General features: G+C 43.3%; 7 protein-coding genes across 12 annotated transcripts in view; 4 read left to right on the forward strand and 3 right to left on the reverse strand.

The window, feature by feature from the left end:
* Nucleotides 1-3416, forward strand: part of emd (emerin (Emery-Dreifuss muscular dystrophy)) — a 17044-nt gene extending 13628 nt beyond the window's left edge. The window contains exons 5-8 of the mRNA XM_041798543.1: nt 2133-2170; nt 2242-2270; nt 2537-2611; nt 2687-3416. Coding sequence (XP_041654477.1) covers nt 2133-2170; nt 2242-2270; nt 2537-2611; nt 2687-2882 — 338 coding nt within the window. The 3' untranslated portion in view covers nt 2883-3416. The remainder of the gene's footprint in view (nt 1-2132; nt 2171-2241; nt 2271-2536; nt 2612-2686) is intronic.
* Nucleotides 3417-6923: 3507 nt separating this feature from the next.
* Nucleotides 6924-13493, reverse strand: si:dkey-93l1.9 (uncharacterized protein LOC562339 homolog). Its single transcript, XM_041800037.1, has 4 exons — nt 13369-13493; nt 8566-8800; nt 8233-8368; nt 6924-7352 (listed from the first exon to the last, which is right to left on the reverse strand). The coding sequence occupies exons 1-4, from the start codon at nt 13432-13434 to the stop codon at nt 7265-7267; spliced, it is 525 nt and encodes a 174-aa protein (XP_041655971.1). The 5' UTR covers nt 13435-13493; the 3' UTR covers nt 6924-7264.
* A 2167-nt stretch (nt 13494-15660) lies between these two features.
* On the forward strand, nt 15661-16840 carry mrpl49 (mitochondrial ribosomal protein L49). Its single transcript, XM_041799878.1, has one exon. The coding sequence runs from the start codon at nt 15756-15758 to the stop codon at nt 16266-16268; it is 513 nt and encodes a 170-aa protein (XP_041655812.1). The 5' UTR covers nt 15661-15755; the 3' UTR covers nt 16269-16840.
* Nucleotides 16841-17275: 435 nt separating this feature from the next.
* On the reverse strand, nt 17276-26807 carry haus7 (HAUS augmin-like complex, subunit 7). Its single transcript, XM_041799877.1, has 9 exons — nt 26711-26807; nt 24612-24727; nt 24459-24529; nt 24307-24368; nt 24031-24221; nt 23667-23781; nt 19949-20161; nt 19755-19866; nt 17276-19176 (listed from the first exon to the last, which is right to left on the reverse strand). Exons 1-9 carry the CDS (start codon nt 26765-26767, stop codon nt 19112-19114), a joined length of 1002 nt encoding a protein of 333 aa, XP_041655811.1. The 5' UTR covers nt 26768-26807; the 3' UTR covers nt 17276-19111.
* Nucleotides 26808-28510: 1703 nt separating this feature from the next.
* Nucleotides 28511-36912, forward strand: las1l (LAS1 like ribosome biogenesis factor). Its single transcript, XM_041799712.1, has 2 exons — nt 28511-28886; nt 34695-36912. The coding sequence occupies exons 1-2, from the start codon at nt 28683-28685 to the stop codon at nt 36198-36200; spliced, it is 1710 nt and encodes a 569-aa protein (XP_041655646.1). The 5' UTR covers nt 28511-28682; the 3' UTR covers nt 36201-36912.
* A 1348-nt stretch (nt 36913-38260) lies between these two features.
* Nucleotides 38261-44268, forward strand: crebzf (CREB/ATF bZIP transcription factor). Of its 2 annotated transcripts, XM_041799078.1 has the most exons (4): nt 38261-38415; nt 41815-42653; nt 42791-42865; nt 43907-44268. In XM_041799078.1, the coding sequence occupies exons 2-3, from the start codon at nt 41872-41874 to the stop codon at nt 42798-42800; spliced, it is 792 nt and encodes a 263-aa protein (XP_041655012.1). In that variant the 5' UTR covers nt 38261-38415; nt 41815-41871; the 3' UTR covers nt 42801-42865; nt 43907-44268. The 2 variants fall into 2 exon arrangements, with proteins under 2 accessions (XP_041655012.1, XP_041655013.1); XM_041799079.1 differs by having other exon boundaries at nt 41815-42865.
* A 17329-nt stretch (nt 44269-61597) lies between these two features.
* The window catches only part of atp2b3b (ATPase plasma membrane Ca2+ transporting 3b), a 98261-nt gene continuing 89742 nt past the window's right edge, over nt 61598-70116 (reverse strand). For 3 of the 5 annotated variants that reach the window (XM_041800031.1, XM_041800029.1, XM_041800030.1), the window contains one exon: nt 61598-63004. In XM_041800031.1, coding sequence (XP_041655965.1) covers nt 62516-63004 — 489 coding nt within the window. In that variant the 3' untranslated portion in view covers nt 61598-62515. The remainder of the gene's footprint in view (nt 63005-70116) is intronic. The other 2 variants (XM_041800033.1, XM_041800032.1) reach the window with 1 other exon arrangement.

The raw sequence follows: 70116 nt of genomic DNA on the forward strand, positions 1-70116 counted from the left end.
TAATGTAATGATCTATTATCACTAGTAGACAGTCTTAGCTAAGGTCTATTATTATAATAATGTAATGATCTATTATCACTAGTAGACAGTCTTAGCTAAGGTCTATTATTATAATAATGTATGATCTATTATCACTAGTAGACAGTCTTAGCTAAGGTCTATTATTATAATAATGTAATGATCTATTATCACTAGTAGACAGCCTTAGCTAAGGTCTATTATTATAATAATGTAATGATCTATTATCACTAGTAGACAGTCTTAGCTAAGGTCTATTATTATAATAATGTAATGATCTATTATCACTAGTAGACAGTCTTAGCTAAGGTCTATTATTATAATAATGTATGATCTATTATCACTAGTAGACAGTCTTAGCTAAGGTCCTTTATTAGAACCTCTGAGGTTTATGTCTTAAATAAACATGTGAAATAATCCACAGGTCTGTGGTTTGACTAGTTATTCTGGCTTCATAGCAGATAGGTTTAATGTTGGGGGGGCGTGGCCTGATCTGAAGCTCCGTTTAAGGACCTCAGGTGTGTGGGACAGGTTTAATGATGGGGGGGCGTGGCCTGATCTGAAGCTCCGTTTAAGGACCTCAGGTGTGTGGAGTAAATATGATTATTTTGTTGTTTATTCTACTGTCAGAGTCGGTATCAGAGATATCAAACACACCTGTACCTTCATCTCGGCCAGGACGCCACCCTCATTCTTTGATTTTATTGTTATTATTTTGGCGTCGCCCTTTAAGATCTGCAGGAGCGTCAGCGCTCACATTGGCATTTCTGTTTTTAACCCTGGGTAGAACTGCATTCAAATGAGAGAGAGCAAAAATCCTTTTTGCATATAAAACCAGAGGAATAGCACTAACATATCACTCATTCAGAGTGTCTAAGAGTGTTGTTTCCTTCCAGAAATATCCTTCCTTCTTTTGCAGAAATGTAGTAAAAAGTGCACACATCAAAAACATGAATCTACTGTAATCTTGGCCGCTGCCTTTCACAGAACCTCCTACTTTAACCGCCATGATGGCGTTTGTCTGCACCAAACCTGTCGCATTGTTGTCTTGCAGGTCACGAGTCACACGTGTTTCTGTTTCAGCACGGTCTTCAGCAAACATACGTATGCTCAGAGGGAGTCGACATTACAGTGTGCAGGATGGTCCAAACGCAGCCTGTGCTCCATTTTTATTAGCCACAGCAATAATAAAGATTAAATGAAATATGGCCATCATTAGAACATGAAGCTTGACTTTGAGTTCTTAGTATGGACACTAGGTGGTGCTGCTGCTGGTTCTGTTAGCAAATATGTTCACAGAAAAACACAACGACATCTGTATTAATAACTCTGATTAATTTTGATACTAAAGGATTACAGCATCTATCTGCTCTGTCTCTTTGTTTACTATCGTCACCTTCTATTAGGGAGGAAAATGTGGAAAAGGGGTCAGAAAGTAGCAAAAATGAGTGAAAAGTGACAAAAAATGAGTTACAGGTGGCAAAAAATGGTCCAAAAGTGGCAAAAAAAAATGAGTGAAAAGTAATTAAAATGGGCTAATAGCAGTCAAGATTGGCAAAAATGGGCAAAAAATAGGAAACAAGTGGTATTTATTGGCAAAAGATACCTTAAATGGGTGAAAAGTGATGAAAAAGGGCAAAAATGGGCAGGAAAAGAGGAAACAAGTGGTACTACATGGCAAAAGGTATCTTAAATGGGCAAAACGTGGCAAAAAATGGTGAAAAGGGGCAAAAATAGGATAAAAGTGGCAAAAAGAAGTGACTAAATGGGCAAAAACTAGGAAAAAAGTGGTATTTGATGACAAAAGGTGGCTTGAATGGGAAGAAAAATGGTGAAAAAGGGCAAATATGGGATAAAAATGGCAAAAATGGGTAAAAAGTAGTATTTAATGGCAAAATGTAGCTTTAATGGATGAAAAGTGGCAAAAATGGTAAAAAGGGGCAAAAAAGTTTCCCTTTTTTGGGTTTTCTGGGAAAATAATATTTAAAATGAAGACATAAAACAGCCTCATGTTGAGTATTGCTGGATTAAAGCATCAGTGAAAATGAAAGATCAGTAAATGTTTGTGTCCTTAGTGTTCAAAGTTTGTGAATGTTTGTGTTTTGTGTTCCCAGAGGAGGAGGTGACCTACATCACGTACCACCACAGCCAGGTGAGAACCAATCAGTGATCAGTTTACATCCCACTAATGAGACTGTAATAATGAGAATCTGTTTTTAACAGGCCAGACAGGAACCTGTAGGAGACATGCTGTGAGTATGTTTGAACATTTTAACCCTAGAAGAACAAATGATGTGTGATCATGTCTATTATTGATATTATTATTGTAGTTATTATCATTATTATTATTATTATTGTTGTTGTTTTTATTATTATTATGTCATGATGAAGAGGGTTTAAGTCTGGTCGGGTTAGTTTTCTGTATCATAAAAGCACCAGATGAAAGCACAAAACTTTGATTTACACCTAATATGTAGACATTTTTGAATGTATTAAAGTTTGTTTTTTTTCTCTTCAGGCTCAAACGGCGAGGAAACGTGGACACAGAGGAAGAGGAGGAGGAGGAGGAGGAGTCTGAGCAGGAAACAGAAGAGTGAGCCTTTCAGAATAAAGCTATTTCAGTGAGAAGAATGACCACCTTGACTAAATCCTACCTGCTGTCTTCCAGACCCCCCGTTCAGGTGACCCACAGATCAGCCAATCACAGCGCAGTACGGTCCAAGAAGCCGGTGAAGAAGTCCGGAGGCTGCATGGGGAAGTTCATCCGTCTGCTTCTGTTGGTCGCCGTGTTAGCAGGCGCTTACTACGCTTACACTCAGATGGTCGACGAGCAAGGAGAAGAGAAACCGGCAGGGATCCAGTGATCTGATTGGCTGGTAGGGTGTCCGGGTTTTTGAGGTCTGAATACATTCCAGAAAGGTCAAAAGGCTCATGGGATTTTATATTTTCAGTGTCATTAAACCCTCTGAAATGACCAGATAAATGTTAAATCAGCACATGGATTCATCCGCTGCTGAAATAGTCCGTGCACTACTTCCTCCTGCTGGGTTAAACATTTAGATTTGAGCCGTTACTGACCTGTTTTAGTCAGAATGAAGCTACAGGTGTACTCAGGTGCAGACTAACTCCTGGTTCTGTCTTCTCATTGGGTATTTTTGGACAGAAAAATCCAACTGATGCTGGTGCTTTTGTTTACTTCTTTGCTTTTTGCATGAAATGTTGCACTCCTTTTTCTGCTATGCAAACGTTAGTGTTGTTTTATTGTTAGCAGCTGTTCTTCATCTTATTTGTGACTTATTGTACAACTTTAAATTGAGTTTCTCATATTTCCTGTTTCTCATCATGTGAAACCAAAGGCTGTCGTCTTTATTCTTCTTTAATAAAACCAAGTGTGCAGACGGTCTGATCTGTTCTTTGTGGAACATAAAACTTCCTGTAAGGATGGACTTCATGGAGGCTCAAACTTTTGAGGGCCTCTAGTCCACATGCAGGCAGATTTTTACTCCTCTGTTTTTAAAGATGATCTCATCCACACACTACCTTCTAGACACATCTACACATCATGTTAGCAGTAGTCCATCCTTCACTGTGACGGTGAAGCAGCTCACTCAGAACCACTGAGGATGTCCTTGACATGAGAACAGTCCTTCCTCTGAAATCACTATTACATTTTCTTACCAACCAGAACCGCCAACGATGGGGGGCAGGTTTGTCTCCTGGTAGTGTTGTCTAGAGCAGTAGTTCTTAACCTTTTCAGCCCGAGACCCCCAAAATAAAGGTGCCAGAGACCGGGGACCCCCACTGGACCTGAAGGAGGTTGAACACAGCCATTCTAGAGTAGTCCTGTGCACACAAGGCCGTCCATAAGGGGGATAAATGGGAGAGCTCTCTAGTGCCCAGCCAAACTGGGGGCCATGGAGGCCAGCAAAACCATGGTCTATTATAAAGTTAAGCTGTGATATCCATATTTCATATCTAACCTGAATAATGACCACTCTCATCAAATAGACATTTTTTTTAGTCATTTGTGTTAAAAGCCTTCTTAAAAATGTGTATACTTTTTGTAAAAAAATAAAGATTAAAATTATTTAAAATTGTTAAAATGGGTTAAAAATGGTGGAAAAGGTGGTGAAGTTGAACTTTAAAAGTATCAGAAATGGGTCAGAAGTGGCAAAAATTAGATACAAATGACAAAAAAGGCAAAAATGGGCATAAATAGTGGTTAGAGGAGTTACAATGTGACTGAAAAGGCTTTAAATTGGCAAAAATGGGTGGAAATTTGGTGAAATAGGAAAGAAAATATAGGCAGATATTAGAAATTGGATAAACTAGCAAAAATGGACATATCAGATGTTGAAATGGGAAAAAAAGGGCGTAAAAGGGTCAAAAGGGTTTTAGGTGCTGAATGGTAAAATGTATTAAAATTGGTGGAGAAAAAAAAATGATTAAAAAAGGTGTAAAAATGTTGACAAAATTGGTGTGGCAACAGTAATTTAAAAAATATTATTAGTTTTTTTTGGGCATCTGGAGACCCCCTCTTAGTGTCTCGCAACCCCCAAGGGGGCCTCAACCCCAAGATTGAGAACCACTGGTTAAGAGTAGTGGTGACCACAGACATCTTTAAAGGCAAGAATGGAATGTTTCACGAACTTTAAGGATGATGTCATCAAAGGTAGAGGATGGAATCAAGGATGTGCTGAGTTTGAGTTCTGATACTCTCGAAAAAAGCTGAAGAAAGACTGTTGGATCTTCAAAGAATAGAATTTTTATAGAGATCAAGGATGACATCTTCAAAGAATAGAATGTTTATAGATGTTAAAGGATGACATCTTCAAAGAATAGAATGTTTATAAGCGTTAAAGGATGACATCATCTTCAAAGAATAGAATGTTTATAGAAGTTAAAGGATGACATCATCTTCAAAGAAAAGAATGTTTACAGATGTCAAAGGATGACTTCATCTTCAAAGAATAGAATGTTAATAGAGATCAAGGATGACATCATCTTCAAAGAATAGAATGCTTATAGACATCAAAGGATGACATCATTTTCAAAGAATAGAATGTTAACAGAGATCAAGGATGACATCATCTTCAAGGAAAAGAATGTTAATAGACATTAAAGGATGACATCATCTCCAAAGAATAGAATGTTTATAGATGTCAAAGGATGACATCATCTTCAAAGAACAGAATGTTTATAGGCGTCAAAGGATGACATCATCTTCAAAGAATAGAATGTTTACAGATGTCAATGGATGACATCATCTTCGAGGAATAGAATGTTTATAGAGATCAAGGATGACATCATCTTCAAAGAATAGAATGTTTATAGACATTAAAGGATGACATCATCTTCAAAGAATAGAATGTTTATAGATGTCAAAGGATGACATCATCTTCAAAGAGTAGAATATTTTAGATGTCAAAGGATGACATCATCTTCAAAGAATAGAATGTTTATAGACGTTAAAGGATGACATCTTCTTCAAAGAATAGAATCTTTATAGACATTAAAGGATGACATCTTCAAAGAATAGAATGCTTATAGAGATCAAGGATGACATCATCTTCAAAGAATAGAATGCTTATAGACATTGAAGGATGGCATCATCTTCAAAGAATAGAATGTTTATAGGTGTGAAAGGATGACATCATCTTCAAAGAACAGAATGTTTATAGATGTCAAAAGATGACATCTTCTTCAAAGAATAGAATGTTTATAAGCGTCAAAGGATGACATCATCTTCAAAGAATAGAATGTTTTCAGACATTAAAGGATGACATCATCTTACAAGAATAGAGTGTTTATATAGATCAAGGATGACATCATCTTCAAAGAATAGTGTTTATAGACGTCAAAGGATGACATCATCTTCAAAGAATAGAATGTTTATAGGCGTCAGAGGATGACATCATCTTCAAAGAATAGAATGTTTATAGGCGTCAGAGGATGACATCATCTTCAAAGAACAGAATGTTTATAGGTGTCAAAGGATGACATCATCTTCAAAGAATAGAATGTTTATAGACGTCAAAGGATGACATCATCTTCAAAGAATAGAATGTTTATAGGCGTCAGAGGATGACATCATCTTCAAAGAATAGAATGTTTATTGACGTCAAAGGATGACATCATCTTCAAAGAATAGAATGTTTATAGGTGTCAAAGGATGACATCATCTTCAAAGAATAGAATGTTTATAGGCGTCAAAGGATGACATCACCTTCAAAGAATAGAATGTTTATAGACATTAAAGGATGACATCATCTTCAAAGAATAGAATGTTAATAGAGATCAAGGATGACATCATCTTCAAAGAATAGAATGTTTATAGGCGTCAAAGGATGACATCATCTTCAAAGAATAGAATGTTTATAGGCGTCAAAGGATGACATCTTTAAAGAATAGAATATTTTAGATTTCAAAGGATGACATCATCTTCAAAGAATAGAATGTTTATAGGCGTCAAAGGATGACATCATCTTCAAAGAATAGAATGTTTATAGATGTCAAAGGATGACATCATCTTCAAAGAAAAGAATGTTTATAGACATCAACGGATGTCTTCATCTTTTATAGATACAACGATTATAGAAGGAATGTTTGTGAAGCTGGTGGTGTCTTTTTCCCTCCATTTTTTACCAAATTGTAGGCCATTGTAGGTAACCCCTCCCTTAACCTCCTCCCTGTTCACTATCGATCTGTTCATATTCTCTCGTTAACGGTCCAAACCAAATCTGCACCAATGCTGACTTATGGAGTGCATTCAATAGCTTTCATGACTCATCAAGGAAAGAACAGGAGCATCATACCAACATAAAAAACAAATTATTTACTGTGAAAATCAGAATAAATTTTAGTCTCTAAAAAACAAATACAGACTGTTTATTTGATGTCTCGTGTTTACAAGGGCTCACAAAAAATACACAATATCAGATAAAACAATGCTACGTACAAAAAGAAGAAGAGTTGTCCTCATGTTGTGGAGTGATTTTATCAAGTCTGTCAGGCAGAAGATCCTGGTTTTATAGAATACCTGTCTCTGTGGTGGATCATCTCTAAGTCTGCTGTGAAACCCTCCACCAGGGTCCACCAGAGTTCACTCCAAACACCCCAGTGAGTGAGGGGTAGTGGTTTTAGGAAGGCCGTCCGTGGTCCACTAACCCAGTCAGGAACCTAGAGGTTCTGAAGAAGTCTCTGATGAAGTCTCTGAAGACAAAGGGGGACCAGGACTCATTCTGGTCTACAGTGGTCCCGTCATGTTCAGGTCAAGAGGTGGAACTGGGAGAATTTGAGGCTCCTGAATCGACATCTCAGGTGTTCCTAAAGACCTGCAGACAGACGAGCAGGGTCAGTCTCATCAGAACGTTCTGTGTGTTCTTTCTTTACTGTCTCATGATGTTTATTAACCATCCAGCCTGTCTCTAGTGTTTATTAACCATCCAGCCTGTCTCAGGATGTTTATTAACCATCCAGCCTGTCTCATGATGTTTGTTAACCATCCAGCCTGTCTCAGGATGTTTATTAACCATCCAGCCTGTCTCATGATGTTTATTAACCATCCAGCCTGTCTCATGATGTTTGTTAACCATCCAGCCTGTCTCATGATGTTTATTAACCATCCAGCCTGTCTCATGATGTTTATTAACCATCCAGCCTGTCTCATGATGTTTGTTAACCATCCAGCCTGTCTCATGATGTTTATTAACCATCCAGCCTGTCTCATGATGTTTATTAACCATCCAGCCTGTCTCATGATGTTTGTTAACCATCCAGCCTGTCTCATGATGTTTATTAACCATCCAGCCTGTCTCATGATGTTTATTAACCATCCAGCCTGTCTCATGATGTTTGTTAACCATCCAGCCTGTCTCTAGTGTTTATTAACCATCCAGCCTGTCTCATGATGTTTGTTAACCATCCAGCCTGTCTCATGATGTTTATTAACCATCCAGCCTGTCTCATGATGTTTATTAACCATCCAGCCTGTCTCATGATGTTTATTAACCATCCAGCCTGTCTCATGATGTTTATTAACCATCCAGCCTGTCTCATGATGTTTGTTAACCATCCAGCCTGTCTCATGATGTTTGTCAACCATCCAGCCTGTCTCTCCATGGAGATGTGTCATGTTTTGGTAGATTTTTCAACATTTTCTTCATCGGTTTGGTAATCTGTCCATTTTGTGGATTTAAAGTCGCCCAGCCTTACCTGGCAGAATATCCCTCGAAGCCCAGCGCCGTGATGAAGATGTTGATGAGGACGGTGAAGAAGACGAAGACCGTGGCCACGTTGTTCATGCGGTTCAGCTTTGCGTGTTTCCTCACGTCGTTCAGATCGTACTTCACTGCAGACACGAACACAGTGAGGTCAGACACAAAAAAAGAGGATAAAGACAGGAAGGCGGCCTCAAACTGAAGGGGAGAGAGGAGGTTAGCTCCAGGAAACTACAGCTGATGACTGAGGAACAGCCGAGCTCTGTGAAGTTTTAGGGAACAGGACAGAGAAGAGGAACTTTGAGGCCGTAGATGCTGAAGGACTCACCGATGAAGACGAGCAGCAGCCCCACGATGACCTGCAGCGTGATGGAGAGCGACAGCAGGACGATGAGGGGGATGTAGAAGCGGTAGTGGGGCCCCACGTAGAGGACCGTCTTCAGCTGGGACGAGTTGGCCATCAGCAGGGCCACGTCCAGCATGCTCTGGGCCGCGCTCTTCTTCGTGGCGTAGTGGTTGATGTTCATGGGGCGCTGGCGTTTACCTGAGCAGGAAGTCCCAGCCTGGAGGGGAGGAGGGGAAAGGAGAGGTCTGAGAGCAGGTTCAGTTCCTGAATGAGGCCAAGACACTGCTCCGTTTAAAACAGGACCAGATCCTTAAACCATGACCTGGAAAAATCCAACCCCACTGACAACTCTTTAATTCTACCGCAGGGCAAGACACACAATAACGGGCATTTTACTGTTTTTAGTGATCACTGCAGGTAAGGCCACATATAGAGGGGATAAAGGAGAGAGTATTCTGGGCCCAGGGGGGCCATGGAGGTCAGCAGAGTCCTGATCCACTTTAAAGTGAACCTGTGAAAACCTGAGAAATAACCTGATCAAAACAACATTTAACTATCCAAGCTGAAGGATAATAAAGCTTTTATCAGGATGTAAACCCTTTCTTTAAACAGAATGACCTTTTAATGGATGATGTTAAAAATGAGGACGGACCCTGAACTAAACTATGAGGAACAAAAATCACAGCAGAACCACGAGAATCAGGATGAAGAAGAAGGAACTGAGGAACCTTAAATGGTTAAAGCATTAAATAACTGAAGAGAGACAAAAATGGGTGAAAAGCAGTTAAAAGTTCTAAAGAATTTTCAAGAAGTGGAAAAAAAAATAGGCAAAAAAGGTTAAAAAGGCACAGGGGCCAAAGAAAGCAAAACAGGCAAGAAGAAGTGCTGATAAAGAATTTTTAAAAGTTAGAAACGGTTTAATAGAGGCAAACTGGGTGAAAAATGGCCATTAAGCAGCAATAATGGCCCTAAAAGTGGTGAAAAGCAGTTGAAAAGTGATGGAAATGAACAAAAAAGTGTCAAAAATGGATTTAAAGTAAAGAAATATGGCAAAAAAAAGGTTCAAAGCAGCAAATGAGGGGTTAAAAGTGACAATAAGGTGTTAAAATGGATTAAAGGATGTCAAAGTGGTGAAAAGGGGTTAAAAAGTATCAAAAATGTTTTAAGAGAGGCAAAAAGCCATAAAGTGGTCACGTTTGCTGTAAAAAGGGGGAAAATGTTGAATTGTAGGACACTTTAAAGGTCACATATTTAACCCTTTCAGACAGGTTTATACCGTCTCAGAGGTCCTGAACCATGTCGGAGAAGTCTGTGTCTGTAAAAACACTCCAGTATTGATGTCTGCCTGTCTAAAACTCCTCTGTTCCAGCCCTGATCAGAACCAGCTGGTTCTGTGTCTGTAGCTTTAAATGTTAATGAGCTGTCTGACTCTGCCCCTGACCCCGCCCCTCTCAGGAAATGGATGTGGCTCTCCTGATCCTTCTCTCAGCTGGCATCTCAGAGGAGGATCAGGAGAGGAGGGCGGAACTTTCTTCCAGGTGAGGAGGGCCAACTGAACCTGGGGGTGGGGCTAACTCTCCGCATGACATCATGAGGGGAAAATCTGAGAACGGCTTGTTTCAGCACACGTTTGCTGAAGGGTGGAAGAAGAGGGGGGTGGAGGGAATACTTATATTTTTGTTAGAAGGGCCTTTTACATTTCCAACATCAGAACCTGGTTTTGGTCCGACACGTTTCCTAAATGAGGGAACTGGGAGGACGCCAGCTCCTACGTCGGTGAGCCTGGGGGCCTCTCGGGGGTGCTCGGGGGCCCTGCTGGTCCTGGGCGGGTTCTTGTCCAGCCTGGGGCTCCTTTCCTGTCGTCCCCCTCTCTCTTGTTCCTGTTCTGACTTTGATAAAGGACCAGAGCTGTAAACACACTCTCAGGGTCAGGGTTCAGTCTAATACTCATTCTTATGTCACCGTGTTTCTAACAACAAACACAGGTGTGTTTTTGTTCCCAGGTGTGGCTGTGAGAGGAGAGAGACAGGTGATGACTCACCTGGGAGGGTGTGTGTGTGTGTGTGAGAGAGAGAGAGAGAGAGGGAGAGAGAGAGAGAGAGAGAGAACATGACAGAACAAGCTCTGGACTGTTGTTTCTCTACATACATGAGACGGTCACATGACACAGGTATGAGAGCTGGAGGAGAACATTTAACCTCCGTCTGTGACCGTTCTAACATTTCATCTCATCACACCAATGTCATTACCTACGCCAAGGAGGTCATGTGATCAGCTGGGTTTGTTCGCAACATAACTCAAAAAGTCAAGGATGGATTTTGATGAAATTTTCAGGAAATGTCAGAAATGGCATAAGGAAGAACTGATTAGATTTTGGGAGTGATCCGGATCACCGTCTGGATCCAGGAATTTTTTTAAAGGATTCTGTACTATTGGGAGATAGGGCTAATGGTGGAGGTCTGTGCTGTTACCACTGTACACCAGGAGATGGCGGACATGAGTAACTTCAATCCCAGCAGCACTTGTGGGTGTGTTTCTGTTCAAAGTTTTGGAGTTTATAGAGTTTGAAAGACGCACGCCCGGTGGAGGAGACGAGTCGGAGCATAACAGAGAGAAAGACAGCGAATTGTAGCGAGAATACTCACAATGCTGGGAGGAATAGAGGAATATTCACCCTCTGACATGACTTCCAGTCATCTGGTGGGACCATGGGTGCATCTGTTGGCACCCGTAGCGAAGCCTAACCCCTAAGCCAATGCTTTGCCTCACTGTGTCTCCACCCCACCGGGGAGGGAGTAATAGGCGAATGCCGTGGTGGGGGGCACATGGGGACGGATCCAGGAATGTTTAAAGGATTCTTCTCTACTGGGAGACAGGGCTGATAGAGGAGGTCTGTGCTCTCTGAGTGCTTTTCTAGTTGAATGTGATTTATCCTCTCATCATTTATCCTCTCACTGATAGTTCCTTTCCAGATGTTAGAGCTGCCCACGCCATAGGCACTAATGCAACCCCAGACCATCAGAGGACCAGGCTCTAGACCTGAGCCAGGAGAACAAGCTGGATGCTCCAGATCCTCTTTAGTCCACAGGACACGGCGTCTGTGCTTTCCTCTGACCACAGAACAGTTTTCCATGTTTCCTCTGACCACAGAACAGTTTTCCATGTTTCCTCTGACCACAGAACAGTTTTCCATGTTTCCTCTGACCACAGAACAGTTTTCCATGTCTCCTCTGACCACAGAACAGTTTTCCATGTTTCCTCAGTCCATGTTAAATGAGCTTTGGTCCAGAGAAGATGGACCATGGTGTTTCTGGATCCTGTTCACATATGGCTTCTTCTCTCCATGATCCAGCTTTGACTGTCATTGGTGGATGGCACGGCCGACTGTGTTGACAGACGATGATTTCTGGAACTTCCTGAGCCCATGCAGGGATTTCACTACAGAATCATGCCTGTTTTTAATGCAGTGGCCCCTGAGGGCCCCTTCAGCCTTGTGCCTTGCTCTCAGAGATTTCTCCAGATTCTCTGAGTCTGTTGATGATATTCTGGACTGTAGATGGAGGGTTAGGGTTAGGGCAAGGCAGTTGGGTAGGGTATACCCCGGAGCCTACACTAGGGTTAGGGTCAGGGTTAGGGTCAGGGTTAGGGTCAGTTCCTTCCTGATAAACTGTCAGCGATCTCTCAGTGATGACTCATCTCTCTTCTGCTCAGTCAGAGAAAGTTAAACTTTGTTTGTTTTCTGCCATCACACCTGTGATTCACATGTCACACCTCAGTGAGACTCTGACTCACACAGCTCTCACTCACTCACTCACTCACTCACTCACTCACTCACTCACTCACTCATTCATCTATTCATCCAAAGCCAATCAGATCACAGAAGTCTCCTACATCACCAGGGTCACAGAGAACTGAACAGAGGTTCTCAACCTGAGGGTTGGGGCTCAGAACAGGTCACAGGTGAAACATGAAGGGTCACCTGTCTGTCTCAACATGTCAGCCCTGCCTCATGACCAGGACCAGAGGGATCTGGATCAGCTCCAGGCCCCTGTGGCCCTGCAGGTCCAGCTAAAGAATCTGACATAAATGTGAGCAGATCCTTTAAGAGGAGCTCCTCTGCTCACATCTGGACCTGATTTATTCTCAGAGATGTTTTCATAAAGTCTGGAGATTAAAGAAAGATGTAAGAACACGCTGAAGAACACGCCGAAGAACACGCCTGAAGAACATGCTGAAGAACACGCTGAAGAACACGCCTGAAGAACACGCTGAAGAACACGCTGAAGAACACGCCTGAAGAACACGCTGAAGAACACGCCTGAAGAACACGCCTGAAGAACACGCTGAAGAACACGCTGAAGAACACGCCTGAAGAACACGCTGAAGAACACGCTGAAGAACACGCCTGAAGAACACGCTGAAGAACACGCCTGAAGAACACGCCTGAAGAACACGCTGAAGAACACGCCTGAAGAACACGCTGAAGAACACAGAGCTGAACAGAGGAGGAAACAAAAGAGAGAGGAACAGGATCCAGCGGTTACATCAGCAGAAGCTCAGAGAGTTTCAGTAAAACTCTTTTATTTATTTAGGATCAGAAGTCTGAGATCTTCAGTCTGGGTGAAATAATGACATCATCCCGCCCCGGCCCTCTAGGAGCCGATGTCTAGAGCTGAAGATGAGGAGGGTAAAATCAGCAGAAACAGACGTTCACAGAATAAACCTCAGCTCCAGAGATTTAAAGAAAGTAAAAGTAAAGACCAGCAGAGTAGTTTGTGTGTTTACCTCGATATCTCCGGGTTTGTTCAGAAGGATCCCCTCTCCTCCGTTCAGTCTGCAGTCAGGGTCCATGCTGTCCTCAGGAAACTATCCTCCTCCTCCTCCTCTTCTTCCTCCTGCTGCTGCCGATGTGATGACGGTCTGCTCTGGGGCCTCAGAGGTGTGAGCTTTAAAGACGGAGGACAGGACAAACAAGCCTGACGACTCCTCCAGTTCCACCCTGAACCCTCCCACCAGAGTCCTGTTCTCTCTGACGTCACTGTTTCTGCCTCCAGGCTCTCAGGCAGGACCAGGGTTCAGGTCTGACGTCTACAGGTGGGTGAACAGGAACTCTGGAGACCGCTTTAGGAGACTTTCTGCAGACTTTGTCTGCTCTGCATCACTGATGACATTCTGGAGGTCAAAGGTCAGATTAACAGGGTCTTATGTTCATCCTGTGCTACTTTATCACCTCTCCCCTCAGACCTGGAGATCCTCCTTCACCTGGGCTAAGACTCCGCCCACCTGGGAACAATCCACAGAGAACGCGTTCACTTCATCGATCTGTTCCTGCCCTCACCCGTCCACCATAAGGGGGCGCTCTGGGACCCTGCCAAACGGGGCCCATTGAGGTCAGCAGATCCTGGTCCAATGTGAAGTTTAGCTGATCACCATATTTGATGTTCATCTGAATAATAACTGGTTTTATTCATTAATGCTATAGTATTAGAAAGTAATGTTAGACTTCAGGATGCCAGAAAATAATGTTATATGAGACAGCTTCAGCACAGAAATGATTTAACAGCCAGAAACGACACAAACATGGGCAACAAAGGGAAAAAAACCCCAGAAATCATGGTAAAACTCAGTTTAAAGGGGCAAATAAAAAGTGAAGATGGCTTAAATGAGGTAAAAAGAGTAAAAAAAAAAGGGTTAACAGTGGCAGAAATCAGTGAAAATGACTGAGAATACATGGGTATGTATTTCTCAGGGGTTAAACTGCAACAAAGTTTCTACGACGGGTTCAGCCACATGTGGCTCTTTTGTGTCTTAATTTTAAATTTTCCCTGAGAAAACTGTAAAAAAGGGAAACTTTTTTTCCATTTTTGTCACTTTTCATCCATTTAAGCTGTCTTTTGTCATTAAATACCACTTGTTTCCTATTTTATGCCCATTTTTGCCTCTTTCAACTGCTTTTTGCCCATTTTAGTCAGTTTCCACTCATTTTTTTGCCTTGTTTTTCTCACATTGGTACCATTTTTTGCCACCTGTAACACATTTTTTTTGTAACTTCTCACCCATTTGTTGCTACTTACTGACTCTGTTTCCACTTTTTCTCCCCTTTTCACCCATTTTTGCTTCTTTTTGACCATTTTTGCCACCTTTAACTTATTTCTATTACTACTCCAAGCTGTTTTTGCCACTTTCCACCACTCAGATTGTGGTTCTTGCAAAGGTATTTTTCATCAGTTTGGTTCTTGGGTGAACAGGGTTGAGTAACACTGGGCTAACTTCAGACTAAAGTGGGACTAATGGGTTTGGGTTAGCAGGGGCAAAAAAAAAAAGGTGAAAAATGGTTTTAAGTTGCAAAACATGCAGAAATGAGTTAAACCTGCAAAAACATGGCTAATGATGGCTAAATGTGTCAAAAAATGTGATGAAAATGTGTTATAAGTGGTAAAAAAAAAAGGCAGAAACAAGGGGAAAATGGCTTACAAGTGGCCAAAAAAAAAAAAAAAAAAAACATGACCAAAGTGTCTATGAGACAATTATGCATTAAAAGTTGCAATAAATAAGGTTAAAATGGATTTAAGCGTAAAATGGATTAAAAGTGCCGTAAAAATCGGCAAACGAGGGTTATAAATAAATAAATAAATAAATACAAAATAGGTGAAAATGGGTTACAAGTGGTCTAAACAGCTTAAACCTAGCGACAGCTTCTCTAGTAGGATTTCCACACAGTCGCCCTTTTCCAACTTTTTTTGTTTAAAAAATGTTATGTTTTTGTAAATTTAGGATCTTTAAAATCTGAAAAACAGCTTTTAGGAAATGAACAGATCCTCTTTATTTAGGTCACAGTGGCTCTAACATGCAGTCGCGTTTTCATTCAAATTACTGATTTATTTTTGAAGACAAATCTTACAAGCAGAGTAACTTCCACCACAATTACACGATTAAGTAATTATGTACAAAGTAATTATGATTATGTACAAAATTAAAAAAAAACAGGAAAGCCTTCAATAAGAAAAAACTCCTTTATAATTCTAAAGAGCATTTTTTCATCTTTATTTCCACACAGTAACATCTAATCTTAATTCATATTTTAGCTCTCGGTTCATTTTGTTTCCTTCTTTCGAGCCGCTGTACAGGAAGTTATCTTTTTCCGTTTCCGGTACGTCGCTCTTCTTTCCAACATGGCGGCCTCCATCACGCTCCGCTCCTCGGTGCTCCGCCGGTCTCTGCTCGGTTCTCTCCGCCTCTCCGCTCCCTCCGCGGGGCTCCGTCGGTGTTCTTCGGCTCCAGACCAGACACAGTCCGGGATTATAGAGTCCACGGAGGAGTACAGGTTCGTGGAGCGGCTCATCCCTCCGTCTCGAGTCCCCGCTCCGCCGAAACACTCCGGTCCTGCACCGTCAGGATGGATCCCTCCGCCGGAGTCTCCCCCGGACCTCCCCTACATGATCCGCCGCTCCCGCATGCACAACATCCCGGTGTACACCGACCTGACCCACGGTAACCGGAAGATGACGCTGGTACGGAAAGTGGAAGGGGACATTTGGGCTCTGGAGAAGGACGTGAAGGAGTTCCTAAAGGAGGTGACCGGAAATGACCTGCCCACTCAGGTGAACGAGGTCACCATGACCCTAAAGGTCAAAGGTCACTTTGATGTGGAGCTCAAGGACTGGTTGGCAAAGAAAGGATTCTGACATCACAGCTGAAAGGTGATGGACTCCTCAGTCCACCTTGGACCTTCAGATGCTCCACCATGAGACTCGGTCCTGGACAAGACCAGATCAGACCCTCAGAGTCCCTGAGAGAGGACTAAACCCGGATTATTGAAGAACCAGGACCAGTTAGACCCTTCATGATGGACTTACTTTGGTTAAAACCCTCAGATCAGACCCTCAGAGAGGACTAACCCTGGACTATTGAAGTACCAGGACCAGTTAGACTTATTTTGGTTAAAACCCTCAGATCAGACCCTCAGAGACCCTAAGAGAGGACTAAACCTGGACTATTAGAGCACCAGGACCAGTTAGACCCTTCATGATGGACTTACTTTGGTTAAAACCCTCAGAGACCCTGAGAGAGGACTAAACCTGGACTATTAGAGCACCAGGACCAGTTAGACCCTTCATGATGGACTTACTTTGGTTAAAACCCTCAGAGACCCCGAGAGAGGACTAAACCTGGACTATTAGAGTACCAGGACCAGTTAGACTATTTTGGTTAAAACCCTGCAAACACCTGAAATATAAAATAAATGAAATATAAAAGCCTCCTGTTGTCTTTTTTCTGAGCAGTACTGGCACCTGGGCTGGTGGTCTCGTGGGACCTGTAGGATCCGTGTATTTTGAAGCAGACAGATTTGAATGTGATCTGAGAAAATCTAAATCTAGAGAAAAGCTGTTCCACCATCACTGTTTAAAACCAGGAGAACGTGGCAAAAGCTTAAAGAACAAGAGGTTTAAAGTAGGACAGATGTGAGTCCAGATCCGACGGCCTCTGAACCTACAGGTGAAAGTTCTCTGATCAGGGGTCTGCTCTGAGCCGGGCGCTCTGTCCTGGTTCTGGTTTCAGAACTCTGAGTGTATTAGAGGTCAGAGGTGAGCAGCAGGATGAAGGGGTTAAAGGTTTGTATTTCTATAAAAGAGAACCATAGAATTATTAACAGGAACGATGAACGACACCAAACAGAACAACATCAGCTGAATTTAAGTTCTAGACATTTTTATTTATTCAGTTTTACGTTCAGAGTATTTAAAGATAAACACGCTAAAAAGAGATCAGACAGCTGAATCAGTCTGGAAGGTGCAGAGATGAAAACTGGTGAATATCAGTAAAAACAATCCTAGTCTAAACTGTGGCGCTCTGTCCTGATGACTGCTGCAGCCAGTGGAATTACAAACAGCCGGTTCTGGTGTTTGGTTCCTGCTGTGGTTCTGCAGGAACATAGAAGATAGAAAAATCCAGTCAGGCAGACTCCACAGAGGGACCCTCCCTATGTGCACATAAAACCTTTATCTAAGTCAATAAAAATAGGGATGTACCATGTTATCAGTCTGGTATCAGCAGATATCAAAATGTCTGTCAATATTTACTGATATTTTGTCTATTTCAGCATTTATTGACTGTAATTTTTGTCCATATATCCTAATAAATTGGTGAAGTTTTGGTCTGAACCAACAGACCTTTGTCAGTAAAGGTGTATTTCTTTATTTTCCTCATTCTCTAAACTTTAAAGTGTTTTTAAGGACTAAAGTTTGTTTTCTTCGTCATCCTCAAAACTCAAAGTGTCCAAAAGGACTGAAATTTCTTGTCAGAAGAGCATGTTTGAATATCAGTGTCGGCTAAAATGAATCTGTAAATATCAGCAAAACTCCAATATAGTGCATCCCTAAAAAAACCTCAGCACTAATAATAAACACTAATGTAGATAGGCCTGTTTACACACCTCATGTTTATTGTTAGTGAGTCTGTTCTGCTAAATATCCGACTCTGCACCTCTGTAGATGTGACGCAGTGTTAGAGAATAATCCGGATTAAACCAAACAGCACAACATTTATTTCCTAAAACAGACCAAACCTGGTTCAGGATTTCTGCCTGAGCATGACTGACCACTGAGAGGGATCTAGCCTCAAGCACAGAACCCTTCTGTGGCCCCGAACAGACGAGTAAGGTGGGCGTGGTCAGCGTGGTGGGCGTGGTCAGCGTGGTGGGCGTGGTTCATGGTAAAGGTTTTTAATCACTAAAGAGAAGTCAACAACCAAGCTGTTGCTTTTTCTATTACTGTTCAATTACAGAATCAAAACAGGGAAAAAAGACTTTTTAAGAAATCTCTATTTAACCATGAATTTAAAAAAAAGGAAAACAAAAACACAAATGTTTGATTTTTTGTTTTTCCTTTTCCAAAAGGAAATAAATCAATAAATAAGGACCCGTTAGTTTTTTTCATCTTATTTCTTTAGTGCTGGGATCAGAGAGAACATTGGTGATGTAACATTCTTTTATTTTTGATGTGTTGCAGCTGTTATGATAGAAATAATGTTACATCCCCAGTGTTCTAGAAAACAGTAAATTAAAAACTAACTGTTCTTTATTTATTCGTTTCTTTTTGAAAACTAAACAGGAGACAGGAAAACGAATAACCGTGATTCCTTATTTAATATAAACTGCCTGAAAGGGTCAAAGGTCAGGTGTTCCTGTTTTTACACAGTAATGAGGAAACAGCTTGGATTTCTTTGTTAGAATTAGAAAGCGTTGACCATGAAGTACCCCGGCCCAGTATGATAACAGTCTACATAGGTGTGGAACGTTCCGGCCGTTCCTGTGGATCCGACCAAAGAGACTAACGACCCTCAGAGTCCGTGACGGGACAGACCGAGCGTCTGTAAACTGTGAGTCCTAGAATGACGAGGTGTTGTCTCTGTGCTCAGGTCAGGTTGAACTCAGGTGATCAGAGAACAGGTTCTCTGTTCCTGCGGAGGATGGAGCGGCCGCACGGCCCCGGGTCTGTCAGCGGCCGCCGTCTGCCGGAGGTCAGGGCGGTCAGGAGGAATGAAGCAGAGAGGAGAAGTCTTTAACCCTCCTGCTCAGCTCCTCCAGCTGGTGCTCTGAAAACCAACACAATAAGGACGAATATGAGCAACGTTCAACAAAAAAGTCCTGAAATCCATCTTCTACATGGAGCTGCTGAGATAAAAATGTCTGTAAATGTCAGTGACTGTAAACATGGTGGGGGTCTGGGACGGTCCGAGAACCACAGAGATTAGAGCGGTTTGCTCTCAAACTCTGAGCCGTCAGATAAAACCCAGAGATTTAGTTTAGACATGTCCTAAAATGGATTTATGTTAGTTTTCACTGCGCCTCTGCTGCTAACAACAACATCTACAAGGAACTTTAGAAGCATGACAACATGAGGGAGAAAAGCTGTTCAAGAGGCACAGCTAGCCTCCTAGCTGGTGACTAACTGGTCCTCATTCATTCTGATCAGCACATAGAGACCCCAGTCCAGAGTCAGAGAGACAGAGAGAGGATGACTGTTGTTAGAGTCAGAGGATAAGAAAGCACATCTCATCATTTCAGCCCTGATAAAAATGCATTTTTAAAGAAATTATTTCACATTTTTGCTGATTTGTAGCAAACACTCAGCGATGACAAAATCTCCACAGTCAAAGAGAACGTCACTAACCTAGTGCTCGTTTCTCTCCGCGGCTCCAGTATCGAGGCTGAGTCTTCAGCTGGTGCACTTCCTCTCTGACGGACATGGATGCTTCTGAAACTTCCTTAATCATCTCCAGCTCCTGGAACACAAAAACAAACAGGTAAGAGGCCGCGGCATCGCCGGCGTTCTTCATTAACAGATATGCAGAGCGGTCCTCGTACGGTGACGAAGGCCAGCAGCAGCTGGTGAACTCTCTGGAACACGCCGGTCTCTGTGCTGAAGGTCGGCGGGTCTCTGCTGCAGTACGACCTCAGGTCTGAGCTGTAGACGTGGCTGAATGTCGACATCAGCTGCTGGAGGTCACACGCCGCCACACGCAGCGAGCTCGGGGAGAAGACGCCCGGACTCTGAGCGTCGTCGTTCAGGAAGTCGCACTGAGGAGAACACAGTGAAGAAGAAGAAGATGGTTAACGTGAACGTGTAAAGGTGGTTGTGTAAACGTGATGGCGTAAACATGGTCGTGTAAACATTGTCCTGTAAACGTGGTTGTGTAAACATGAATGTGTAAATGTAGTCGTGTAAACGTAGTCCTGTAAACATGAACATGTAAACGTGGTCGTGTAAACGTAGTCGTGTAAACATGAATGTGTAAATGTAGTCATGTAAACGTAGTCGTGTAAACATGAACATGTAAACGTGGTTGTGTAAACGTGGTCGTGTAAACATGAACTTGTAAACGTGGTCGTGTAAACATGAACTTGTAAACGTGGTTGTGTAAATGTATTTGTGTAAACATGAACATGTAAACGTGGTCGTGTAAACATGAACATGTAAACGTGGTCGTGTAAACGTAGTCGTGTAAACATGAATGTGTAAATGTAGTCGTGTAAACGTAGTCGTGTAAACATAGTCGTGTAAATGTGGTCGTGTAAACATGAACATGTAAACATGGTTGTGTAAACGTGGTCGTGTAAACATGAACTTGTAAACGTGGTTGTGTAAACGTAGTCGTGTAAACATGAACATGTAAACGTGGTCGTGTAAACGTAGTCGTGTAAACATGAATGTGTAAATGTAGTCATGTAAACGTAGTCGTGTAAACATGAACATGTAAACGTGGTTGTGTAAACGTGGTCGTGTAAACATGAACTTGTAAACGTGGTCGTGTAAACATGAACTTGTAAACGTGGTTGTGTAAACGTATTTGTGTAAACATGAACATGTAAACGTGGTCGTGTAAACGAAGTCGTGTAAACATGAATGTGTAAATGTAGTCGTGTAAACGTAGTCGTGTAAACATAGTCGTGTAAATGTGGTCGTGTAAACATGAACATGTAAACATGGTTGTGTAAACGTGGTCGTGTAAACATGAACTTGTAAACGTGGTTGTGTAAACGTAGTCGTGTAAACATGAATGTGTAAATGTAGTCGTGTAAACGTGGTTGTGTAGACGTGGTCATGTAAACGTGGTTGTGTAAATGTAGTCGTGTAAACATGAACGTGTAAACGTGGTCGTGTAAATGTGGTCGTGTAAACGTGGTCGTGTAAACGTGGTTGTGTAAACGTAGTCGTGTAAACATGAACGTGTAAACGTGGTCGTGTAAACATGAATGTGTAAATGTAGTCGTGTAAACGTGGTTGTGTAAACGTGGTCGTGTAAACGTCATCGTGTAAATGTGGTCGTGTTAACGTGGTCATGTAAACGTGGTCGTGTAAACATGAAGATGTAAACATGGTCGTGTAAACGTGTTCGTGTAAACATGAACATGTAAACGTGGTTGTGTAAATGTGGTCGTGTAAACGTCATTGTGTAGAAGTGATTGTGTAAACGTGGTCGTGTAAATGTGGTCGTGTAAACGTCATTGTGTAAAAGTGATTGTGTAAATGTGGTGGGTAATGGCGTGGTGCGTGTAAATGTAATTGGTGTAATGGCGTGGTGGTGTAAATGTGGTGTATGGCGTGGTCGTGTAAACGTGGTCGTGTAAACGTAGTCGTGTAAACATGAACGTGTAAACATGGTCGTGTAAATGTGGTCGTGTAAACGTGGTTGTGTAAACGTGGTTGTGTAAACGTGGTCGTGTAAATGTGGTCGTGTAAACGTGGTTGTGTAAACGTGGTCGTGTAAATGTGGTCGTGTAAACGTGGTTGTGTAAACGTGGTTGTGTAAACGTAGTCGTGTAAACATGAATGTGTAAATGTAGTGGTGGCGTGGTGGGTAAACGTGGTGCGTGGTGGTGTAAATGTGGTCGGCGTGGTCCTGTGGCGTGGTTGTGTAAACATGGATGTGTAAATGTGTGTAAACGTGGTTGTGTAAACGTAGTCGTGTAAACATGAATGTGTAAATGTAGTCGTGTAAACGTGGTCGTGTAAACGTGGTCGTGTAAACGTGGTCGTGTAAATGTGGTCGTGTAAACGTGGTCCTGTAAACGTGGTTGTGTAAACATGAATGTGTAAATGTAGTCGTGTAAAGGTGGTCGTGTAAACATGAACATGTAAACGTGGTCGTGTAAACATGAACATGTAAACATGGTCGTGTAAACATGAACATGTAAACGTGGTTGTGTAAACATGAACATGTAAACATGGTCGTGTAAACATGAACATGTAAACGTGGTCGGGTAAACATGAACATGTAAACGTGGTGTTGTAAACATGAACATGTAAACGTGGTTGTGTAAACATGAACATGTAAACATGGTCGTGTAAACATGAACATGTAAACGTGGTTGTGTAAACATGAACATGTAAACATGGTTGTGTAAACATGAACATGTAAACGTGTTCGTGTAAACATAAACATGTAAACGTGCTCGTGTAAACGTGGTCGTGTAAACATAAACATGTAAACGTGGTCGTGTAAACGTGGTCATGTAAACGTGGTCGTGTAAACATAAACATGTAAACGTGCTCGTGTAAACGTGGTCATGTAAACATGAACATGTAAACGTGTTCGTGTAAACATGGTCGTGTAAATGTGGTCGTGTAAACGTGGTCGTGTAAACATAAACATGTAAACGTGGTCGTGTAAACGTGGTCATGTAAACGTGGTCGTGTAAACATAAACATGTAAACGTGCTCGTGTAAACGTGGTCATGTAAACATGAACATGTAAACGTGGTCGTGTAAACATGAACATGTAAACGTGGTCGTGTAAACATGAACATGTAAACGTGGTGTTGTAAACATGAACATGTAAACATGGTCGTGTAAACATGAACATGTAAACGTGGTCGGGTAAACATGAACATGTAAACGTGGTTGTGTAAACATGAACATGTAAACGTGGTCGTGTAAACATGAACATGTAAACGTGGTCGGGTAAACATGAACATGTAAACGTGGTGTTGTAAACATGAACATGTAAACGTGGTTGTGTAAACATGAACATGTAAACATGGTCGTGTAAACATGAACATGTAAACGTGGTTGTGTAAACATGAACATGTAAACATGGTTGTGTAAACATGAACATGTAAACGTGTTCGTGTAAACATAAACATGTAAACGTGCTCGTGTAAACGTGGTCGTGTAAACATAAACATGTAAACGTGGTCGTGTAAACGTGGTCATGTAAACGTGGTCGTGTAAACATAAACATGTAAACGTGGTCGTGTAAACATAAACATGTAAACGTGGTCCGTAAACGTGGTCATGTAAACGTGGTCGTGTAAACATAAACATGTAAACGTGCTCGTGTAAACGTGGTCATGTAAACATGAACATGTAAACGTGTTCGTGTAAACATGGTCGTGTAAATGTGGTCGTGTAAACGTGGTCGTGTAAACATAAACGTGTAAACGTGGTCGTGTAAACGTGGACGTGTAAACGTGGTCGTGTAAACGTGGACGTGTAAACGGCTCTGAGTGTTGGTCATGTTCAGACTGATAGCTCGGTTTATCCTCAGCATGGATTGATAATCTGATTATTGATTAGTCTTACCTCTGACTGCAGCTGCTGCAGAGCCGACTGAGCCTGCTGTAAGAGAGCGCCGACATCCGCCACCTCTTCTTCTCTGCCCGCTTTACAGGATGACTTTGGGATTTTCCTCGATGTTCTGTGAGGAAGACCAGCAGAAGCGAGACGTTTTGAAAACAGATCTTGAAGTTCTGATATCATTCTAGTGAATACCAAACACAGCGATCCCTGTTTGGGTACCGTGGAAATCCTAGACTCAATTATTGATTGTTCTATTGTCTTCAGTTCTCAAACATCCCTGGCAGACTCCTGATCCTTGTCTAGATGACACAGCAACGTTGGAGATATTTCAGAAAAGGTCGACCAGTGGTCATGTGAGACGGCGTACCTGATGTGTGCGGGCCAGGGGTTGAACGAGGGTTCGAGCATCTGTGAGAGGAGGGGCAGATTCTCTGCAGCGTAGAGCTCGTTCAGAAGCATCTCTGCGTCCGTCCGCTGTCCGCCAGACGTTCCACATCCTGGGACTAACGTCAGGAGCTGCTCCAGAAACTGCAGCTGTCTGAGAGGGCTGGCATTGCCCTGGAGGATGGCATCAGTTAAACACTTTAATTTCCTTACATGTGGAGTTTAATCCAGTTTCATCAGTTTGTACGGTCGGGCTCACCTTGATCAGCTCCAGGTCGTCTGCTTTGCAGAGCATCAGCTCGTGTCCGAGTGCAGCCATGTCTGTTGGTACAGAAGCAAAGATCAGCAGAGAAGCTCTGGTTGTGCTCTCATTCTCAGGGTTTCAGCAGGAGGAAGGTTATTCTGAGTTACCTTTGGTTAAACTCTCAGGCTCTTTGGCTCTCACTGACCTCGCCTTCGAGTTCCCAAAGTTTGGGTGAATACTGTGAGGACGACACAGAGCAGGATGTTAAATCAGGATATCTATGAGAGAATGAGAGTGATGCTCCACGGAGGTTCCTCTACCTGCTGCAGATCCAGGCCAGGATGTCGATACGATGCTGAGACGGAGAACACAGCAGCTGCAGGATGCTGTCTGCTTCCTGGAGGAACAAACCCTCCACCAGAGGGCAGCACGCAGCCTACACAAAGACAGAGTTAGGGTTGAAAACAGGGGAAAAGAATGTTGTACTCATGTAAAACTACAGTTACCCTGATCCAAATTCACCTCAGTTTTAGAAAAATTACTGCTCAATAACTCTACTCAAGAAAATTTAATGTAATTTGACGTTTATTCAAATACAGAGTAGTTTCCTTTGGAAAGGAATGTTTGTGCTGAGTAAAAAATATACAGAATCAGCCGGAGTATTTAAAGCCGACAGATTTTAAATCTGATATCGGAAATCCTAAATAAAGAAAGAGCAGATTCCCATTTATTGTTTAAGAAAAGGAAAACAAACATGGAAAAACCTGTCCTCTGTCCTTTTAGCAGATTAAACTGGGAATTAAAAAAGAAAAAAAAAAGACCAGTTACTCATTTTCTGTTTCTACTTTTCCAAAGAGAAATTATTAATTAAATTAAGATTATTATTTTTTAATCTTTGTTTTTGTGTTCTGATAAAAAGAAAGATCAAAGAACAGAACACAGATGATGTAACATTCTTTTCTTTCACAACCCTTGCACCAGGTCACAAATATAGGAAGAAAAGAATGTTACATTACCATTCTTTGAGCTTCCTTTTTATCTGAACACAAAAATAAAATAAAATAAGAAATAAACAGCTGTAAGTTTATTCATTTCTTTCTGGGGAAACTACCGAAAACATTTAACGGTTTTTATTCCCAGTTTAATCTGAGCTTTCTGAAAGGGCCAAGGGTCGGGTTTCCCTCCATATTTAAGTTTTCCTGTTTTTTAAACAGTAACTGAGGAAACAGCCTGTTCCTTCATTTAATATTGGCCATTTCAAAATAAAAGTCCGTTAGCCGTAAATACAGTGACCTTTTCAGTTTCTGAACTTTCTTTAGTTTAGCTGGTTTTTATTTTCACCCCTGGAATAAAGCTTTCAGCGACTAAAACTGTAAAAAAGAAACTTCCTCCGTATAAACGTTGACCGCATTTCTGTTTAAATGTTCAGAAAATAAAAACTTTAGTAGTAGTGGAGCAGAGCAGGGATTCTCAACATTGGGGTCGGAACCCCATTGGGGGTCGCGAGACATTGAGAGGGGGTCTCCAGATGCCTTAAAAAAACTAGTAATATTTTTTAATATACACTGTTGCTACTTTACACCAGTTTGTCCAGATTTCAACCTGTTTTCATCACTTTTTACCACCAATTTTGCCAATTAAAACCCATTTTTTGTCAGTTTTAAACCCGTCCCACTTTTTTTCCTGCCATTTCTAAACCAAATCTTGCAACTCTCCACCTATCATTGCCTCTGTTAACCTAATACTGCCACCATCAACCCCTCTTTACCACTTTTTATGCCACATTTCTCAATTTAATATGCACATTTTTGCCAGTTTAACCTACTTCTGCCAATTTCTGCCCTTTTTGGACAGTTTATATCAATTTTTCATCCAATTTCACCAAATTTCAAACTATTTTTGCTACTTTAATGCCATTTGAGCCTTTTTTTTCTCACTTTCATCCATTAAAAACCATTTCTGCTACTTTTAAACTCCAGTTTCACCACCTTTCCCAGCATATTTTGCCATTATTAAACCCATTTTAGCTATTTTTAATGCATTTTAATCCTGTTTAAGAGGGCTACTTACTGCACTAATGAATTAGAGAGGTATTTGTTTCTTTGATTAGAGAGGTTATGGTAAAATACCGCAGCCTAACTAGTGGACCCCCCCCCCAGTGGTCAGCCTGGTCTCCACGTGACTATGCTAGAAGCTTCCTGGCTGTTCAGCCAGCCTCAGGTCCAGCCTCAGGTCCAGCGGGGCTCCCCGGTCTCTGGCACCTTCGTTTTGGGGGTCGCAGACTGAGACCCCCTGGACAGTTTGGAGGAGTGCTGGATGTAAACACCATCACCGATAAAACATAAAACCACGTCAACATAAATGACAGGCTGTACGCCACCTACACCCTCATATTTACCACAACAGTTTCTGATTTTACCTGCAAACATGAATAAACTTGTCGAGCTAGCTCTTCCTCCTTCGAAGCACCCGCCATTTTCCAAACAAACTTTCTTCTTCGGTGGTGTTTATTGTTGGTTGACCGGCCTGTTCAGAGACGCTTCACTGCCACCTTCTGGACATGAATGGAATAGGAGATTTAACAGGAAACGGGACAAAATGTCTTTAAATCAGTAAAAGATTAATTCAAGTAAACATTTCCAAAAATCAGCTAGCCCTACTGATAGCATCTTAATAACTGATCAGCAGTCATATTAACACAGAAAGTCCTGATCAGCCAAATGTGGGCCAGCTGCCACTCAGTGTCAGACTTTCCTCCAATAAAAACAATAAAACTCTGCTCTTAAACTCAAAGCCTGCATCATCATCAGTGTTTTAGGTCTCATGAATTCGACATTTTCTTTAAATTCAGGGCGAGAAACGGAGAAAGACAGAAACCCTAAAAGAGTCCCAAATACACCCGACATTAAAAACATTATTTCCTTTCAAAATACAGAAACTTAAAAAAAATCCAAACACTCTGAAAATTAAGGCAGCCATGTTCAAACTCTGACTGAATTCATCGTTGAAAATTTGATAATCAGCCCTAAAATAACAACTCGACTTTTCATAGTGAGTACATTAAACCACAAAACCCCGGTCATATTCTTTTAATGCTATTTTTATTTTTGAGCTCTGAGAATTATTGCAGTGTCGTTTATGATGATAAAGGTAGTTAAAGAATTTGAGGTTCTTCACCCCCAATATTGAACAATTTAAAGTTTTTAATGATCAGGGATTAATGATAATCTCCTGGCTGTACTGAGACATTGCCAATGTTTTTGTACAATTAAGCAGCAAGTGCATTTCCCTGCATTTGTCTTTAAAGAGGTTTGTTTCTTAGTCATTCCAAAATATTAAAATGAAATCCACTGTTGGTATTTGTAGTTTTATGTGTTTCAAAAAAAAAAGAAAAACAAAACAAAACAAAACAAAAAACAGGTAAACATTACAGAGAATAAAAGAAAAGAGTCTATTAAAAATACACTTTAAAGAGAAGTCATGATGACAGATCAATAAATGAACAAATACAATTACTAGAATAATCAAACTTCACCAATAAAAGGTTATAAAATAATAATACCAATTATAATAATTAATATTAATACTACTACTAATAATAATAATCAATATTAACAAAACTAATAATAATAATGATAAAAATAATACAAAAATTATAATAATACATATTAATTATACTACTACTACTACTACCAATAATAATAATAATAATGATAATAAAAAATAACAAAATATATATAAATATTAATTATACTTTTATTAATATTATTATTATTATTATCATTATTAATAATAATAATAATGACAATAATAATAATTATTATAATAATAATAATTATAATAATAATAATAATAATAATAATAATAATAATTAATAATAATGATAGAATATGCAAGAAAAAATAAAAATGAAGTCTTCCTACAGAGAATAAAATCCCTTACATAAAACCCTTTCTCTGCAGTTTTTAATCCCTCGTTTATAAACAAATGGCGTTTTAAAACCTTTAATCATTTTAATACACTGGCATCTTTGGCATCTTAAAGAACCAGAGTGCTGATCCAGGCAGCAGCATCAGGATTGTTCCACAAAAATGAAATTAAGGAATGTTTACTTTGATTCTAGTGGGCTGACTTCCGGTCCGGTAGGTGGCGGTAATGAGTCTTAACCCGCATTGCAGACTGTAATCAAACCCCACCAAAGAAGGAGAAGGCGCAGAAACACGTCACTTCCGTGATGCCAAACAATCGTTCCGTAGGTATTTGAGTCCCTGAGATCAAACCGGATTTGTCAACAGATTTAGGAGGCTCAGTGAGACCGGGTCCCGGTGTTCCCCTTCATCACAGACCGTTATTTCTCTCCGCCGGTACCGGAGGTCCCCGTTAACGTTAAAATGAAGAAGAGGAGCTCGGAGAAGCAGCGCCATGTGGTGGCCTGGATCAACAAGGCTGAGTGGGACCAGGTCTTAGAGTACCTGTACTCCAAAGAACCGGGTCTACAGAGAAACGCCCTGCACCGGATCTCTGCCTGGAAGGCCCGCTACGTCAACAGCACACCTGTGGCCGTGGACTGTACCGCAGACCTGGTCCGGTGTCAGGTAGGACAGGTGCTCACTGATGATAGAGGTATCTAAAGGACTAGACCATAGACCTGGTCCGGTGTCAGGTAGGACAGGTGCTCACTGATGATAGAGGTATCTAAAGGACTAGACCATAGACCTGGTCCGGTGTCAGGTAGGACAGGTGCTCACTGATGATAGAGGTATCTAACGGACTAGACCATAGACCTGGTCCAGGGTCAGGTAGGACAGGTGCTCACTGATGATAGAGGTATCTAAAGGACTAGACCATAGACCTGGTCCAGGGTCAGGTAGGACAGGTGCTCACTGATGATAGAGGTATCTAAAGGACTAGACCATAGACCTGGTCCAGGGTCAGGTAGGACAGGTGCTCACTGATGATAGAGGTATCTAAAGGACTAGACCATAGACCTGGTCCGGTGTCAGGTAGGACAGGTGCTCACTGATGATAGAGGTATCTAAAGGACTAGACCATAGACCTGGTCCAGGGTCAGGTAGGACAGGTGCTCACTGATGATAGAGGTATCTAAAGGACTAGACCATAGACCTGGTCCAGGGTCAGGTAGGACAGGTGCTCACTGATGATAGAGGTATCTAAAGGACTAGACCATAGACCTGGTCCAGGGTCAGGTAGGACAGGTGCTCACTGATGATAGAGGTATCTAAAGGACTAGACCATAGACCTGGTCCAGGGTCAGGTAGGACAGGTGCTCACTGATGATAGAGGTATCTAAAGGACTAGACCATAGACCTGGTCCAGGGTCAGGTAGGACAGGTGCTCACTGATGATAGAGGTATCTAAAGGACTAGACCATAGACCTGGTCCAGGGTCAGGTAGGACAGGTGCTCACTGATGATAGAGGTATCTAAAGGACTAGACCATAGACCTGGTCCAGGGTCAGGTAGGACAGGTGCTCACTGATGATAGAGGTATCTAAAGGACTAGACCATAGACCTGGTCCGGTGTCAGGTAGGACAGGTGCTCACTGATGATAGAGGTATCTAAAGGACTAGACCATAGACCTGGTCCAGGGTCAGGTAGGACAGGTGCTCACTGATGATAGAGGTATCTAAAGGACTAGACCATAGACCTGGTCCAGGGTCAGGTAGGACAGGTGCTCACTGATGATAGAGGTATCTAAAGGACTAGACCATAGACCTGGTCCAGGGTCAGGTAGGACAGGTGCTCACTGATGATAGAGGTATCTAACGGACTAGACCATAGACCTGGTCCAGGGTCAGGTAGGACAGGTGCTCACTGATGATAGAGGTATCTAAAGGACTAGACCATAGACCTGGTCCAGGGTCAGGTAGGACAGGTGCTCACTGATGATAGAGGTATCTAACGGACTAGACCATAGACCTGGTCCAGGGTCAGGTAGGACAGGTGCTCACTGATGATAGAGGTATCTAAAGGACTAGACCATAGACCTGGTCCTGGTACTGATAGAGGTGCCCAGGCTAACTGTTGAAACAGGGCTAAAGGACTAGACCATAGACCTGGTCCTGGTACTGATAGAGGTACCCAGGCTAACTGTTGAAACAGGGCTAAAGGACTAGACCATAGACCTGGTCCTGGTACTGATAGAGGTACCCAGGCTAACTGTTGAAACAGGGCTAAAGGACTAGACCATAGACCTGGTCCTGGTACTGATAGAGGTACCCAGGCTAACTGTTGAAACAGGGCTAAAGGACTAGACCATAGACCTGGTCCAGGGTCAGGTAGGACAGGTGCTCACTGATGATAGAGGTATCTAAAGGACTAGACCATAGACCTGGTCCTGGTACTGATAGAGGTGCCCAGGCTAACTGTTGAAACAGGGCTAAAGGACTAGACCATAGACCTGGTCCTGGTACTGATAGAGGTACCCAGGCTAACTGTTGAAACAGGGCTAAAGGACTAGACCATAGACCTGGTCCTGGTACTGATAGAGGTACCCAGGCTAACTGTTGAAACAGGGCTAAAGGACTAGACCATAGACCTGGTCCTGGTACTGATAGAGGTACCCAGGCTAAGTGTTAAAACAGGGCTAAAGGACTAGACCATAGACCTGGTCCTGGTACTGATAGAGGTACCCAGGCTAACTGTTGAAACAGGGCTAAAGGACTAGACCATAGACCTGGTCCAGGGTCAGGTAGGACAGGTGCTCACTGATGATAGAGGTATCTAAAGGACTAGACCATAGACCTGGTCCTGGTACTGATAGAGGTGCCCAGGCTAACTGTTGAAACAGGGCTAAAGGACTAGACCATAGACCTGGTCCTGGTACTGATAGAGGTACCCAGGCTAACTGTTGAAACAGGGCTAAAGGACTAGACCATAGACCTGGTCCTGGTACTGATAGAGGTACCCAGGCTAACTGTTGAAACAGGGCTAAAGGACTAGACCATAGACCTGGTCCTGGTACTGATAGAGGTGCCCAGGCTAACTGTTGAAACAGGGCTAAAGGACTAGACCATAGACCTGGTCCTGGTACTGATAGAGGTGCCCAGGCTAACTGTTGAAACAGGGCTAAAGGACTAGACCATAGACCTGGTCCTGGTACTGATAGAGGTGCCCAGGCTAACTGTTGAAACAGGGCTAAAGGACTAGACCATAGACCTGGTCCTGGTACTGATAGAGGTACCCAGGCTAACTGTTGAAACAGGGCTAAAGGACTAGACCATAGACCTGGTCCTGGTACTGATAGAGGTACCCAGGCTAACTGTTGAAACAGGGCTAAAGGACTAGACCATAGACCTGGTCCTGGTACTGATAGAGGTACCCAGGCTAAGTGTTAAAACAGGGCTAAAGGACTAGACCATAGACCTGGTCCTGGTACTGATAGAGGTGCCCAGGCTAACTGTTGAAACAGGGCTAAAGGACTAGACCATAGACCTGGTCCTGGTACTGATAGAGGTACCCAGGCTAACTGTTGAAACAGGGCTAAAGGACTAGACCATAGACCTGGTCCTGGTACTGATAGAGGTACCCAGGCTAACTGTTGAAACAGGGCTAAAGGACTAGACCATAGACCTGGTCCTGGTACTGATAGAGGTACCCAGGCTAACTGTTGAAACAGGGCTAAAGGACTAGACCATAGACCTGGTCCTGGGTCAGGTAGGTCAGGTGCTCAATGATGATAGAGGTATCTAAAGGACTAGACCATAGACCTGGTCCTGGTACTGATAGAGGTGCCCAGGCTAACTGTTGAAACAGGGCTAAAGGACTAGACCATAGACCTGGTCCTGGTACTGATAGAGGTACCCAGGCTAACTGTTGAAACAGGGCTAAAGGACTAGACCATAGACCTGGTCCTGGTACTGATAGAGGTACCCAGGCTAACTGTTGAAACAGGGCTAAAGGACTAGACCATAGACCTGGTCCTGGTACTGATAGAGGTACCCAGGCTAACTGTTGAAACAGGGCTAAAGGACTAGACCATAGACCTGGTCCTGGTACTGATAGAGGTACCCAGGCTAACTGTTGAAACAGGGCTAAAGGACTAGACCATAGACCTGGTCCTGGTACTGATAGAGGTACCCAGGCTAACTGTTGAAACAGGGCTAAAGGACTAGACCATAGACCTGGTCCTGGTACTGATAGAGGTACCCAGGCTAACTGTTGAAACAGGGCTAAAGGACTAGACCATAGACCTGGTCCTGGTACTGATAGAGGTACCCAGGCTAACTGTTGAAACAGGGCTAAAGGACTAGACCATAGACCTGGTCCTGGTACTGATAGAGGTACCCAGGCTAACTGTTGAAACAGGGCTAAAGGACTAGACCATAGACCTGGTCCTGGTACTGATAGAGGTACCCAGGCTAACTGTTGAAACAGGGCTAAAGGACTAGACCATAGACCTGGTCCTGGTACTGATAGAGGTGCCCAGGCTAACTGTTGAAACAGGGCTAAAGGACTAGACCATAGACCTGGTCCTGGTACTGATAGAGGTACCCAGGCTAACTGTTGAAACAGGGCTAAAGGACTAGACCATAGACCTGGTCCTGGTACTGATAGAGGTACCCAGGCTAACTGTTGAAACAGGGCTAAAGGACTAGACCATAGACCTGGTCCTGGTACTGATAGAGGTACCCAGGCTAACTGTTGAAACAGGGCTAAAGGACTAGACCATAGACCTGGTCCTGGTACTGATAGAGGTACCCAGGCTAACTGTTGAAACAGGGCTAAAGGACTAGACCATAGACCTGGTCCTGGTACTGATAGAGGTACCCAGGCTAACTGTTGAAACAGGGCTAAAGGACTAGACCATAGACCTGGTCCTGGTACTGATAGAGGTACCCAGGCTAACTGTTGAAACAGGGCTAAAGGACTAGACCATAGACCTGGTCCTGGTACTGATAGAGGTACCCAGGCTAACTGTTGAAACAGGGCTAAAGGACTAGACCATAGACCTGGTCCTGGTACTGATAGAGGTACCCAGGCTAACTGTTGAAACAGGGCTAAAGGACTAGACCATAGACCTGGTCCAGGGTCAGGTAGGACAGGTGCTCACTGATGATAGAGGTATCTAAAGGACTAGACCATAGACCTGGTCCTGGTACTGATAGAGGTGCCCAGGCTAACTGTTGAAACAGGGCTAAAGGACTAGACCATAGACCTGGTCCTGGTACTGATAGAGGTACCCAGGCTAACTGTTGAAACAGGGCTAAAGGACTAGACCATAGACCTGGTCCTGGTACTGATAGAGGTACCCAGGCTAACTGTTGAAACAGGGCTACTGGTTTCCAGGATTCCAGCTCCATTGGTCAGAAACAGAGGCTGGGGCTGCTGGTGTCGGTCCATCTCCCCGTCGTCGTGACGCTGATGTCTGTGAACAGACGCCATGGCTGAACTGATGCATCTGCTAACGTCTGCTATCTAGAGCAGTGTTACTCAACCCTGTTCTACCAAAGAAACAAATGATTGAAAATACCTCTGCAAGAGCCACAGTCTAAGAGGTGAAGCAAATACAGCTTGAAATAGCAATAATAAGAAGTTAAAGATGGCAAAATGGTCAAAATGCAACAAAAATTAATAAAAAGGAGTGAAAATGGGGAGGAAAAGGGGTCAAAAAGTAGCAAAAATGGGTGAGAAGTGACAAAAAATGAGTTAAAGGTGACATTAAATGGTCCAAATGTGGCAAAAAAATGAGTGAAAAATGACTAAAATGGGCAAAAAGCAGTCAAGGGTGGCAAAAATGGCAAAAAAATAAGAAACAAGTGGCATTTAGGGGCAACAGATAGGTTAAATGGGTGAAAAGTGGCAAAAAATTGTGAAAGGGGGAAAAATGGGATAAAGTGGTTAAAAGAAGTGGCTTAAATGGGCAAAAAGTTGGAATAACTGGTTTTTAATGGTGAAAGGTAGCTTAAATGGGTGAAAATTCAGACAAAAGAATGTGAAAGGGGTCAAAAACTGGTAAGAAGTTGCAAAAAAGTGTCAAAATAGGGACGAAAAAAGTCGGAAAAAAGTGGTACAGCAAAAAGTGGCTTAAATGGGTGAAAAGTGGAAGAAAAAATGGTGAAAAATAAAGTTTCAGTTTTTAAGGTTTTCTGTGGGAGTGATATTTAAAATTAAGACATAAAAGAGCCACACGTTGAGTATCACTGATTTAGAGCTTCAAAAACCAGAAGAAGGATGTAAAATCTCCTCTTTGGCCCTGAGGAGGCCGGTGTAGAGACCTGATGTTCTGGATGAGCTGCAGCTTTCCTGTGTTGTTTTTACTGAATTATTTTAATTCTGATGAATAATGTTAGAATAATCCAGCCGTCTCCCTGCCTTCTTACACAGAAACCTGTCGATTCTTGTCGTGTTTTTAAGATGTGGATTGGTTGATTTTGTTTCAGGTGTTGGACCGGTCCGGACAGGTGAGCGGGGACGACCTGGTGCTGCTGTACGGAGCGGCTCTGGTCCGGTTTGTGAACCAGATCACAGAGAGGCAGCAGGGGCGGAGCGCCCGGCCCCTGAGACGGCTGGCCGGGAACCTGAACATCCCCGGGTGGGTGGTCGACCTTCGTCACGACGTCACTCACAGGAAGCTGCCGTCTCTGAAGTGGTGCCGGAAGGGCTGTAAGGTGGTCCTGGACTGGCTCCAACAGGAGTACTGGTCCAGGCAGCTGGGGGGCGGGGCTAACGAGGGCTGGGACTGTCAGTCAGACGGGGAGGATGAAGAGATGGACCTAAAGCGACAGGAGGACGAGCTGCTGGCCAAGCAGAAGGAGATGGAGGCGTACAAGGCGGCGCGGGAGCTCCTGATCTCCTTTGAGCGGGAACAGTTTGAGGCCTGTGGCGGTCTGCAGGAGGAGCAGAGGGGGACCGCGTGGCCCGCGCCTCTGGCTGACATGAGCTGGATCCTGGGTGAGATCAAACAGTTTGCTCTGGAGTCCAGCGAGCTGCTGGTGGACGTGCTGTTGGAGGACGGGTTCATGGTTCCTACGGTGGAGCAGCTGCAGACGTTAGGCTGTGAGTCTGCTGACGATGACGGCCTCTCTGAACCCAGACTCCCTCTGGCCTTCCTGCGCTTCTGGCTGCCCCTCCTGAAGATGCTGAACTCCCCGTCGTTCATCCACCTGCTGCTGGAGAAGCTGTTTGTGGAGCTGAAGCTGCTGAGCGCCGAGCGGAACAATCACCGAGCGTTCTACATCTCAGCATGGATCTCCGAAGTCTTCGTCTGCAACACCAACAAGTTCGAGTTCCACTTTGAGACGAAAACGCAGAAGAAGAACCGGATGAAGGACAGGATCTTTGTGAACCGCATCCAGCTGAGGTGGCAGCAGCTGCTCTCCGCCTGCCTGGAGGCTCCCTGCAGCAGCACGCCTCACCTGCTGCAGCTGATCCTGGACGACATGGAGCACCCCCTCCCCCTGGAGACCCGGCAGAGGCTGCTGCAGCTCTGCTCCATCTACACCCAGTCTGCTCCCCCCGACTCTACCCGTCCTCCGCAGCAGAAACAGCCCATCTACACTCTGGAGAGTCTGCACGAGAAGCTCTCGCGGCGTCACGGTCACGCCCGGCGCTCCAGGGCAGACTCCGAGTCCTCCCAGGATCTCCGGTCTTCAGACGCTCAGGCTGAAAAGGCAGAGCTGCTGCGAGGCTCCCCCTGGCAGGTGTGTTCTGATAAGGTTCTGTGGAAGAACTTTCCTCTGGGGAAAGTCCCGGGACAGTCAGATGACCCCTCCTGTCTGATGGTGGAGAACTACTCCACTATGACTGTGTTTGACCAGCCGGTGGAGCTAGAGAGCAGCACGGCACACGGCGTGGCGGGGGCGTCTGCTCCGGTGAGGATGTCTGAGGGTCTTCTGTGGAGCCACAGCGACGTGAACAAGCTGAAGTCTGGACTCAAACTGTTCTGAGTCGAGTCGTAAGACTGTGAAATAAAAACATTTATCTGCCGGGAAGCTGAACCGGTTTGTCTTTATGACGTTACTCTCTGATCTGATTGACTGAGACACAGCAGCAACCTGATTGGGATGTCCAAGTCTGAGACTTCACTGTGCCAAGTTTTTTAGACACACATGGTTGTGGTTATAATTAGTGGTTTCAAAAGTACCAAACTAAAAGCCTCCACTTCATAAGGCGAGTCATAGGAGAAGAACAGGTCCATGAAGAAAGGCCGTCCTGTGATGAAGGTCAAACAACCCGGTGGTCTAGCTATCACCAAAATCTCCTGAACACCGTTCAACATTGAGCAGAAACATCTCCAACGTATTTGTGCAGTTCAGCTGACCTGCAGAAGTTCTTTCCTCTCCTTGGTGCCGGCCTTGTGGAAAAAAAACATCAGATTGTTTCAAACTGATCATAAAGGATGAAGAAGCATCAGAGATTCTGATGACCTTCACTGAATTTTGGTCTCATCCTCGTTTCATGGTCACTGTTTTTGGATTCAGATGTTAGAAAGGTCATGAACGTTACTCACAGGTCCAGAGTTCAGCTTCAATGTTCTTTTAAGGCTGGGCGCTAAAACATTCATACTGTATCGCAGTTTATCTAGAAATAGCTGTGGTGTTCCTCTCATTCCAGTCATGTTAACATCTGCTGTGTTTGTATTAAATGCCTTTAATTCTACAACAGTCCAAACACTTAAAGATCTTTATTTAACTTTTAAATTTAAGGAAGAAAAGCAAAGATTTCCACATTTAAAAAGCTTAAATGAAAAGACAATGAAGCTCCATAATCTCAGCTGTTTCCTGTAGGAATGTAGACCTCCAGAAAACCAATGATTTAACACCTGAATGATAGAATTCTTTAGTTAAATTAAAACTCACCCTTTTTAATGAATTTGACGTTTTTTTTCTCCTAAAAATCCTAACAGGAAAAAGTTCTACAGTACAGTAAAGAAGTTTACTATGTGTGTCTAGAATATTTGGCTCAGAGTGGAAATAATACAGAGTTGGGCAAAGATTATAATCTGCAATAGTTTCGATGCTGTACTTCTGTCCAATCAACCTCTTTTTCTCTATGATAGGAGAATGATGGTGGAGTAAAGGAACAGCATGAAGAGGAGCCGTTTAAATAAAACCCTTAAAGAGAAGTTCTAAAACATCTGAACAGGACTGTGATATCACACATCAGACTAAAGGTTGTTAATCTTTTAGCAGTGTTCATTTAAAATAACGATCTGTTTTCATGAGATTATTGAAAAGAAGAATAGAGTCCTGACCGTAAAATTAAGACTTTCATCCCAGAATTGTAATAATTTGAATCTTTTTTTCCAGTGGTCTGAACATTCTTGTAAATTCACTGAATAACTGAAAGACATCTTACTGTGTCTGTTATTTACATTTGGGAAACAAAATGTAATTTAATGTCGGCCCCTTCAGTGTGACCCACAGGTCAAAAATATCAATAATTTGTAAATATGGGGGAAGAAGGGACAAAATATACCATCAACACTAAAATTTTAAATATTACCATCATAATATTTGTGTTTTGTGAAATATATTTGTGTTTTGTGAATTTTACTTTGCACTTTTGAAATAATTGTTTTGGCCTTCAGGGCCACCGTATTGGTCAACTCTTTACAAGAAATGAGAAATAAAGCAGGCTGTTTATTTCTCCACAATACATTTATATCCATTAATAAATGCGGTTAAAAATGACAGAATATTAACTTAAAGAACCAGCTATGTTCATGGCCTTAAAGAAGCTTAAATTGCCTTGAGTTCTGTGTTTAACTGTTTATTATGCTGTTCTGTGTTAGAGTTTAAAAACTGGTCCAATGATTTCAGATCTAAGTTGTATATTTTTACCTTTTGTTCAGTCCTGAGGAATTTTAACTGTTAAACTGAGAGAATCCAACAGTTAATTCAGGACTAAATGAATGTGGCCCCCTGTCCCTGATGTGACCAGTAGTGGGCGGTATCGGGACTCTTCCGGATGCTAACCACCTGTAAAATCACACGAAGAAGAAGTTCCGGTCCTTCCAGATCGTCGCGCCATCGTCGTCCTTTGTGTCCAACCTCTGAGCGGTCCAGAAATCTCTATAACCATCTGAAGGATCATCGAAGACCTCCGTACAGATTCCTGACCACATTTTCAGCATTAGTTGTCTTATTTTAAACCAGAACGGTAAGTTTATCAGCGGTAGAAAAGGCGGTAAAAGTTGCTGCGTCATCCCCGTTAGCTAGCTGTTACCTTCCGCTAAACCTATTAGCGGCTGTAGACAGGAATAGTGACTATAAAATACAGTAAAACTGGAGTTAATTTATTTAAATTAAACTCTCAGGATCAGTGAGAGGGAGGTTAGTTAGCAATCAGGATGCTGAGACTGTAGAAACGTTCCTAGGCCTTGTTAGCAGATTTAAGCCAGGACCGTGAGAGTGAAAACTTCCTCCACTAAATACGAAAAACCACCAAAAAATACTAAAAACCACCAGAAAATACTAAAAACCACCAAAAAATACGAAAAACCACCAAAAAATACCAAAAACCACCAAAAAATACCAAAAACCACCAAAAAATATGAAAAACCACCGAAAACACCCAGAAACACCAACCACAGAGCTAATGCTGTTAGCATGGAGGAGGGTAGACAGAGCTAATGCTGTTAGCATGGAGGAGGGTAGACAGTGCTAATGCTGTTAGCATGGAGGAGGGTAGACAGAGCTAATGCTATTAGCATGGAGGAGGGTAGACAGAGCTAATGCTGTTAGCATAGAGGAGGGTAGACAGTGCTAATGCTGTTAGCATGGAGGAGGGTAGACAGAGCTAATGCTGTTAGCATGGAGGAGGGTAGACAGTGCTAGTGCTGTTAGCATGGAGGAGGGTAGACAGAGCTAATGCTGTTAGCATGGAGGAGGGTAGACAGAGCTAATGCTGTTAGCATGGAGGAGGGTAGACAGAGCTAATGCTGTTAGCATGGAGGAGGGTAGACAGAGCTAATGCTGTTAGCATAGAGGAGGGTAGACAGAGCTAATGCTGTTAGCATGGAGGAGGGTAGACAGAGCTAATGCTGTTAGCATGGAGGAGGGTAGACAGAGCTAATGCTGTTAGCATGGAGGAGGGTAGACAGGGCTAATGCTGTTAGCATGGAGGAGGGTAGACAGAGCTAATGCTGTTAGCATGGAGGAGGGTAGACAGAGCTAATGCTGTTAGCATGGAGGAGGGTAGACAGTGCTAATGCTGTTAGCATGGAGGAGGGTAGACAGAGCTAATGCTGTTAGCATGGAGGAGGGTAGACAGTGCTAATGCTGTTAGCATGGAGGAGGGTAGACAGAGCTAATGCTGTTAGCATGGAGGAGGGTAGACAGTGCTAATGCTGTTAGCATGGAGGAGGGTAGACAGTGCTAATGCTGTTAGCATGGAGGAGGGTAGACAGAGATAATGCTGTTAGCATGGAGGAGGGTAGACAGTGCTAATGCTGTTAGCATGGAGGAGGGTAGACAGAGCTAATGCTGTTAGCATGGAGGAGGGTAGACAGAGCTAATGCTGTTAGCATGGAGGAGGGTAGACAGTGCTAATGCTGTTAGCATGGAGGAGGGTAGACAGTGCTAATGCTGTTAGCATGGAGGAGGGTAGACAGTGCTAATGCTGTTAGCATGGAGGAGGGTAGACAGAGCTAATGCTGTTAGCATGGAGGAGGGTAGACAGTGCTAATGCTGTTAGCATGGAGGAGGGTAGACAGAGCTAATGCTGTTAGCATGGAGGAGGGTAGACAGTGCTAATGCTGTTAGCATGGAGGAGGGTAGACAGAGCTAATGCTGTTAGCATGGAGGAGGGTAGACAGTGCTAATGCTGTTAGCATGGAGGAGGGTAGACAGTGCTAATGCTGTTAGCATGGAGGAGGGTAGACAGAGCTAATGCTGTTAGCATGGAGGAGGGTAGACAGAGCTAATGCTGTTAGCATGGAGGAGGGTAGACAGTGCTAATGCTGTTAGCATGGAGGAGGGTAGACAGAGCTAATGCTGTTAGCATGGAGGAGGGTAGACAGAGCTAATGCTGTTAGCATGGAGGAGGGTAGACAGAGCTAATGCTGTTAGCATGGAGGAGGGTAGACAGAGCTAATGCTGTTAGCATGGAGGAGGGTAGACAGTGCTAATGCTGTTAGCATGGAGGAGGGTAGACAGAGCTAATGCTGTTAGCATGGAGGAGGGTAGACAGTGCTAATGCTGTTAGCATGGAGGAGGGTAGACAGTGCTAATGCTGTTAGCATGGAGGAGGGTAGACAGAGCTAATGCTGTTAGCATGGAGGAGGGTAGACAGAGCTAATGCTGTTAGCATGGAGGAGGGTAGACAGTGCTAATGCTGTTAGCATGGAGGAGGGTAGACAGAGCTAATGCTGTTAGCATGGAGGAGGGTAGACAGTGCTAATGCTGTTAGCATGGAGGAGGGTAGACAGAGCTAATGCTGTTAGCATGGAGGAGGGTAGACAGAGCTAATGCTGTTAGCATGGAGGAGGGTAGACAGTGACATTGGTCCAATGTTGAGCTCAGACTGAGATCAAATGGAGGAGATTAACTCTGAAGCGGGGTTACTGATGGTGCTGTTTTGTAGGTCTGCATTAAATCTGATTAAAACTGTATTTCAGGCTGCAGCTGAGTTAGTTTGGCCTTCAGGACATAAATGATCAAGTTAGTGGTAAAAAACTGCCAAAGAGGGTTAAAGTTTTCAACACATCATGTTTAAAACCATAAAATTCTCCATGACTACATCAGTGATTGATAGTATTTATGTGCCGATGCTTTTAAAACCTCTTATGTAATGTTCCCAAAGCTGCCTCAAACTAAAATGGAACGACCATAGCTGTTACATCCCTGTATTTTCGAACTACACCTATTTTTGTCAATACCACGCGATACCTCAGCCTGTATCAGTACCACAATGACAAAAACCAGGTCTCCGGTCAGTTTTGGGTGATCTCTTGTTTTTAATTGCCAGAATTACAGGCACACGTGTTTGTGCAGTCTAGATGGTGTTCTTTCTTTCTGCTGAGGCAGCTTGGGGTCAGGATTAGGATGTGTAAAATTGGATTCATACAGGTATGTGATATTCCAATATTTACAAATTAATTTCAGCCCTTAAAACACAATTGTAGGTTGGAATGATAAAGAGAGGATTAAGCTGACTATGCATGAAGCTGTAACGTATTTTGGTGCATTCTGAGCAGTGAGACTGAAGTGACCTCTAGAAATATAGCAATCTATTGTGTTAAGTCTTGTAGCGTGACAGTGGCAGCTACACACATGTTTGGTAATGATGTTGAGTGTCTCAGCACTCCATACGGGTAAATTAGCCACAGCCAACGTTTAGCTGGCTAGTTCAGTCCTAGACGTTTGATCCCTTTGGTCTAAGCTGCAGATTTAAAGCTTCTTGTTTTGTCTGTTTTATGTAATAGACAGAAGTTGCTAGTTTTTATGTTAGTCTGTTCTTCATCTTATTAAACAGTTAATTTCCACAACAGTTACCGTGATAGATAATCAATCCACTGTGGCAGGATAACACACTAACAGTGTATTTTTGTCTCCACAGAGTTAAGAACATTAGGTATCTTGTGGACGGCGCCCCTGCAGGCCCACAGTCCCCACAATGATCACCAGAAGAAGAGGCCGTTCTGTGAACACCACAGAGGTGCAGTCTCTGGAGGTTGAAGTGGTCAACGCTGTGGAAACTGATGAAGATCTCTTCAGTCCGACCGAGGGTTTCCTGGCTGGCGACATCGACACCGCTGGAATAGAGCTGGATGATCTGCTTGGAATTGAAGACTTGAAATGGACTCTTGAAAAAGACGCTGCGTCTCCACTCTTCGATATTGAATTGGCTGATTTTGGTCTGTGCGATGTCAAGGATGAAGACTCCCAGATTGGAGCGTCACCGGGCTCCTCTCCTGACAGAATTCCAGCTGAGAAGAAGATGAAGAACCGGCAGAACCAGTCGAGGAATGTGATCAACAAAAACGCCATAGCTGCCAGGTTGAATCGTCTCAAGAAGAAAGAATACGTCAACAGCTTGGAGAAGAAAGTCGGGATCCTGTCGACAGAAAACAACGGGCTCAAACAGGAAAACAGCCAGCTGACCAAGAGGGTCGAGGAGCTGGAGGATGAGACCAGGTACCTGAGGGCTGTGCTGGCCAATGAGAGCATGTTAGCCCAGCTCTTGTCCAGGCTGAGCGGTGTGAATGGGATGAAATTATCTTCCTCGCTTTTCCAGGGGCGGGATTCAAACGACCATGACTACGCGTTACCCAGGAAGCGTGTGAAAGTGGAGGAGAAAGAGACATCTGGTGGCGTTTGTCTGCATGTGGACAAGAACCACGTGTCGGTGGAGTTCTGCACCAAGTGTGCAGAGAGTGCAAGCACGTCGATCAAAATGTAGGGTCAAGTACTTCTCTCTGTTTTCAGATATTCAGACTGAACTGGATGAACACTTAGTTAATTTACTTCAGAAGTGTTGAATGTTTATGTTTGATCATGTTTGAGTACACGTTACTGCTAAACCTTGTTGACAGTTTCTTCTAGGTAATGGTTGATCCACCATGCGGGCTGAGCTGCTCTCTGAACACCTTTACCTGCTTGACTCCATGGTAAGGATCAAGAAAAGACGTGTTGTTGTTTCTCACAGGATGGTGGCGCTCAGCAGCCACCTCAGTTAATGTCTGTAAACTTCCTGCTCCAACTAAGTGGACTCTAAGTTCTTAAACGTGTTTTTGAATTAATTGGATCTTTGTAAACATGTAACTAATAATTGAATCTAATGGTGCATTTCCACCAAGCAGTCCAGTTTGGTTCAGTACAGGCCTGATCCTGCTTGTTCTTCCACTCCTGAGAACTGTTCAGTCTTACGTGCAGTGATGGGAGTTCCAGCTCTTAGAGATCCAAAGATTTGGCTCAGTTTAATAGTAAGAGCCAGTTTGGGCTCCAAACGGCTCTTCATAAGGCACCGTTTTGACTTTAATGTCTATTGGAGAACAAAACTGGAAAAAAGGGGAAATCGTCTTTTAACTGAGAGCCTCTCCTGTCATTCATAAAAGAGCTGGCTCTTAGAGCCGCCTGGTTTGCAAACAGCACATCACTACTCAAATCACCTTTTCAATCCAACCAGCAATTCAAAAGCCATAATTGAAAAATCTTATGTTCCCATTTTTATTTTGAAATGTTTATGCCAAAATTAGGGAGTGAAACTGAAGCCTGTGGCATGTTTTCTGTTTGTCCTTTATTATGGCTGTCACACAGGATTTAAAGGTCCTGTTGACCAACTAGTGGACTGTAGTGAGTCTAGTTTCACTCTGGGAGGTCAGATAGAAACTCTTAGTACCCCAACAGAAGAGTGCTAAAAGCACTGGACTCAATCAGTTATTTCCCCGCTTTGACAGCGGAATCACAAATTATTACTGAACTGGACTGCTTGGTGGAAACCCAGCTGAAACATCTTGAACGTTAAAATGTTATAATGAAGGTGAAGGTCCACAAAGAGAGCCTTAATAAGCTGCATAATTGGGTAAAAAAGAAAAAAAAAAATCTCTGTATATAATCTGCTTTGGTTAGACTAAATCTCTTTGTGAACCGGCACCATTGTACAAGAGAACACTGATATTTAGCGCCACCTATTTTTCTTTATGCTAAAGTGGATTCTGCTGGTGAAGGGGAGGAGGCTGGACAAGCAGCTGCCACACGGCCTGGTATTTTTTTAAAGGTAGTATCGGTAACGAATGGTATCCATTAATTTTATTTCATCAATACTCCACAACACGTAGCTGTACATCTACAGCTGCTCCACTCAGAGCAACGCTAACAGGACTCATACTCATGATTATGAACTGTGCTTCTATTCAGACTGGCATGTATTTACCAGCAAATACTTTAAAATCAGCTTTAAATGGTGAGAGTGCCAGTTTTGACCTGTAAGAACTTGTAAATAATTTTGATTTCTTTTTGGGAGAGTAATGGCCTTTGAGAAATGTTGAAGAAATAAATCCTATTTTCATTATTAATGACTTATAAATATCTGTTTTCTGTGTTGTTTTGTACTTTTGATATTAATGCTTCTCTTTTTCTCTCTCTAAACAGCAAGCTCTCTGCCGATAAACGTCTAACTTTTCCTCAACTTTTGGGTCAAGTCTGGTAAAGGTTATCAAAAACAAAAGACAGGAGGTCAAAAGCACAGCATTAGGAGGTTTATAGCCCTACCAAGGGTTTAGCCCATTTACTTCAAGTTAAACAGCCTCATATAACAGTCAGGCATACATCACAATCTCTCTTAACGTCAGTTTAGTTCATGTACAGAGTTATGAGTTAGCAGTGGTTTTAGCAGTGCAACGACGAGCCTTGGTACCATTTCCTCCAGATACCTGCAGAAGAGTGGAACTGATGGACTTAAGCTGCCTTTAAATGTGTACAGGCAGAGTCCATGTTAATGCTTTCCTATCAGGGTATTTATTAAATCATGAGAATGTCAGAATTTTTCTGAAAGCTACATTTGGGTTGTGATGTACTTGAAGTTTTAGGAATTGTAGAGCCCTCACATAGGACATAAGGGAACTCTAGCAAGTCTTACTTTACCCCCCAGAATGACACATTCTCAGTCTGCAGCGACCCACTCCTCGAACACGCTGGAGCAAACTGCTCCATCTGTAGTCGGCCTGTAGTTCCACTGAACACACTCTGTGAAAGCATCTGGGAAACTTTAGATACAACAGAACATACAGACTCCTGATGGTTATTCATCCCTAAATCAATATCACACCTCCTCCTGTGGGACAAACTACAGGTTAGAGTCACTGAGATGCTACGGCACCATTGATGACAAAATGTTTGACATAGAAAACCACGGACTTTCACTTGAACCCACACATCCTTTGTAGAAAAACACCTTCTAACTCTATAATGTACTCAACCATGGTAGAGGCATCACTGGATGACAGATGACAAATCAGTTTAAGAGTTGTCCAAACTCCTGATATTCCTGGGATTTTGAGTCTCCAGCTAGTCAGACCTCTGCTCTAGAAACGGCTCCAGTCAGGAGCCAGGATAATGGCACACACTGCTGGTCAGAGGAAACTGTGCAGGCGGAGTATGTGGAATTTAAGGGTTAGACAGTCACCTTCAGTTTCTCATGGCTAGGCCCCAAAAGTCAAAAATGTTGCTGTCAAATAACAGCATTCTGTCATTTTAACAGTAAAGCGGTTACTTCTATCAGTTCAGAGCGGGTACACCTTAGTCTCACAGGTGACTGCTTTCATATTGGTTACCAGTTAAATATACAGGTCTTTATTTAGAGAATTATCACCCTGACACATCCATCTCATCCAGACTAAACTAGACAGTGAAAAAACTTGTAGCTAAAATAGTTTAATCAGGCTAAAACAGAAGGTGAGATCTTTTCTCTTCAGTGTATGTAGTAAGAAAGTCCACATTAAAGGGTTAATAGCTTTTGTCGTGCTGATTGTCAGATAATGTTCAGGCCGGATCAGACCACACGAGTTTAGCCAGATGTTTACCACCCAGCCCTAAAAGGCAGACCACAGTCTCAAACAACAGTGATCAGCCACAATCCAGCAAGACTGGTGTGTCAGACTCAGGTTTTAGTTTGACCCCTTATGACATCAGCAATGTCCGTCGTGTGCTGACCAATAGGAGAGCACACACACTAAGGGATCTGTTTACATACAGCAAAGTTAGCATGCATAGCTGTGTTTAGCTAAGCTAACTGATGGGTTTCTCTGCACCAGTGACTGAAGGGTGCCAGATTTTCTGATGTGCACCAGAACACTCCAAGTCACATGCACCGCACGTACATGTATAGGTAGAGCGTGGTCAACATCAGAGTTGAGTCATTCTGCCTGTTAATGCTGTCCGTAAGCTGCCAGTAAAGCATGATAACACCAGTACTGCACAAGTTTGATGAGAGCAAAATAAAAACACAATCACAGGAAATGGATTATACCAAAGAAGTGCTTGAGAAAAACTGATGCACTCGGGTACCTCTGTAAATCTGGGACTTAGTGCAGCGCTGCCATGAATGACCAGCTGGAATGAAAACAGAATTTTGATTTGGGGGGAAAGATGACTGAAAATTTTAGCTCGAAATGAACAAGTAAAACCAGATATTTACTGTTGGTTTCATATTCCAGGAAGCTTAATATAAGATAAAATAACCTACATGTTGACGACTATTTAGAGCCGTCCACCTAAACGTGTCATTTGAAGCTTTTAGCCTCTAGAACTCAAACTGTGGTTTCCACATGAGTGGCTCCAGGTCTATTAAAGGATAACCAGCATCATCTACAGGACTGCTGTTAGAGAGTCATTGATGCTTCACCCCTGACAACTGAGCTCAGAGTTTTAAATAAAAAGGCTGATATCTTGGTCTACTGTCTGTGCATCGCATGAGTCAGTCTGTTGGCCAAGACAGGAAGATCTTTGTGTAGTCTGACAGCATCATCACAAAGACCACATTAATCATGTGATCTGATCCGGTCTTCAAATTTAGCTCCAGCACTGAGGAGCTGAATATTTACTACACATTCTACCACAGCATTAGAGTTAAGAATCCCAGCATTAGTTCAGTTGTAAAGACATGATTGTGGTTTTAACATCCCTCTCCTTTAACTGCATTAAAACCAGCCTTCTTCATTAGAATGATGAATCCTCCATGTGAGGCGGTCTGTGATGAGGAGTTTCACTTGAAGTAAATGGGAAAGTGCTCTGATCCATTAGGCTTTCTTTAAGGATAATAATGTTACAGCAAGAATATTATAACTGATAGAGAACTTCATGAAACCTAGATTACAAAGGCAGCCAAGTTAAAGGGGCAGGTAGATGACTCAAGAGCACAGCATTGATTTTAAAATGACAAATGTAATCACAGTTCTGACAGAGTCGAGGTTTGAGGTGTCCATTAGGAAACAGGTACATTTTATGAAGAGTTTTCAGTTTTCTTAAGGTTTAAAATAGCACTAATTCACAGTTTGAGACACAATCAGACATAATACCTTAAAAACGGACATTAAAATGTTTAAAACCCTCACTGATTAAACAAAGACATGATTGGAGTTAAAGTAGCAGTCCTGCACAGTAAGACCGGCTCGTTCAAACAAGATTCAAATCAGCTCCTGTTTCATCTTTGTTCTACAAACATCTACAACATGTCTGCATTTAGAGAACATTTTACAAAAGATGGGTGTGCAATGCATGCTGGGAGGTGATTGCAGATGGTTGCATTGTTCTTCCTCTAAAGCAGGGGTGTCAAACTCAACCACAGCAGGGGCCGAAATCTGAATTCAAGTCTTGCCTGAGGGCCTAACAGGGTCAACATTAAACCATTCACTGTCAACCTTACTTTCACAGGTAATACATTTAAGGGAAAGAAAAACTGATGATAGATGATTTTAAAATGACAATTTAAAAAAAAAGGCAAAATATTAGTTAAAAAGGTCAGAACACAAAATCAAAAGTCAAGATAATGTTTTCAAAAGGTAAATATATGAGATAGAAAGTTAAAATCATGAGTTTAAAGGTCAAGATATGAAATAAAATACAGTATGATTTTAAAAGGTTGAAATATGGGCTAAATCAAAGTTAGGAGTTGAGAAGGTCTCAATATGAAATTAAAAATCAAAATGTTGAGTTTAAAAGGTCAAGATATAACAATATTTACAATTCTGAATCTAAAGGGTCAAAATATGAGGTGAAATGCTAAATTTTGAGTTTAAAAAGTCAAAGTGCAGGATTAAAATTCAAAGTTTGGAGTTAGAAAGGGCAAAATATGAGATTAAATTTGAAACCATGATGTTGAAATTTCGAAATATGACTTGAAATTTACAGTCAGAATCTGAAAGTTCACAGCATGAGATAAAAAGTCAAAAGCCAAGTTTAAGCCAGAATTTTGAGATGCAAATTGAAAATATGAAATGACAAATTAATTCCTCTCCCCCATTTCCTTACTTTCTATCTCATTATTTTTAATCTTTTTCACATTTTTATGACTTAAAGGATATTTTAAATCTTCAAGGTTAAATTCTCATTTCTATACTGGAGGAAATCTGCAGACCTCAGACCTGCGGGCCTAATAATTAAAATATGATCTGATCCTACAGGCCGGGTAAGACTGCACCATGGGCCGGATTTGGCCCCCGGGCCTCGAGTTTAACACCTGTGCTCTAAAGTGTCAGCCAACCCGAGCAGAGTTGAGGTGAAGAGTACAGTAGGAAAGACTAGTGAAGACCAAGGTGAGTGCGATGCCACAGACCTGAGAAGAACGGTGCAGCCATGTGGCATCACTACCCAGAGTGCATTGCACAGTAGTGGCACCCTCCATGTGAATGGATGGCTGTCTGAAATCACTCTGTTCACTCTGTAGGGCACTGTAGAGAGAAAACACCGGTTTGTAGTGGTGTCTGAAGTCTGAGTGAGCGTCGTAGTGCCCTCATTCTATCCCACAATGCATTGTGTCAAGGAGTTTTGTGGGGATTAATGTTCAAGTATACCAGCCACTGAAACATCTACAGCAGGAAAATAAACCATTAAAGGTCTTCTGACAGCGGGTTCTAAATGCACTAACTGACCACTTTATTAGGTACAGTAAACACAGCTGAAGGTGTTTTAAGATGGTTTCTGCCGTGTGATTGGCTGATAAGATATTTGTGTGAATGAGCAGTTAAATAAAGTGAGTGGTCCTTATTTAAAGCCTGTGTGATGATTCAGGTCTAATGTAGAGATTTATCACTGCTGTAGATTTACGTTCATAGGCCTTCAAATAGCTGCTCCAGGTTCATGTCCTGGTTTATCAGGCAGCTCACCGCTGAAGTAAACTGGGAAATAACCAGTTATGAAAGTTCAAGCACCTTTCAACAACAGGAGCATACAACAGACCCAAGCACAGACCCCAAACACTGAAGGCCAAAATGCTGAATCAGACACAGTAGGACGGCCCTGCCTGTGTGCGCCTAGATAAGACTTCATGCTAACATTAGACAGGACATGATTTTTAAAGGGATACTTCAACATTTTGGCAAATTCGCCCATGGCCATAATTCCTATAGTCTAAGTAATGGGTCCGTTTCTTTTAGTTGTCAGTGCAAGCTGTTTCTAGATCTGGGGGACCATTAAACCAGCTGCACCGTGAACGCTATTGGACAAGTGATAACCTGCACATTCACCACGCTATGAAATAATAACGTATAATTATGTAACATTACAACACATGAAGCAAATACTCGGAACTATTTCTTGAGTGAACCGCTGGGCGGAGTGACACAGTGCAGCAGCCATGTCTGGAGTGTAGTTCCGTCTCTGCATTTAGCTTTAAAACATCTCCGTCTCGTAATGTTCCATGATTATTCATAGCGTGGTGAATGTGTGTTATAACTCGTCCATGAGAGCGTTTTGGAGTTGTTGGATTGTGTATTTGATGAGTTTGATGAGGGAAAGCAAAAATTCCGTCTGCTAAAATAGCGTTAGCGGTGCAGCTGGTTTAATGGTCCCCCAGATCTAGAAACAGCTTGGACCGACACCTAAAGGAAACGGACCCATTACTTAGACTAAAGGAATTATGGCCATGGGCGAATTTGCCAAAATGTTGAAGTATCCCTTAAACCTGTAATTAAAGCCAGTTTTCATCATTGGACTCAGCCAAATGTTAGAGGCTTCATTTAAATAAGCATCACAACAGCACCAGAATTATAAAGCTGAAGTACAAATTATCAAAAACTTGACCCATCTGATCACTTTATCCAAACGCCGGCCTGATTTATACTGGGTGGAAAGCTCCATCAAAATAAACAGCTGTAAATGGGAACGGCTGGATCATTCATGAGTTTTAAAGCTTAAAACACAAGAACTATGCTGTGTAATGTTACTGAGTAGCCACATCCAATAATAAGTGAGTTTTACATAAAAATGACATTTCAGAATGAATACTGGAATCTTAAAATGATAAAGTTTAAGGTGTAGACAAGTCTGTTCAGGCTCTCTCACTCAAACTGGACAAATGGCGCCATCTAGTGACCAGACATGCCAAAATAGCATATCTCATATAAGAATTTTATCCACCTCCCAAGTCCACATGAATCCTACCTGAGCCCAGGTCTATAATCTACATGAATCCTACCTGAGCCCAGCTCTATAATCTACATGAATCCTACCCGAGCCCAGGTCTATAATCTACATGAATCCTACCCGAGCCCAGCTCTATAATCTACATGGATCCTACCTGAGCCCAGCTCTATAATCTACATGAATCCTACCCGAGCCCAGGTCTATAATCTACATGAATCCTACCTGAGCCCAGCTCTATAATCTACATGAATCCTACCTGAGCCCAGCTCTATAATCTACATGAATCCTACCTGAGCCCAGCTCTATAATCTACATGAATCCTACCCGAGCCCAGCTCTATAATCTACATGAATCCTACCCGAGCCCAGCTCTATAATCTACATGAATCCTACCTGAGCCCAGCTCTATAATCTACATGAATCCTACCTGAGCCCAGCTCTATAATCTACATGAATCCTACCCGAGCCCAGCTCTATAATCTACATGAATCCTACCTGAGCCCAGCTCTATAATCTACATGAATCCTACCTGAGCCCAACTCTATAATCTACATGAATCCTACCTGAGCCCAACTCTATAATCTACATAAATCCTACCTGAGCCCAACTCTATAATCTACATGAATCCTACCTGAGCCCAGCTCTATAATCTACATGAATCCTGAGCCCAGGTCTATAATATACATGAATCCTACCTGAGCCCAACTCTATAATCTACATGAATCCTACCTGAGCCCAGCTCTATAATCTACATGAATCCTACCTGAGCCCAACTCTATAATCTACATGAATCCTACCTGAGCCCAGCTCTCTGGTCCACATGAATCCTACCTGAGCCCAGGTCTATAATCTACATGAATCCTACCTGAGCCCAGGTCTATAATCTACATGAATCCTACCTGAGCCCAGCTCTATAATCTACATGAATCCTACCTGAGCCCAGCTCTATAATCTACATGAATCCTACCTGAGCCCAGCTCTATAATCTACATGAATCCTACCTGAGCCCAGCTCTATAATCTACATGAATCCTACCTGAGCCCAGCTCTATAATCTACATGAATCCTACCTGAGCCCAGGTCTATAATCTACATGAATCCTACCTGAGCCCAGCTCTATAATCTACATGAATCCTACCTGAGCCCAGGTCTATAATCTACATGAATCCTGAGCCCAGCTCTATAATCTACATGAATCCTGAGCCCAGCTCTATAATCTACATGAATCCTACCCGAGCCCAGCTCTATAATCTACATGGATCCTACCTGAGCCCAGCTCTATAATCTACATGAATCCTACCTGAGCCCAGCTCTATAATCTACATGAATCCTACCTGAGCCCAGGTCTATAATCTACATGAATCCTACCTGAGCCCAGCTCTATAATCTACATGAATCCTACCTGAGCCCAGCTCTATAATCTACATGAATCCTACCTGAGCCCAGGTCTATAATCTACATGAATCCTACCCGAGCCCAGCTCTATAATCTACATGAATCCTACCCGAGCCCAGCTCTATAATCTACATGAATCCTACCCGAGCCCAGCTCTATAATCTACATGAATCCTACCTGAGCCCACCTCTGTGGTCCACATGAATCCTACCTGAGCCCAGCTCTATAATCTACATAAATCCTACCTGAGCCCAACTCTATAATCTACATGAATCCTACCTGAGCCCAGGTCTATAATCTACATGAATCCTACCTGAGCCCACCTCTGTGGTCCACATGAATCCTACCTGAGCCCAGCTCTATAATCTACATAAATCCTACCTGAGCCCAACTCTATAATCTACATGAATCCTACCTGAGCCCAGCTCTATAATCTACATGAATCCTACCTGAGCCCAGGTCTATAATCTACATGAATCCTACCTGAGCCCAGCTCTATAATCTACATGAATCCTACCTGAGCCCAGGTCTATAATCTACATGAATCCTACCTGAGCCCACCTCTGTGGTCCACATGAATCCTACCTGAGCCCAGGTCTATAATCTACATGAATCCTACCTGAGCCCACCTCTGTGATCCACATGAATCCTACCTGAGCCCAGGTCTATAATCTACATGAATCCTACCTGAGCCCACCTCTGTGGTCCACATGAATCCTACCTGAGCCCAGGTCTATAATCTACATGAATCCTACCTGAGCCCAGGTCTATAATCTACATGAATCCTACCTGAGCCCAGCTCTATAATCTACATGAATCCTACCTGAGCCCAGCTCTATAATCTACATAAATCCTACCTGAGCCCAGGTCTATAATCTACATGAATCCTACCTGAGCCCAGGTCTATAATCTACATGAATCCTACCTGAGCCCACCTCTGTGGTCCACATGAATCCTACCTGAGCCCAGGTCTATAATCTACATGAATCCTACCTGAGCCCACTTCTGTGGTCCACATGAATCCTACCTGAGCCCAGCTCTATAATCCACATGAATCCTACCTGAGCCCAGCTCTATAATCTACATAAATCCTACCTGAGCCCAGGTCTATAATCTACATGAATCCTACCTGAGCCCAGCTCTATAATCTACATAAATCCTACCTGAGCCCAGCTCTATAATCTACATGAATCCTACCTGAGCCCAGCTCTATAATCTACATAAATCCTACCTGAGCCCAGCTCTATAATCTACATGAATCCTACCTGAGCCCAGGTCTATAATCTACATGAATCCTACCTGAGCCCACCTCTGTGGTCCACATGAATCCTACCTGAGCCCAGCTCTATAATCTACATGAATCCTACCTGAGCCCAGGTCTATAATCTACATGAATCCTACCTGAGCCCAGCTCTATAATCTACATGAATCCTACCCGAGCCCAGGTCTATAATCTACATGAATCCTACCCGAGCCCAGGTCTATAATCTACATGAATCCTACCTGAGCCCAGGTCTATAATCTACATGAATCCTACCTGAGCCCAGGTCTATAATCTACATGAATCCTACCTGAGCCCAGCTCTATAATCTACATGAATCCTACCCGAGCCCAGCTCTATAATCTACATAAATCCTACCTGAGCCCAGCTCTATAATCTACATGAATCCTACCTGAGCCCAGCTCTATAATCTACATGAATCCTACCTGAGCCCAGCTCTATAATCTACATGAATCCTACCTGAGCCCAGGTCTATAATCTACATGAATCCTACCTGAGCCCACCTCTGTGGTCCACATGAATCCTACCTGAGCCCAGCTCTATAATCTACATGAATCCTACCTGAGCCCAGGTCTATAATCTACATGAATCCTACCTGAGCCCACCTCTGTGGTCCACATGAATCCTACCTGAGCCCAGGTCTATAATCTACATGAATCCTACCTGAGCCCACTTCTGTGGTCCACATGAATCCTACCTGAGCCCAGCTCTATAATCTACATGAATCCTACCTGAGCCCAGGTCTATAATCTACATGAATCCTACCTGAGCCCACCTCTGTGGTCCACATGAATCCTACCTGAGCCCAGCTCTATAATCTACATGAATCCTACCTGAGCCCACCTCTGTGGTCCACATGAATCCTACCTGAGCCCAGGTCTATAATCTACATGAATCCTACCTGAGCCCACCTCTGTGGTCCACATGAATCCTACCTGAGCCCAGCTCTATAATCTACATGAATCCTACCTGAGCCCACCTCCTTAGTCCACACTGATCCCATGAACCGGACTCTGGGGTCCTGCGTCCTCTGATCGGGGCCCTGATGTGAAGCAGCGTTAGTGAACAAAGACCACAGGAGCACACGGACTTTGTCAAAGTTATTATTGTAGAATACTTTGTTGTATTTTTTCTTTCATACAGACAAAAGGTGTTGGACTTAATTCCCATTAAATTCTCTTAGATTCCATACAGATTTAGTCTACAGTATACAGGTGTGTTCTTCCTCATATATAGATATTTATTCGCTTAAATAACAGGCAGGTAACTCTTTAATATATTCAATAGTCTTTATGGATTTTTTTGTTTGGTTTTTTTTTTTGTCTTTTGTTGATTTCAGCACAGTTGGGGCTGTATTTCCTGTTGGTAGAAGAGCGCTGCGATGTGCATGAACGGGGACCGCTCCACTGTCCGTATTTACAACAGTATGTATAATGAATAATGTAAAACCTCTGTTCATCTGGTCCTAACATGGCAGTAAATACTGTTAGCAGATCTAAAAGAGCAGCCTAACGATGCTCGTCACTTCTGCAGTCTCTAGCTCTGCAGCAGCCTCCCTCTCTCCTCGCCGTCCACCTCGTCTGTCCCTCTTCTTCTCTATTTACAGATCGCCGTCTCCAGTCTTAGGAAGAGACGAGAAGCTTCCACACACGCCACAGCCTGTTCAACGACAGGAAACACAGCCCTAAGATTATGCTCAGGAGAATGTGCAACTGTCTTTCCATCCAGTGGGAGACACTGGAGGAGAACTCAAAAATAATCATCAGAATAATCATATACAAGCGCTTCCATTTTGTTGTTCCTCTCTTTACAAAAAGCAAAAAGGATTCAAAGAAAGAAACATCCAAAATAAATAAAAAACAAGTGTAACAGGAACATAGTACCTGTAAATCAAAGATGCACATGTGCACATTTGGGCGGTCTGTACAGTAGTGGTGCAGTTGTACAATTTATAATTCTGATAAATATAATATATTCTTTTTCACATTGTGTTTGCCTTCTGTGAAACTGTCTCACAACATCATGATGGAACGTGGCAGGACGGATGGACAGAAATGGAACTGGACAGTCAAATTTACACCATGTCTCTGTGTTTGTGTACCGTAGAAAGCATCGTAGCGCTAAGAGGAGCTGATCTAGAACGGGTCAGACCTGGACAGGTACGGATCTGTACGCGTGTTAGGGGTGACCCCGAAGAGGCCCAGAGTCCACGGAGCTCATCCGCTCCAGCTCTGCGGGGGCGTTAGACGTCAGGTTTGGATCAGTCTGTCAGTTTTAGTCTGGGGTCTAGTCTGGTTAGAGGAGGGGTACTCTGGAAAAGACTGGCTACTGCGGGTCCATTTAAACCCTTTTGTTCCACTTTTTCTGCCTGTTTGATTTGAACCTGTTTTAAGAAAAGGGACTGACATTTTTAAGAAGGTCATATGACATTAAAAATATTAGTTTCTTTGATAAGAATGATTGTTATTCAGGTTAAAACTAAATATGATTATCACAGCTTAACTACACAGTGGATCATGGTTTAGCTGACCTCCATGGGCCCCAGAGAGCTCTCTTTTACCCCCCCCCCCCTATGAACGGCCTTGGCCTGTAAGCCTGTTAAGTTAAACTCACTTATTCAGCGCCTGCAGACACAGGGAGTCCTGGATCATGGTTTACAAAGTGTTTAAATACTTTATGAACCCCTGAAGTTACATATGCTGAAAGAAATAAAAATATAAGTCCCTAGTGTGCGTGCAAAACTATCTTGTGAGAAAGTTTTTATGCACACAAGAAACATTCAGTAGTTTTTTCTGCTAATGTCCCTTTAGGGGCATAGGGCTAACTTTTTAGCCTTGTGCATAATGTAATTCATATTAATGAGAAATATTACACCCGGGCCGGAAACCTCCAGAAACGACTCCACAGATCCAAGTTCATCATAAATGTCTAGGCAAAACTAGAAACGGGGACAAAAACTAGTACTGCATCCTGCTGCATGGCTGTTGGGAATCAGTGTGATCAGGCTGATTCTGCAGTTGATGCGCGCTAACATTGAATTCTATTAAAACTAGCCACTGACAAGCTAACAGATGTAGCATTGCTTTGTGCTCATTTTCACATAAGACACTGTTTATCTTTGACAACAATAGCTTAAATACTTAAAAATGTGTAAAATAAATAATTTCACAGGTAAAATGAAATTATGTCGCCTAAAATTGCTGCTTTCTTCTTCTATTGTTTATTAATGACGGTTAGCAAAGAGCTAACAGACAGGTTTAGCCATTGTTTGGCCATAGTAAAACAAAACAGGAAAAACAGTTAGACTGAGATGAAGGTAGCCTTAAACATTTGTGTTTTCTTCTTAAATTACAGACTCAGTTTTTGAATATGATGGTCCAGGTTTATCTGGGTCACCTCTGTCTGTGGGGGTCCCCCCTTGTTGTCAGGGTCCCCACTGCCCATCTGTGTTGATGTGGGGGTCACCTCTGTCTGTAGGGGTCACCTCTGTCTGTAGGTGTCACCTCTGTCTGTAGGGGTCACCTCTGTCTGTGGGGGTCACCTCTGTCTGTCAGGGTCACCCCTCTCTGTCGGGATCCCCTCTGTCTGTCTGTTTTTTTGGTAGGGGGTTGGGGTCCCCTCCTCTATGTCAGGGTTCCCCCGTCAGTCTCTGATTGTGCTGGGGTCACTCCTAGTTGTCGGGGTCACCCCTCTCTGTCAGGTCACCCCTTGTTGTCAGGGTCCCCACTGCCCATCTGTGTTGATGTGGGAGTCACCCCTGGTTGTTGGGGTCACCCCTCTCTGTCGGGTCCCCCCGGTTGTCGGGGTCCCCCCTGTCCGTCTGTGTTGGTGTGGGGGTCCCCCCTGGTTGTCAGGGTCACCCCTCTCTGTTGGGTCCCCCTGGTTGTCGGGGTCACCCCTCTCTGTCGGGTCCCCCCTGGTTGTCGGGGTCACCCCTCTCTGTTGGGTCCCCCTTGTTGTCGGGGTCACCCCTCTCTGTCAGGTCCCCCCTGGTTGTCGGGGTCACCCCTCTCTGTCAGGTCCCCCCTGGTTGTCGGGGTCACCCCTCTCTGTCAGGTCCCCCCTGGTTGTCGGGGTCCCTCCTGTCTCTCAGGGTCACCCCTGGTTGTCGGGGTCACCCCTCTCTGTCGGGTCCCCCCTGGTTGTCGGGGTCACCCCTCTCTGTTGGGTCCCCCTTGTTGTCGGGGTCACCCCTCTCTGTTGGGTCCCCCTGGTTGTCGGGGTCACCCCTCTCTGTCAGGTCCCCCCTGGTTGTCGGGGTCCCTCCTGTCTCTCAGGGTCACCCCTGGTTGTCGGGGTCACCCCTCTCTGTTAGGTCCCCCCTGGTTGTCAGGGTCATCCCTCTCTGTCGGGTCCCCCCTGGTTGTCGGGGTCCCTCCTGTCTCTCAGGGTCACCCCTGGTTGTCGGGGTCACCCCTCTCTGTCAGGTCCCCCCTGGTTGTCGGGGTCCCTCCTGTCTCTCAGGGTCACCCCTGGTTGTCGGGGTCACCCCTCTCTGTCAGGTCCCCCCTGGTTGTCGGGGTCCCTCCTGTCTCTCAGGGTCCCCCCTGGTTGTCGGGGTCACCCCTCTCTATTAGGTCCCCCCTGGTTGTCGGGGTCATCCCTCTCTGTCGGGTCCCCCCTGGTTGTCGGGGTCCCTCCTGTCCGTCTGTGTTGGTGTGGGGGTCTGTGGTTTAGGAAGACAGCAGTGGAGAGGTCATAGCACACAGTAGTGACAGTAGCCTAAATGATTTACCAACACATAAAGAGTGACATTAATGATACCAAATGCATGCTTCAAAACAGACAGACCAATACAATGTCCCACCCCCCACGGGGCGGGGCGGGGGGTAGGGCGATGATGATGATGAGCATTCAAGAAGACAGAGTTCTGTACAGATAGGGCTGTTCCCAGAGAGGCCTGCACGCCACGTCCTGGACCAGAACGTCAGGACGCCAGCGTTCTGTTCTCACAGGTGTACCATGGCAGTCTGTTGCATATCGTCTGCCCTCGCCTCGCCTTCCTCTGGCGCTCGGACCAGACGGTAACTTGGGGAGGTCATCGGGGGAGGGAGGAGGAGGGAGGGGGGTCACGCTCCGAGGCAACATGAAGTCAGCGGTTTGCCCACACCTAGTGCATTATGGGACACGGGAGGGCGCTCTCATGGCCGCTCTGGAATGTGATGTTTGGAATGTTTGGAATGTTCCATGGAATGTTTGCGTAGTGTGATGTCACAGCGTTGTACCTGGGCGGCTGTCCGGTAGCGGATTTGTGGCGTGTCTAAGACTGATTGACCATGACGTGTTTTAAAGGAACAGTCCAACATTTTTGTTTAGAGCATTGTTTCTACGTTCCAGCCTCAGGAGCTGATCAGTGTTTGATAATTATGGTAACAAAGAGTTTAAATGAAACTATCTCTGTTTTCTTAGAATAAAAAAGGCTGTGACCTAACAACCAAAAACACGTATTTCATAAGACAGATGTGGAGAATCCATCAAAAAGTTGCATTTCGTCATCGCATCTCAATAACTAGCTTATGTAGCTAAAGTAGGGTTCATACACCTTAGATTTGGCTACATTTGCTACATAGCCTGTTACCTACATAGCTAGCGTAGCTTTGTTAGTTACAGATTTAATGACATAGCAGTGTATTCCACATTATGGCTAATGATCATCAGGAATGATGATTGTGGTTGAAAATGAAGTGTTGAGCTGTTGTAAGGGAAAACCCGTAATTCTGATTGGATCGACTGCATGTTCATCATTAAACAGCCTTTCTGCATAAGCAAACAAAGTCAGGACTCAGCCAGAATACGACCCTGGGTTCACGCCTACATCGCACATATAGAAACACTAATGACCGTGGTCTGTGAGCTGTCAGCAGCAGGACCATCAAAGGTCGACGGTTTTAAATGCATAAATAGAAATGACAGAACAGCTTCTGGTAGAGGGGCGTATATTAAACTTTCATCAAGAAAGCCAATAATATTTCCTAAAATTTCAGATCTGTTCCTTTAAGATGTCCTGATCACTAATGCCGAGGTCAGACTTATGAGTACGATTAACTCCTGACCCCTAACCTTTAAAAGTAAACAAACCTAATGGCAAAGAAAAAGAACGGTGAAGCCGGGGCTAAAAGATGGACAGAGGACATTTAGTCGACACCCCTTTGGTCCCCCTCAGGTACCACCATGGCGTCTTAAATCCAGTCACAGCACGGGTTTATAAATCTGGCCTCCTAATCTAATCTCATCGGACCCAAAGATCGTGGCGTCTGACCTCCGCGTTAGCGTACATCATGGCGATCAGGTGCACAGTGTTTGACACGCGACGCAATCGTAGCTTATTGGTCTGAGCAGCTCCGGGCCTGAAGGTCTGGGTAAACGCTGGAGAAAGACGCAGCGTGACGGTCAAACGTTTGATGATCCTAACATCAAACCGTGAAAATGGCGGGAACCAACAGAAACGACATGTCTGTGCAGAATACTGATGGAGACGATGGGATGGCCTGTGAGCGGGCGTGGTGTGAGGTGAGCGTAGGTCAGTCTTAAAGGGCCATCGCCTGTGCATCGTGTGTCTGATGGCGTTTAAAGGGTTAATGCTTCACAAGCATTCAGCTTTTTTTCCAAAAAAGCTGACACAGACACACACTGACCGGAGAGGAAGAGACACAAAACACCCTAACGGACAGAGGGAGGAGCTGCGAGAAAGAAGACGATGATTGGACGGAGACGAGGGGGGAGGGGAACGCGTCATCCACAGACTCCGCCCCTCTCCCACACATACATGGACCTGTGAATTCATCAGCGTGGCTGGAGGGTGTTTGATTTGTGAATTCGGCACCGTTAGTGTAAGATTTCATGCTGCCTTCAAAGAGAACTCGTGCAACATCGACACCAAAGGTTTCCTTGTGAAAAACTGCGTTATTGTGTTATTTCTTTGAGTTAATCGCCGCGCAGAAGAACAAAGACAACATAACTGTGTGAACACTCGCCATTGCTCCTTTTGGTCCTGTATGTGGAAATCAGAAATCAGCAGGATTCGCCATTTCAGAAAATGCCACAGCTGGCGAACTCAGACCTTTCAGAAAACTCAAATTTTAATGTGAATATCACAAGAAGACGTTCGTATGGTCTCTTTCACGGACGCAGCGACACGACTCCTTTTAAAGGCTGAAATATTCTCTCTGATCTCACGGCGAGGCGTGGGGCACCACTCGTGTGGATTGGTGGGTATTTCTCCTCTTGTTTTCTATATGCATCCTACTTTTAACCAACAAGACAAAAACGACAGGACATAGCTAACAAAGCTTAGTTAGCTATAGATACAACTACGTAGCTACATAATCTGCATAGCTAACATAGCTTAGTTAGCTATAGATACAACTACGTAGCTACATAATCTGCATAGCTAACATAGCTTAGTTAGCTATAGATACAACTACGTAGCTACATAATCTGCATAGCTAACATAGCTTAGTTAGCTATAGATACAACTACGTAGCTACATAATCTGCATAGCTAACATAGCTTAGTTAGCTATAGATACAACTACGTAACTACATAATCTGCATAGCTAACAAAGCTTAGTTAGCTATAGATACAACTACGTAACTACATAATCTGCATAGCTAACATAGCTTAGTTAGCTATAGATACAGCTACGTAACTACATAATCTGCATAGCTAACATAGCTTAGTTAGCTATAGATACAGCTATGTAGCTTCATAACCTGCATAGCTTACATAGCTTAGTTAGCTTTAGATACAGCTACGTAGCTACATAACCTGCATAGCTTACATAGCTTAGTTAGCTTTAGATACAGCTACGTAGCTACATAACCTGCATAGCTAACATAGCTTAGTTAGCTTTAGATACAGCTATGTAGCTTCATAACCTGCATAGCTAACATAGCTTAGTTAGCTATAGATACAACTACGTAGCTACATAATCTGCATAGCTAACAAAGCTTAGTTAGCTATAGATACAGCTACGTAGCTTCATAACCTGCATAGCTTACATAGCTTAGTTAGCTTTAGATACAGCTACGTAGCTACATAACCTGCATAGCTTACATAGCTTAGTTAGCTTTAGATACAGCTACGTAACTACATAACCTGCATAGCTAACATAGCTTAGTTAGCTTTAGATACAGCTATGTAGCTTCATAACCTGCATAGCTAACATAGCTTAGTTAGCTATAGATACAGCTACGTAACTACATAATCTGCATAGCTAACATAGCTTAGTTAGCTATAGATACAGCGATGTAACTACATAACCTGCATAGCTAACATAGCTTAGTTAGCTTTAGATACAGCTATGTAGCTTCATAACCTGCATAGCTAACATAGCTTAGTTAGCTTTAGGAACAGCTACGTAGCTACATAAAATATATAGCTACATAACCTGCATAGCTAACATAGCTTAGTTAGCTTTAGATACAGCTATGTAGCTTCATAACCTGCATAGCTAACATAGCTTAGTAAGCTTTAGAAACAGCTATGTAGCTACATAACCTGCATAGCTTACATAGCTTAGTTAGCTTTAGATACAGCTATGTAGCTACATAACCTTTTTAGCTAATGTAGCTTCATTACTTTTAGAACTAGCAACATAGCAACGATATCGACATAGCTAACATAGCTTTGATAGCTTTAGATTAAACCACATAGCTATATTAACTTCATAGCTTAAACAGCTAAAGAAGCTTCATTATCTTTAGATTAAGCTACATAGCTAAATTGTCTATGTAGCTGAAGTAGCTCAGTTAGCCTTGGCTATATAACCTCTTACCTACATAGCTAGTGTAGCCTTTTCAGCTCAATATAGCTTACATAGCTAAAGTAGCTTCATTAGCTTTTATGTAGCCATGTAGCTTCATTAACTATGTAGCTAATGTAGATTTGCCAGCTTTAGATTTAGCTATGTTACCTACGTAGCTAAGGTATCTGAAGCAGCTTTGGTAGCTAAAGATAATACGATTTTTAAGATTAAATGACGGGATGTTTAGTCGGCTAAAGTTAAAGCTTTTTTAATGCGTTTGATTGGCTGCAGGGGGAGGCTTCCCTCATGACGGGGTGGGCGATGTAGCCACAGGTTCATGCACATGCGCGTGCACGTGTGGTGATAACGACTACACTGATGATGAACACCAACAGAGACGCAGTAATCCTCCGGAGGAGGTGGTGTCGGTTTTTTGGTTTTCTGTCCCCCCTCCCTCCCCTACCTGCCGTCGCTCGGGGCAACGCAGCGAGAGCAGACCTGTGTGAGTGCGATGAGTGCGGGGTGGGGCGGGCGGGGCTAGAGATCGGCGGGGGTGTCAGAGGGCTGTAGGGGGGGCAAAGGGAGGGGGGGTCTCAGTGTCCTCAGGGAGCTGCAGGCAGACATTGTCCACTCCCTCCTGCTCCGCCCTCGTCCTCCGCTCCTCCTGCTCGGCGAGAGGGTGGATGAAAATGTCATGTGCGAGTCCTCAGCCCTCTCCTCCGCTTCCCCCTTTCCTCCCCCCTCCTCACCACGTTCAGTTATAAGGAGGTCTCCACGCAGTAAAGGTGGGCCAGGTGTGGGGCGGGGGGTTTCAGCGGCCTGTCCCTGCCATGGTGGTTGTGGTGGTGATGGTGGCGCGGGTGGTGGCGGGGGCTCCGGGTGCTCTTTTTGTTGCCGTGGGAGACTGATGAGCTGCTGCTGCTGCTGCTGCTGTTGTTGTTGTTGTTTCGGTTGCAGGGGGTCACCGGGAGGCTGTACTGGCGGTAGGGGCGGGTGGGGCGGTTGCGGGTAGGGGGCTGGGGCTGGGTGGGAGGGGGTGGTGGCTTGCGGAGGGCCGGGTGCAGGTGCTGGTATCTGCTGAGCTCTGATTCGTCGTCCACGTCGGTGTCGTCGATCAGCGGGATGTTGTGGATGAGGTCGTTGATGAGGAACTCCGGGTGGGCCATGAAGTTGTGGATGGAGTTGCGGGATTCCGGTTTCTCCCGGCCCTCGTACAGCGAACTACGGAATGCTTTCACCACCCGCATCTGCAGAGAAGACGGAGAACGAGCACGGAGAGACGACAAGACAGAGAAAGGAGAGAAAGTCAGAGAGGAGTGGTGGAAAGGAGAGGCGGGAAACCCAGAGACAGACGGACCTTTGTCCTCCAGCAGACAGACAGACAGACAGACGGACACTCAGGCCCAGGTGGCTCCAGACCAATGGACAACCTCAGCGTTATTTTACAGAAGACATTACAGCGTCATAAGCTTTCACCAGCCTCTGAGATGCTCTGAAGGCTGATATTTATCAAACTCTGTCAGAGAAAGAAAATTGTGGATATTTTGAATATTTTTCAGTATGATGGCTGGCTATGCACTTGACAATTCTAACCCTGATTTTGGGCCCTATTTAATCTGACACATAGCAATGATGTGGGATTTATCTCACAGCCATCTAAGCAACACCTCATGGTGTTATGGTAGGGCAGGACCTGTAGGGGACGCTCATCATGCCAATCCCTGATTCTTTACTATCAGTGGAGTCCGCTGGTAAATCGAACTTACTGAAGCCAGATGGGAGACGAGCAAAATAAATTTACGTAAAAGGACCAGAGTGAATTACGGCTTGTACGGGCCATCATACGAACTACACCCTCTATCATCAAATACGTCGATATGGTTGGATGTTTGCTGGGGTTTTGGTTGTAGTTCGGTTTATTCACAACCTCTGGAATGACAGACGTGACAAGCCGTGAAAGTATTTTAATTTTTGGTAGCGTAAATGTACCCTAACAGGCTACTTCCCTCTCACACCATGATGAGTTATTTTTAATGGCAGTGATTTTGTTTTTGAGCTCCTTTAGAAAAAACAAAAACATCTTTAACACCAGAAAAACCTTCCAGTATGCTGCTATAACTGGATCCACGCTAATCTCTTCACAGGCCGCCATTGTTTACAGGATTGGAGTCTCTTCATCTAAGCCACGCCCACAGATATGCCTCTTTCTCCTCAAATGATGCTGATTGGTCCAGTCAATCTTTGACCAGGATCCCCTTTATGACAGACGAGGAATCTGGACAGCTCTGGAAGGTTAGGCCAGATTTGTCCCCCTCAACGTGATTCCTGACTTTATGGTCCAAATACGATTGTTTTACTGATCTGGAATCATTTTTATCAAACATGTTTGATTCTGGACTGGGCTGCCTCAGATTAAATACTAAGTGTATTTACTTACAAGTAGATTGGATCAGCCATCAACCCAACAGCTATCAGAAACTCTACCATCATCTCAGCCAGGATTTCACCGTATTCTTTTTGATTTTCTAGTTTATCTCTGGAAAAAAGAATGCATGCAAAGACAGCAGCCTCGTAACATTAATCATCCTCCATGTTTGTTTCTCTCCTGACGTCCTGTCTGTGAAATCGTCCCTGCTAACATCAGCTGTGCTCTAACAGTCCGGCGGTCGTCCGTGTGGGTTCAGAGGATTCTGAGGCAGACCTCGGTGAAACTGTCCTTTTGTGTGTGAAGTGTTTTTAAAATAAGTACAGATTGGTGAATGGTCTTGTGTGTAGCCAACCTTTAAAGATATAATCTATAATATTTATTGATCCAAACTCCCTTCATGTCCTGAGCTAGGTTTGAAGGAGAGGAATGAAGAAAGGGCAAAGGTCCTCTCACTCCTCAGCTCCCTATAACAACTTAAACATGATGCAACGTTCTTCATGGTCTATGGAGTCAGTATTAATGCAAAACTCAGGAGCCAATTTTACCACTCTGATATCAGGACTTATGGATGGATTTTAGTCTTGGATTTTTCTCCAACCTTTCAATCCAAACCTCCTCCTTGTTTTTTGATGTTCTCTGTTTGAGCTCCAAATGTCTGCTTGGTCTCTAATCTTTAGTTGATTATAAAATGTAATGTTCCAACATTCTCCTCTCATTCAGGCTGACTCTCTGATTTTCCTCTGTGGTGTACAAAACTTTCTCAGAGCTCTAAGTGTGTCTCTGCCGTTTGTTTTTTCTTTGAACCAACCAATAGGAAACAGGGGGAGGATGGACCAATCAGGTTAGTTCTGCCCTGTTGTTGCTATGCTGTTCTCCAGGAGACATTAGCTTTGATCTCACTGAGAGAGTCCCAACATTCTATCACACACACATCATCTCAGTCAGCTTCAAAGCCCTAAAACTCCACCCCAGCTCCTCCTATAGACTTCAATTAGGCTTTAAAAAGTAGACTCTTTATTCAGCTATTCATGCTGGGTCCACATTTCTGCTGTCTCTGTCAGATTTTTAATAATTCTTGTTTAATCCCTTAAAGCCTGTTGTATCATATTTGATACACACGTTTATGATACCTCTATCTCATTAATATGATCATAAATTACTAAAAAAAAACCTTCTGAATACAATCTGATAAATTATAAAAATCCCCTCAAGTGGATTATCAGTTACCAAAAACACCTAAGATATCAAATGAGATACAAAAAAATATATATGATAATTTTATGGAAATTTGGATTTTTTTATTTCAGTAGAAAGTGAAGTAAACATTTTGGTTCCAAAAAATGAGAATTTTCTGGCTGTAACTTGTGTTTTTAGGCTTTAATGGGTTAAGTTTGATGATTTTTGGCTCTCAGACTTTCACTGTGTGTGTGTGTGTGTGTGTGTGTGTGTGTGTGGTAGAATGTTGGGACTCTCTTGGTGAGATCCAAGGAGAACAGCATAGCAACAACAGGCAGAGCCAACTTGATTGGTCCATCCTCTGCCTGTTTCCTATTGGTCGGTTTTTTGAAAAGAATCAAAGATCAGAGACTTGTTTAGAGCTCAAAGAAAGTTTTGTAACCCCAGTGAAAAATCGGAGAATCAGCCTGAATGAGAGAAGAATGTTAAAACAGGAAATCTGATCATCAACTAAAGCTTAGAGACCAAGCAGACATTTAGAGCACAGAGAAAAATGACTTAAATCAGTGTGTCACGCTCTAGAGCGTTAAAATGGCTCTAGAGTTTAGCAGTAATCCTGCTGATAATTTTCTGCTCCTGTACGTTTCGCCCACTAGTTTTCTGTTTTACCTTTGAAGATAAATGACTTAAACTCCAACACACTGAAACCAAAGCGCTGTGGGTGTGTCTGTACCATTGCTGATTGTCCCTCCAACATTTTAATCCTGATCCTTCAAAGCTAAAGTTAAAATCTTGGTCCATGGTTTCAGAGCGTCCACCTGACCCTGAGCGTCTCTGACAGACAGAAGTGAAAAACCAAAACAAAGTGTTCAGAATGAGTCGACTAATGAATGTTTCTGTCAGTTCTCACGTCACTCACACCACAGGGGACGAGAGCGTCAGACGCCACCATCACAACGACCACGGAAGCAACACACGCTCCACATTGTACATGTGTGTGCGTGTCAGTGTTTGTGATGAGACAGTGTGTGGAAACACTCCGACTGAAGCTCATGCATGCACTCACACAACGTTCATTCCCTCTACTGACAGGACTTTAGTCTGTTTCGCTCCTTCAGATACCAGGCGGTCGTCCTTTATGTTCTCTGGATGTCTTCATTCTGATTGGACCATTGTGTAGACGTACAGCCCGCACTAAAGACCGCCGTGTCAGCTGACCTGATCTGCTGATTTCTGTTAGTCAGTAAAAAGCGCGGCTCTAGAGGTGAATTTTTTACATCTAGTTAAACAGATTAATTACGTCTCATTTCACCTCAACTCTTCAAGGAGCTGACGACGTTCAAGGCAGCGTTTCCTGTCTCTTTGTCTCGTCTTGTTTAGTTTTGACTCGTCTCATTTTGTTTCATCTCGTTTTGTGTATTCTTGTTTCATCTAATCTCATTTTGTCTCTTTTTATTCATCTTATTGTTTTATCTTATTTCTCCTTATTTAATTTCATTACATTTCACCTCCGTTTGTCTCATCTCCCTTCAAGGAGCTGACAATGTTCAATACAACATCTTGTTTTATCTCTTTTATCTTGTTTCATCTCCTTTGATCTTGTTTCATCTCTTTTGATCTTGTTTCATCTCTTTTGATCTTGTTTCACCTCTTGATCTTGTTTCATCTCTTTTGATCTTGTTTCATCTCTTGATCTTGTTTCATCTCCTTTGATCTTGTTTCTTGTCCTTTGATCTTGTTTCATCTCTTGATCTTGTTTCATCTCCTTTGATCTTGTTTGATCTCCTTTGATCTTGTTTTTCTTTATTCGTCTTGTTTCTTTTTTCTCTTTGTATCTTTCGTCTCTCTCTCTCAATCTCACCTTCTTTTATCTTGTTTTGTTTTATCTTGTCTCGTTTCTTGTCTCATCTCATCTCTTCCTGTTCATTATTTTGCCTCATCTTGTGTTTTCATTTTCTCTTTTTTTCCAGCTCTTTTAGTTCTGATTGCCTCGTCTTGTCTTCTATTGTTTCGTCTTGGTGGATCTCTTCTTGTGTCTTTCCATCTTGTTTTATCTTGTCTCATTTCACCTCTATGAAATGAGACAAGGTCTTCTCTTGCCTAGTGACACTGAGCCAACAAAGTTTAATGCTGCATTTTGTCTCTTTTCATCTTGATTCATCTAACATTCTCATCTCTTCCTGTCTGTTATTGTGCCTCGTCTTGTGTTTTCATTTTTTTCCAGCTCATGTAGTTTCTATTGTCCCGTCTTGTCTCATATTGTTTCATCTTGGTTGATCTCTTGTCTCATTTAATCTTTTTTCTTTTCTTTCATCTCTGTTCGTCTCTTCTTGTCTCATTTCTTCTAGTCTAGTGTCACAGAGCTGATAAAGTTCAATGCTACATTAAGCCTCTTTAGATCTTGTTTCATTTCAGTGTATCATGTTGTTTTGTCTTGTTTCATCTGTTTTTTATTGTTTGATCTTGTTTCTCTCTTCTTGTCCTATATATCTGGTTTCCTCTCATCTCTTCTAGTTTCAGCATTTTGTCTTTTTGTCTCAGTTTTTTTTGGCTCATCTCAGTTTGTCCCTTTTCTTCTTTAATCTTGTTTTATCTTGTCTGGCTTTGTTTAATCTCAGTTTATCACTTTTCAATTTGCTTTGTTTCATTTTATCTTGTTCATTCTCGGTTTATCCTGTTTCATTTTTATTTCATTATGTTTTATCTTGTTTTAGTCATTTTTACTCCTGTTTAATGTCTGTGCTGTTTTTTGTTGTTGGATCTTGCATGGCTCTTGGTTCTGTAACTTTTATTTAAGAATTTCTTTTAAACACCAAAAATGTAGAAAACCGTCTCTCAAATGGGAGCTTGCTCTTAGAACTGGCTCATTTCTAAGTTTTCTTAGCTCAACATCAGCAGGTCCTTTAAAAGCATGATGACCACATGAGGGAGAAAAGCCGTTAAAGAGGCACCGCTAGCCTCTTAGCTGGTGGCTAATTGGCTGTCATTAAGTCTTATCAGCATGTAGGGATACTCAGCCTCGGTCAGAGAGCCACAGAGATGAGGAGGGACGGTGAGTTCTGATTGGCCATCTCTGATGACAGTCACCTGGTATCTGAATGAGCACAACCCTTGGTTAATGCTAACTGTAATCAGGCTCTCACTCACAGATGAGGATGTCTGTTAGGCACAGATGAGAAGAAGCGGGAGCAGTGAGCGTGTTAGTTCAAAACAAAGGTCAGAACCTAAAGCAGTGACCACGCCCACACAGAAGCATGCATGCTGAGCAGACAGCTGAGTTTCCACATCGTGCAGGTTGACGTCTGCATGCATCGGACAGCTGTCAGTCATGGTGCTGTTTGTTAAAAAGATCAGCATCACACACACTCCAGCCCCCCACCCCCACCCCCCCCCACATGTATGCGTGGTGTAGAGCAGCCATGCAGCGAGAGAGAGAGAGAGAGAGAGAGAGTGACTGACTGAAAGGATGATGATGTGCTGATGATGAAGTTGCTGCGGGATAGAAAAAAAACAAGTCTTGCAGAACAGAAAGGTGACATCACGTAGAATCAGCAGGTCAGAACAGAACGTGATTGGTTAGATCACTGGAAACAGAAGGTGATTGGTTCAAATGCCGGAGCGAGGCTCGGGCGTCAGCGTGTCACACGTACAGAGGCAGCCAGGTCATGCTGAATCAGATCTCTGTCACTCTCTGTCTCTCACACAACCACACACAGCACACTGGCGCTATGAGTGGACTGGAGGTGCAGTATGCAGTCGATGGCGTGTGCGTGCGGTAACACATTCATCTGCCATGGCAGTTGGTCCATGCACCCCCCCACCCTGGAGCCCAAACAGAGGCAGAGAAGCAGCATGAGCTCAAAAACAGAGAACACACAAACACCAAGCTTCATGCCGACTGCAGCACCGCCGGAGTCCAGACTGGGATTATGATGGTTGAATGACATCAGTGCTGCAGTCGGCCCAACAGCGAGGAGTCTCTATAGACGAATCCACGGAAACATGGATGTTTACAGGCCGCCGTTCCTGCGCTGGCATCTCACTTTAACATGTTTGAAGAGAAGCGAGTAAAAACGTAAACGTCTAAGGCCCGGATCAGACCAAAGATCTGCTAGAAACACGCCTGTTTCAGAAATCTACAGCGGCAATAGCTGTGATTTCTCTCTAGTCTTTATTATTGTCGCAGTTGTTAATTATGCTGGCAGATTTTTACATTTCTGTTAGTTTTCTATTTCGCAAAAATACTTCATTTTCGTTTAGTTTGTAGTAGTTTTAGTTTTTGCAGTAATATGGCACAGATATGCAAAATTAATCTACACATGCTCTACTCTATGTGTTCTCTACTCTACCTATTCTCCACTCTACCTGTTCTCCACTCTACCTGTTCTCTACTCTACCTGTTGTCCACTTTACTTGTTCTCCACTCTACCTGTTCTCTACTCTACCTGTTCTCTACTCTACCTGTTCTTTACTCTACCTATTCTCCACTCTACCTGTTCTCCACTCTACCTGTTCTCTACTCTACCTGTTGTCCACTTTACTTGTTCTCCACTCTACCTGTTCTCCACTCTACCTGTTCTCCACTCTACATGTTGTCCACTCTACCTGTGTCTCTCTACCTGTTGTCCACTCTACCTGTTCTCTACTCTACCTGTTCTCCACTCTACCTGTTCTCCACTCTACCTGTTGTCTCTCTACCTGTTCTCTACTCTACCTGTTGTCCAATCCACCTGTTCTCTACTCTACCTATTCTCC

Source organism: Cheilinus undulatus, linkage group 11 (genome assembly GCF_018320785.1).
Source record: "Cheilinus undulatus linkage group 11, ASM1832078v1, whole genome shotgun sequence".
Lineage (NCBI taxonomy): Eukaryota > Metazoa > Chordata > Actinopteri > Labriformes > Labridae > Cheilinus > Cheilinus undulatus.

Coding starts and splice junctions, on each gene's coding strand:
- si:dkey-93l1.9 (XM_041800037.1), bottom strand. CDS start 13,434: ATGGACCCTGACTGCAGACTGAACGGAGGAGAGGGGATCCTTCTGAAC. Junction 8,369..8,565: donor GCTGCTGCTCGTCTTCATCG/GTGAGTCCTTCA, acceptor TCGTGTCTGCAG/TGAAGTACGATCTGAACGAC. Junction 7,353..8,232: donor TTCGAGGGATATTCTGCCAG/GTAAGGCTGGGC, acceptor GTCTGTCTGCAG/GTCTTTAGGAACACCTGAGA.
- crebzf (XM_041799078.1), top strand. CDS start 41,872: ATGATCACCAGAAGAAGAGGCCGTTCTGTGAACACCACAGAGGTGCAG.
- mrpl49 (XM_041799878.1), top strand. CDS start 15,756: ATGGCGGCCTCCATCACGCTCCGCTCCTCGGTGCTCCGCCGGTCTCTG.
- las1l (XM_041799712.1), top strand. CDS start 28,683: ATGAAGAAGAGGAGCTCGGAGAAGCAGCGCCATGTGGTGGCCTGGATC. Junction 28,887..34,694: donor CAGACCTGGTCCGGTGTCAG/GTAGGACAGGTG, acceptor ATTTTGTTTCAG/GTGTTGGACCGGTCCGGACA.
- haus7 (XM_041799877.1), bottom strand. CDS start 26,767: ATGGCGGGTGCTTCGAAGGAGGAAGAGCTAGCTCGACAAGTTTATTCA. Junction 24,530..24,611: donor CTGGCCTGGATCTGCAGCAG/GTAGAGGAACCT, acceptor TCGTCCTCACAG/TATTCACCCAAACTTTGGGA. Junction 24,222..24,306: donor ACGACCTGGAGCTGATCAAG/GTGAGCCCGACC, acceptor GCCATCCTCCAG/GGCAATGCCAGCCCTCTCAG.